The sequence below is a fragment of the Ahaetulla prasina genome, chromosome 11 (genome assembly GCF_028640845.1).
Source record: "Ahaetulla prasina isolate Xishuangbanna chromosome 11, ASM2864084v1, whole genome shotgun sequence".
Lineage (NCBI taxonomy): Eukaryota > Metazoa > Chordata > Lepidosauria > Squamata > Colubridae > Ahaetulla > Ahaetulla prasina.
In genome coordinates, this window is record NC_080549.1 from 23313898 (window position 1) to 23385986 (window position 72089).

A 72089-nucleotide genomic window follows, 5' to 3' on the forward strand; every position below is an offset into this window, starting at 1 on the left:
CAGGAACCTCTCCAGGTCCATCAGGCGCCTGGGATGGAACCAACTTCGTCCAGGCGAAGGAGAGAATGATCTGACCATGACAAAGGCTCAATGACTAGATCTCCCAAATACAGATCATTCAACCACTGTCCCGAGATAAAAATCAGATCCAGTGTGCCTCCCCCGATGTGAGTAGGGCCATTAACTACTTGAGTCAGGTCCAAGGCCATCATGGAGGCCATGAACTCCCGAGCCGTCGTCGATGACACGCTGGTCGATGGCAAGTTGAAAACTCCCATGACCATAAGTCTGGGGGGGTCTCAACCGCCACCCCGGCAAGCATCTCCAACAGCTCGGGCAAGGCTGTTCTCATGCAGCAAGGAGCCAGGTACGTGATCAACAAGCCCACCTGAACCCTATGACCCCACTTCACAAAGAGGGATTCACAACCGGCTATCTGAGGGACAGTGGTCTCCCTCGGTTCTAGACTCTCCTTAATAACGAAGGCCACCCCCCCACCCCTACCTTGGGCCCTCGGCTGATGGAATGCTCGGAAACCCGGTGGGCACATTTCAACGAGGGGAACCCCCCCTTCCGTGCCCAACCAGGTCTCCGTAATGCCCATAAGGTCCACAGACCCCCCCTGTATAAGATCACGAATTAGGGGGGCTTTATTAACCACAGACCGTGCATTACATAACATCAGCCGAAGGCCCAAACTCTGAAGATTCTGGCCACTCGGGGAACGGGAAAAGTCTGAGGGGCCGGGGCGCGCGATCGCTTTCAAGCAGCGAGCACGCACCCCCAAGGATCGATACGGCCCCTCGCTTCCACCATATCTGCCCCTCCCACTTACCGTGCAGATGGAACCACCCTCACAAATAGGAACATAATCCTCCCCAGTTACCTTCAAACCTGTTGGAAAAATGCCGCAAGCACACGCAGGAACTGGCCCCCTCCCCAACGGGTTTCCCCCAATACCCGTCCTTTCCCTCCCCCCCCCTTAAAAATTCCCTATCTAAAAATCCCCAAAGGTTCTTTCTGGACGCATGCCACCTCTGTGGGTCCCAAGACCCGTCATTAAGGCTGGCCCTCGTTAGTGTGGAGGACCACTCCTGCGAGGCGGGGGCACCTTGCAGGCACAAGTGAAGAATAGCGCATAAAAATAAGAATCAGTGAATAAATGGATCCGTCCCAAGTTGGCAAAGATGTTGTTATAAGATGGTTCTCCAGTTAGGATCCGGCATAAGTTGGAAGAGATGGACAGTCAGTCTCCATGGTGCAGTATAAAATATAAGATGTAAGTATAAGATGTAAACAAATCCATGGTACAATCCTGGTAAGATTAATAAACCAAGGTCTTAAATAGTCGTAAGGTCTTAAAAAGTCCAGGGTATAAATACTGTTGATATGTCCATACCCGAGTCCTAAAGTACTGGAATGGGGGGGTGGGGTGCTTCCGTCGCCACCATCGGTGTCCGCCGCTGTCTCCAAACAAGTCTCCCATCAACTCCCAAACAAGTCCCAAAGGGACCAAGGAGGCCATAAGAGTCCCAAAGAGCCAGGGGAGGCCGCAGCTGATAATGCGGCATTAAGGGAAACAAGCCGAAAAACAAGCCAGGACACCTCCGTCGCCTTCCTCACCTCCATCGTCTTCCTCACCTCAGACATCATCCTCCAAGTGCGACCGGACATACTACTCGAGGGGCCACCTCCATCTCCTCCAAACATCGCCCCTCCTGGCAGGTCCAGCCGTGGGTCCAAAAAGGTCCAAAGACCTCTTCCATAGCTGCTGAGAGGATGCTCTAGCAGGCCGGGGGGCGTAGACGGCCAGGCAGGCAACCAAGGTGCCGCCATCAGCTGGGACGCCGCGGAATCGCCGACCTGAATCTTCAACAAAGTGCCATTTTGCGCATGCGCAGAACCAGCTACGAAGAGACACTGCAGTTCTTGCTGCCTTTATATCCTGTGGGGTGTGGCTCCATGACTCAGCACTTCCTAAGTCTGCCTCACCCCTGCTTCTGTTGTTCCCTCCTCTCCAGCCTACGAAACCTAGGGTCCAGCCAGGCCTGATTGCCATCAGCTGGGTCTGAAGGCGTGGCCTGGGGGGAGGAAGAGTCAGGGGACGGAGGCCTCGTTATCTCTTCCACCTGGCCTGCCTCTGGCTCCTGGAGCTGAGCCAGGGAAGCCAGTGCTCCCGAGGTAAGTCCTGACGGCCCTTCCCCCTCACTTTCCAAGTCACTTTCTGGCAGGAGGCCCGGCTCCAAGTCACCTTCTGGCAGGAGGCCCGGCTTGGGGGGCACAGACACAACAGGCCCAAAGGACACAAGTAGCATCATTTGGATGAAAGGATGAAAGCTGTAGACATGACATGAGGGTCATGTATCACATATGTGGGTGGGTTTCGCCAAAGAATTTTTAGAGGTCTGTCTGGTTTTGTTTACTCAAACTATGCCTATTGTTCAGCTTCCATCTTTTTCCTCGTAATAGAATAAATCTGGGCCTTCAAATTTTCAGCAACCTTACCCAGCAACAGACAATCATAACCATATAATCTATTTCCCCAAAGTCCATAGCCTTCAGAAGTGATCAGGCATTTCAGTTGGGTTGCATTAGGTATTTTATTCTCTTCTCTGCTTCAATATCAACAAGTATATTTCCATTTCTAAAGCAATGTTGCAGCTTCTTCCTTGGAATTGTCAAGAGTGATGTCCTAACTTCACTTCATATTTGTTATGGTTTTCAGCACTATAAAAATATATTCAATTTTAAAACTTCTGCAGTTTCTTTGCAAGCACTTGTCCAAATCCCAAAAAGAATCTTACTCAAAAAAAGTTGATATTTATGACATCCCCACAGTAAAAAAAAATATATTTTCTGTTATTTGAAAATATATTATTCAGTTCAATAATCACATACAGCTCTGTTCTCCCTGGGACAATTGGTAATAATTGACTCTGGAATCCAAATTGTCATTATTCCCAATATTGTCACTGCTCAGACTACAGAGATTCTATCTATGGTTGTGTTTATTTGCTCCAATATCCCCACAAGCAAAAGCTATTCTTGCCAACCTTTTATTCAGTTCCTGCCATATATTGCTGGGATTTTTTGAAAGCTTAGGAAGACTTTTATGTATTTCTCCAATGAGTGTGAGAGAATCCTGAAAGAAGAAGAAAATATGGTGAGAGACTTCCAATTCAGACTATTTGCCATTACTACCGTTAACAAATTAGTTTGTTTATTTTATTTTTGTACCACCTTTGTCATCTGTATAAGTAACTTATGGGGAAGAACATACATATACTCCTTACTCCTCCTATTTTCCCCACAAAAACAGTCCTGTGAGGTGGGTTGGCCTGAGAGTGATTGGACCGAGTCATCCAGCTGGCCTAAGGTGGGATGAGAACTTTCAGTCTTCTGATGTTTGACCCAAAATCAACCGATCAGCTTTCCTGGGATTAGAACTCAGTCTCCCAGTGATTGACTGAAAGTCACCTAGCTGGCTTTCATGCCTAAGGCAAGACTAGAAATCACTGTCTCCTGATGCTTCGCCCAAGGTCACCAGCCACTTTTCATGTCTAAGATGGGACTAGAACTCACATTCTCCTGGTTTCTGGGCCAGCACCTTAACCACTACCCCAAACTTGCTAACAACTATTAACTTGTTAACAAATTAGAGGGCAGAAATTTAAAAGTCAGTGATATCACCCTTCTAGTTGCTAGGATATAGAAAAAAAGGGAGGTGGTTTTCATTTACATACCATGTTTCCCCAAAAATAAGACCCTGTCTTATATTTTTTGAACCCCGAAATAAGGGCTTGGCTTTATTATCAGGGGGGTCTTATTATTTTGGGGGTGCAGGAGGTGGCGAGCATGGCCACCTCATGCCTGAGGCTGGGTTGCGCTGCTGTAGCAACACAACACAGCTGTTCAACAGCTGTTTGCTGGGGCAACCAAATATGGGAATCTCCCCGGCGTTCTTGGCACTCGCCTGCCTCCCATCCATCCATCCCCCTCGCCTCCAAACTCCCCCCCAGCTCCCGGATCTCCACTGGGCGACCTCTGGTAGCCCCAGATGCCCAAAGCCTGCGCCCACTCGCTCCTTGTTCCACAGGACCTGGCTCTTTATCAAGCGGGGTGGCATGTGGGGCGGGGTAGAAGGAAGACGCATGGAGTGAGACAGGGCTCGGTCCTCTTGCCATCTCTTCTCCCCCCCTCACCAGGGGCCAGGGAGATGTGCGTCTTACCTGGCTTGCAGCTCTGTCGTGTGTCTCACTGCTGCCTGCAGGGAAACACATTGTAGGGTAAAACCAAACTTCTCGCGAGTTCAAGAAGTTTGGATGAACTCGCGAGGTTTTTTTTACCCTACAACGTGTTTGCCTGCAGATGATGGCAAGACATGCGACGGAGCTACAAGGCAAGTAAAACGGCTTCATGCGCCCCAATGGTACTGTAACAGCAGCCTGGCTACTGCCCTTCCCCGCCATCTCTTTGTTGAGTGGGGTGGCAGGTAGGGCAGGGGAGAAGCAAGAGGTGTGGAGCATGACGAGGCTCCTCTTGCCTTTCTTCTCCCCCTCTCGCCAGGCATGGCAGGGCTTCCTGCCCCTGCCCAAATAGGATGCAATTACCTGCCTTGTAGCTCCGTTGCGTGTCTCGCCATTGTCTGTAGGCAAACACATTGTAGGGTAAAAAAAACCTCGCGAGTTCAATCAAACTTCTGGAACTTTGGTTTTACCCTACAACATGTTTGCCTGCAGGCAATGGCGAGACACGCGACAGAGCTGCAAGGCAGGTAAGACGTGCATCTCGCGTCTCCCTGGCCCCACCCCTCCCCACTTGCCACCCACAAATTGCATCAATTTGGGCAGGGGCAGGAAGCCCTGACATGCCTGACGAGAGGGGGAAAAGAGATGGCAAGAGGAACGAGCCTGTCTCGCTCCATGCATCTCGCTTCTCCCCCACTCCATCTACCACAGCCCTCGATAAAGAGCCGGGTGCTGTGGAAAAGGGAGCGGGGTAGGCGCGAGCTTTGGGCATCTGGGGCTGCCAGGAGTCACCTGGCAGAGAGGTGGGAGCAGGGTGGGAGTTTGCAAGCCATCGTTTCCCCTTTGCCTTCTCTCCCAAAAGTGCTGGCCACGCCCATCCCATCACTAGGGCTTATTTTCAGGGGAGGGCATATATTTACACCCAACCCAAAAATCAGGCTTGGTGTTGTGGTCCACCAGCAACCTGTGGAGCTGGCAACGGAGTCGGACAGCGAAGAGGCTGAGGAAGAACATGGGCCAGTCCTGAAGGCTGGGGAAGGCCCGGATGAGGGCTTTGCGTCAGAGGCAGGGGTGGGGCCAGGGCCATCTGGGAGTGATATGCAGACTCTGAAGCCTCCAGAGGCTGACAGTGGTGAGGCAGATGAACAGGAGGAGCCTGTTCCTAATGCACGCATAAGAAGCGCTGTCAGAAGGCAAGAGCAGCTAAAGCAAAGAGGAAGACTTGGGAGTAGGGCCAAGAGATGATTGGCCCCTCCCATAAGGCTTAAAAGACCAGCAATGGCATTTGGGCTCTTTGGCAGAAAACAACATTGATAGCCTTGCTGCATTTATTTCTTATTGGCATCTTCTGCTTTTGAACTGTTGCCAAGAAAAGCCTTTGGCAGTTTGCCTAATTAGACCAAGGTTGGTGATAATACTGAAGAATTGTGTTATGGAGAATTTGCTTTGATTTTGTTTGGACGACGTTGAGTTAATTCTCAGCTGTTCTAATAAAGCCTGTTTGTTTTTGAACTGATTGCTTTTACTACTACCTACTTGGGCCTGGGTCACAATACTTGGCCTTATTTTCGGGATATGTCCTATTTTCAGGGAAACACAGTAGGTATGAATTAAGACATGTCTGTCTTGTATTCCACCTACATTATAATAAAAAAATGGCTTTGGGGAAGCCATCTGCTCCTAACTTCAACCCTTGACCACAAAAATGAAGTGTGTCTCTACAGCAATTCCCCAAAGCGTTAGATTTCAACTCTGCGCTTTGGGGTGGGGTGGGGTGTTACAAGAACTGAAACTCAACAATCTGGAGGTCTCTAGAAGTTTGGGGTTTCCACAGGGAACTAACAATGTTGAGATATTTTGGATGCTTAAAGACACTACGCAGAACCCAATGCAATTTTAACATGGCTTAGTTTTATATTTATATAAAAACAGAGGTGTCACAGATTAGAAGACATCAGATAGTAGATGAAGGCAACATACAAATGATATTAAATTGTGCTAGAAGTTACGCCTAAATTGGTAAAATCCATTAAACTCTCAGCCATTTATAAATGCATGCGTAAGATTGTTATTAAATGATCATGAACAATGAGATAGAACACAGAAGATGGACATAGAGCCTGGCTGGCCAGGGAATTCTGGAAGCTGAAGTCTACCCATCTAAAGTTGCCAGGGTAGAGAAACACTGGCTTAAGCAACTGGACTCACCCATTACACAAAACTGACTACCAGTCAGAAGGAAAAATGCACTGCAAAATGTCTCTGCATTCATTGCTACAGTGTTAATTTCATTCAAATACAGGTAGTCCCCAACCTACGACCCCAATTGAGCCCAAAATTTATGATGCTGAGTGAGAAATTTATTAAGTGAGTTTTGCCCATTTCACCATAGTTGAAAACATGATTGTTAAGTGAATCAGGCTTCCCTGTTGAATTTGTTTGTCAGAAGATTGCAAAAGGGGATCTCATGACCCCGGGACACTTCAACTGTCATAATTGTGAGTCAGCTATTAAGCATCTGAATGTAAATCACATGACCATGAGGATGCAGCAACAGTCATCAACGTGAAAAACGTCATAAGTCACTTTTTTCAGTACCGTTGTAACTTCAAAGGGTCACTAAATGAACTGTTGTTAGTTGAGGACTACCTGTACTATGGATCTTTGAATTCCAAACTTTAATTCCCAAGGTTAAAAAAACAAATTTCATGAACTCTTTTTTTAAGAAAAACATACACAATCTAATCCAATTCTGAATCCTTCGAAAATGTTAGTAGCAATTTGGAGATATGCAGATAGCAATAGCAGTAGCACTTAGAATTATATACTGCTTCATAGTGCTTTACAGTCCTCTCTAAGGAGTTTACAGAGTCAGCTTATTGCTCCCCAAATCTGGGGCCTCATTTTACCAACCTCAGAAGGATGGAAGGCTGAATCAACCTTGAGCCAGTGAGAATTGAACTGCCGAATTGTTGGTAGCCAGCAGCTGGCAGAATTAGCCTGCAATACTGCATTCTAACCACTGCACCACCATGGCTCATGAAGTATGTACTAAGCATAGGATAGCATAGCACAGCACAGCACAGCGCAACACAACACAATGCAATGCAACACAATACATCTACTTTTGGTATATATATTCTGCTTTTTGCTTACTTTGGTGTACATATAGTCTTCCAGTTTCTCTTGAAGCAAAACATTGTCTAATATAGTTTTCTTTCGACGGAGAAATTCAACTTTTGCAAACCCTTCTCTTTTCTTCATGCAAAAGGGGCATTGTGAAGGTTGGTGCATTTCAGTTTCTGCTATCTTAAAGGCAAGAGGAGACAGAATTGTTTTTAAAAAAAATAGTTAGGCTCCAAAACATGTCAAATTACTTCTGAGTAGTTTCTTTCTTGTTGTTTGCCCTCAGACAGAACCTTGCCAGACTAAAGCAGCAATCTGCAGAACCACAGATAGATTTTGTGTTTGCCCTTTTCCTGCCTACCAGGCATTCCAAGCTCTGCTGCCTCTTTGCCCTCTGAGTGGCAGCCCTCCCTCCTGGCACTCCAGACTACATTCCACTACACTGTCTTCCTTAAAAACAAGAGCATGGCTAACATTTCAGAACAAAAGTGTATAGAAGATGAAGGCAGCCTTTAAAACCAGGTAAGCTTTCTTCCAAAATGAGCTAAATAAAGAAACTAATTATTATTATTTTTCCCAGGAGATAGCCTCTTGCAATAGCTTCTCTAGCAGCAATATCATAAATTTACTTAGCCATATCTTTTGAAATCATTATACTGCAACTTGTTCCTTTTGTCAAAAGGTATTTTAAAACTTAGCTTCTTAAAAAGAGAAAATAATGTAAAGAACTCCTGCAGCAAGCTTTATTAAGGTTGCCATCTTAGATGCACTTATTAGGAGCAAGCTTCATTAAATGTAATAGGGTTCACTTCTGACTAAACATGTATCAGATTACATTGGAAGATCATCACATTACAGCTATAATGCTTAAATTATTTTAGATTGAGAGAAGGGGAGAGATGCATATTGCTCATCTCATTGATTCTATCCTGTCACTATGATCAAGAAGCTACTGTGAAGGAAGATAAACCACCTTCTAAGGACATTCCATCATCACGTAAACATTTCCCCTCGGGGTTAATTAGTTAAAGAGCAGGACTTAGAAAATAATGCTGAGATTATTTTTTTACTTTCTTTTCAAGGCCAATTGCCCTTTCTCAACCTCAGCTTACTCATTAGTAGATGTTTTCCTTCTGCAAGTGAAAATGTACATCAAATCTTCATTATAATAACAATGGTTTCAGCTAAAACTAACAACAGAAACACTTAAGAGATTCTTAACTGCATGTGAGAACCTAACTGTACTATGCAAAATCATGTCACAACTAACAAAAATAACTTGACTGACAGTTTACTTGTTGTATATATACCGTATATACTCGAATATAAGCCGATCCGAGTATAAGCCGAGGTCCCCAATTTTACCCCAAAAAACTGGGGTAAACTGGGGACTCGAGTATAAGCCGAGGGAGGGAAATGAGGCAGCTACCGGTCAGGGAAAGCCTCTCTCCCTCAGCCGAGAAGGCTGGCGGCTCCCCCGCCCCGCCCTCTCACTGCACCGGCAGGGCTTCCCCGCGCTAATGCAAAAGCCCGCCAAGTTTGCACCATCCGGTATAATGTGAAAAAAAGAAGAAAAAACAGCACAAAAGCGTCATAAGTCACTTTTTTCAGTACCGTTGTAACTTCAAAGGGTCACTAAATGAACTGTTGTTAGTTGAGGACTACCTGTACTATGGATCTTTGAATTCCAAACTTTAATTCCCAAGGTTAAAAAAACAAATTTCATGAACTCTTTTTTTAAGAAAAACATACACAATCTAATCCAATTCTGAATCCTTCGAAAATGTTAGTAGCAATTTGGAGATATGCAGATAGCAATAGCAGTAGCACTTAGAATTATATACTGCTTCATAGTGCTTTACAGTCCTCTCTAAGGAGTTTACAGAGTCAGCTTATTGCTCCCCAAATCTGGGGCCTCATTTTACCAACCTCAGAAGGATGGAAGGCTGAATCAACCTTGAGCCAGTGAGAATTGAACTGCCGAATTGTTGGTAGCCAGCAGCTGGCAGAATTAGCCTGCAATACTGCATTCTAACCACTGCACCACCATGGCTCATGAAGTATGTACTAAGCATAGGATAGCATAGCATAGCACAGCACAGCACAGCGCAACACAACACAATGCAATGCAACACAATACATCTACTTTTGGTATATATATTCTGCTTTTTGCTTACTTTGGTGTACATATAGTCTTCCAGTTTCTCTTGAAGCAAAACATTGTCTAATATAGTTTTCTTTCGACGGAGAAATTCAACTTTTGCAAACCCTTCTCTTTTCTTCATGCAAAAGGGGCATTGTGAAGGTTGGTGCATTTCAGTTTCTGCTATCTTAAAGGCAAGAGGAGACAGAATTTTTTTTAAAAAAAATAGTTAGGCTCCAAAACATGTCAAATTACTTCTGAGTAGTTTCTTTCTTGTTGTTTGCCCTCAGACAGAACCTTGCCAGACTAAAACAGCAATCTGCAGAACCACAGATAGATTCTGTGTTTGCCCTTTTCCTGCCTACCAGGCATTCCAAACTCTGCTGCCTCTTTGCCCTCTGAGTGGCAGCCCTCCCTCCTGGCACTCCAGACTACATTCCACTACACTGTCTTCCTTAAAAACAAGAGCATGGCTAACATTTCAGAACAAAAGTGTATAGAAGATGAAGGCAGCCTTTAAAACCAGGTAAGCTTTCTTCCAAAATGAGCTAAATAAAGAAACTAATTATTATTATTTTTCCCAGGAGATAGCCTCTTGCAATAGCTTCTCTAGCAGCAATATCATAAATTTACTTAGCCATATCTTTTGAAATCATTATACTGCAACTTGTTCCTTTTGTCAAAAGGTATTTTAAAACTTAGCTTCTTAAAAAGAGAAAATAATGTAAAGAACTCCGGCAGCAAGCTTTATTAAGGTTGCCATCTTAGATGCACTTATTAGGAGCAAGCTTCATTAAATGTAATAGGGTTCACTTCTGACTAAACATGTATCAGATTACATTGGAAGATCATCACATTACAGCTATAATGCTTAAATTATTTTAGATTGAGAGAAGGGGAGAGATGCATATTGCTCATCTCATTGATTCTATCCTGTCACTATGATCAAGAAGCTACTGTGAAGGAAGATAAACCACCTTCTAAGGACATTCCATCATCACGTAAGCATTTCCCCTCGGGGTTAATTAGTTAAAGAGCAGGACTTAGAAAATAATGGTGAGATTATTTTTTTACTTTCTTTTCAAGGCCAATTGCCCTTTCTCAACCTCAGCTTACTCATTAGTAGATGTTTTCCTTCTGCAAGTGAAAATGTACATCAAATCTTCATTATAATAACAATGGTTTCAGCTAAAACTAACAACAGAAACACTTAAGAGATTCTTAACTGCATGTGAGAACCTAACTGTACTATGCAAAATCATGTCACAACTAACAAAAATAACTTGACTGACAGTTTACTTGTTGTATATATACCGTATATACTCGAATATAAGCCGATCCGAGTATAAGCCGAGGTCCCCAATTTTACCCCAAAAAACTGGGGTAAACTGGGACTCAGTATAAGCCGAGGAGGAAATGAGGCAGCTACCGGTCAGGGAAAGCCTCTCTCCCTCAGCCGAGAAGGCTGGCGGCTCCCCCGCCCCGCCCTCTCACTGCACCGGCAGGGCTTCCCCGCGCTAATGCAAAAGCCCGCCAAGTTTGCACCATCCGGTATAATGTGAAAAAAAGAAGAAAAAACAGCACAAAAGCGTGCTGTGCATGTACAACAAACGTTCGATTTTTGGTTTGATTTTTGCAATTTTGAAAAGTCACCATCTGAAGAAATCTCGTGCCATACTGAGGCTAATCTTCTATTGCAAAAATAGCACAGAATCTTGTAGGGAGAAAACAAAATTTGTTGTTAACCAGGACTGTTGTTAAGTGGGTCTTGCCTCATTTTATGACCATTCTTGCCACAGTTGTTAAAAGAATCACTGCAGTTCAGTGATTCACATTTGTTAAGTGAACCTGACTTCCTTGTTGACTTTGCTTGTCAGAAGGCTACTAAGTCTGTCTGTTATTATCACAGCTGCCTGCAATTACTGCAGGTTCAAGTCCCACCAGGCCCAAGGTTGACTCAGCCTTCCATCCTTTATAAGGTAGGTAAAATGAGGACCCAGATTGTTGTTGGGGGCAATAAAAGTTGACTTTGTATATAATATACAAATGGATGAAGACTATTGCTTAACACAGTATAAGCCGCCCTGAGTCTTCGGAGAACGGCGGAATATAAATGCAAATTAAAAAAAAAAAAAAGGTAATCATGTGACCCGGGGACACTGCAAATACATGCCAGTTGCCAAGATCTGAATTTTGATCGTGTGACCATAGCGATGTTGCAATGATCATACAGTAAGTGTGAAAAAAAGTCATAAGTTACCTTTTTTTGCAGTGCTGTTTTAACTTTGGTCATTAAATGAATGGTTGTAAGTTGAGGACTACCTGTAAGTCTGTAAATAACAAAAAGTAGCACTTGGTTTTTTCCCACCCTCCCAGTCATTTGCAAAAAAGTCATGGTTTCAGGACCTTTTTCATCATCTCCTTGAGACTTTTCAGATGAAGCCTGTTTACTAGCTCAGAAGGGACAGCAGAGTCACAACCTCCCTTCTGCTGCCTCTGTGAAAGCATCCTAGGCCTCTGTTCCTCACGGCTATTTCTTCTTAATGGCTCTGAAATCCTCTGATAATGGAGATGGTTAATTTTGCTGACACAGAAAGACTGCAGGATCCCCAGTTCTTCTTCAGAAATTCCTGGTAATGCTTCAGGGGGTGGGGGGGGGGACACAGAACAAAATATCAGATGCTATCCAGGGATGAAAAATCTTGTAGTCTTATTTCCAGTTACTAGGAATATCATGGTGGTGGCTGTCACTGTACAGGTAATATTTGACTTACGACCACAATTGAGCCCGATATTTATGTTGATAAGCGAGACATTTGTTGTGAGCTTTGCCCCATTTTATGACTTTTTGTGACACAGTTGTTAAATGTATCACTGCAGTAACACAGTTGTTAAGTGAATCTGGTTTCTCCATTGACTTTGCTTGTCAGAAGGTTGCAAAAGGGGATCACTTGACCTTGGGACACTGCCACCGTCATAAATATGAGTCAGTTGCCAAGCATATTAATTTTGATCCCATGACCATGGAAATGCAGCATCATTTGTAAGTGTGAAAAATAGTCATAATTTCCATTTTTCAATGCCGTTGTAATGTTGAACAGCCATTAAATGGCCATTGTAAGTCGAGGATTACCTGTATTGAAACTTACCACTAGCATTACTTATTGAATAGTGTATTTGGAGTCAGCAATGTTTACAACAAGCAAGAACAAAATAAGAAACTCCTTCAACAGCATAAAGCAATAACCTCTTTGCCAAAAATGAAGTTAGACTTTTGGAAGAATAAAGAAGATTTGAATCCAGATAATAAAGAGAAAATAGAAAGACGGTAAACCATGTCACAGAAATTATTCATGATGCAGTTGCTGGAGCAGTTTCAGTCAAAGGCTTCCTTTTCCTTTTTACTCAAATGCTTCTAGCTTAAATAGATTAGAATAGAATAGAATTTTTACTGGCCAAGTGTGATTGGACACACAAGGAATTTGTCTTGGTGCATATGCTCTCAGTGTACATAAAAGAAAAGATACCTTCATCAAGGTACAACATTTACAACACTTAACGATAGTCATAGGGTACAAATTTAACACTTGGTGATACAACACTTAATGATAGTCATCGGGTACAAATAAGCAATCAGGAAACAATCAATATTAATATAAATCATAAAGATACCAGAAACAAAGTTACAGTCATACAATTGTAAGTGGAAGGAGTTGGGTGATGGGAATGATGAGAAGATTAATACTGCAGATTTAGTAAATAGTTTGACAGTGTTGAGGGAATTATTTGTTTAGCAGAGTGATGGCGTTCAGGAAAAAACTGTTCTTGTGTCTAGTTGTTCTGCTGTGCAGTGCTCTATAGTGTCGTTTTGAAGGTAAGAATTGAAACAGTTTATGTCCAGGATGTGAGGGATCTGTCAATATTTTCATGGCCTTCTTCTTGATTCGTGCAGTATACAGGTCCTCAATGGAAGGCAGGTTGGTAGCAATTGTTTTTTCTGCAGTTCTAATTATCCTCTGAAGTCTGTGTCTTTCTTGTTGGGTTGCAGAACCGAACCAGACAGTTATAGAGGTGCAAATGACAGACTCAATAATTCCTCTATAGAACTGGATCAGCAGCTCCTTGGGCAGTTAAACAACACAGATGAAAAAGGTTTAGAAAATCAGCTTTTTAAATCCCAGGTGCTGTGGGCAAGGTAATTCGTTATTAGGAAAGACTCTACCTGGTCCAAAAATTAGTCTGAATAGAACAAGGTGGGACTTATCTCCCTTTGCCCCTTCAGATAGCTTATCATCCTACTTTTGAGGACCAGCAAGACTTCCTTCAAATCTTTTCATCAAACTCCTCGGTGGAAGAAGGCCAGAACATAGAGAAGCAATGTGGTTATGGGACAACATGGAAAATTTGGACTACTTTGGATCATGTCTCCAGACTCTGGACTCCCCAAGCAAGACATTTTAAAATAGTGTTTCTCAATCCATTCTAGCTGGGGAATTCTGGGAGTTGAAGTCTACACATCTTCAAGTGGCTAAGGCTGAGAAGCACTGAGCTGGAGACCAAACAGTATGTGCTAGTGAACCTCTCAGCTTTTCACTTTGAAAGCTCTCAAGACTTTGTTAACAAAATGGTCAAATTAAAATAATTTGAAACTGGATCTATATTTCAGTCAAGTAACGGTAGGAAAGGGGCAGGCTCCAATTAAGACCCCCTGATGTCCTAAGCCCAGCCCAGCAAAGGTGCCTCTCAGCTCTTCCATTGCTTCATTGACCAGGCATTAAATCCAAGTGCTGAAGAGGAAATAAGTGATTAAAAATTCAGTGTTATTCCAGGCCATTGAGCCCCTACAGCTATATTAAATGTAAAGTTTTTAAAAATTTATGTTTTTAACATCAAATCTCAGTAAGCAATTTAAGCAAATTATTTACTTATAACTAGGGCAATAGGGAAAAATGCAAATTTTCATCATTTTTAATGCCTTTTTAAATAAAATCGTTGTAAGGAAAAAATGCAAATGCAAAAAATATTGAAAACTAAAGCTGGGAAGTGGCAGTGGAAGAATTCAGGGCATGCTAGATTGTGGGGGAGAGACTCTGATGTGCCCCCACTTCCTTCAGTGCCCTGAGCATAAGCTTATTTTGCTTACTAGCCACATGGTGTAGTGGTTAACATGCTGGTGTAGAAACTGGGAGACTGGGTTTTAGGCATAAAAGCCAGATAGGGGACTTTGGGCCACTCACCAAGGGGGTAGTGAGTTCTGGTCTTGCCTTAGGCATGAAAATTGCGTAAGTGACTTTGGGCCAATCACTAGGAGATACTGAGTTCTAATCCCACTTTAGCCATGAAAGCCATTTGGTTGACTTTGGGCCAATCACCAGGAGACTGCGAGTTATAGTCCCACCTTAAGCATGAAAGCCAGCTGGGTGACCTTGGGCCAGTAATTCTCTCTCTCTCAGCCCAACCCACCTTGCAGGATTGTTGTCAGGAAGAAGGCATTATTAGATATGTTCACTATCTTGAGTTACTTATAAAGTAATAAGGTCAAGATTTTAAAAACTGAATAAATAAATAAATGCAGGGTTAGGGAGGACTGAATCCATACTAACAGAACACAGCTACTTATTTGAGTGACTTGAATAGTATTATTCTTCGCTTGAAAGTCAGCTGGATGCACAAACTTAACAACACAAAACAATGTTAACTTCTCTCTAAGGACATCAAATTCCCTAACAGAAGAATTGTTTTTAGGCAGCCACTTCTCTCCAGGTATCCATGGCCAGAGAAAACAATTGACAAACCAGTAAATGACAACTGAGTAAAAGGGAAGAAAAATGCAAGAAGTTTAATGGACTTCTTTTTCACTGGCAATAATTTTAATGTAACCTGCAATTTCCCAACTCAACATTTCAGACATCAGATTGTTCAATCCAAGAAAAACAAGCCAAAATCTCACATCATCACATGCACTTGATATCTGAAACACAGTTTCTTTGCTTTTAAATCAGAGCTCTCCTAAATCCAGGATTATCTGTATGTGAGCATTTAAAACTAGTCTGATGGAAGAATGGTTTTATCTAGTCTTTAATGGTTTTGTTTAATATGCAGTGGCTTGAAGTCATCTAGAATCAGAAAAGATAGATAGATAGATAGATAGAAAGATAGAAAGATAGAAAGATAGATAGATAGATAGATAGATAGATAGATAGATAGATAGATAGATAGATAGATAGATAGATAGATTCCCTTTTTCTGGCCCTTTCCCTGGATGCCCTTCCTGACACCTATGCAGAATTTGCAGCAGATATTTTTTTCTTTCCACCCTAAGAGACCTTCCGCTACACCTAGGATTGAACTCTCAACCTTCCAAGTGGGAGGTGAGTGTCTTCACCAGTAGGCCAAAAACTATGATTTGTGAAACAAGCCATAATGATCTAGTTTTACTTAGCATCTTATAACAAGAGTTTTTTAAAATGGGGTCACACAACCTATCAGGATAAAATCTGAATAAGGAAAAAGCTGAGCCAAAAAAATTCCCTTTTATTAATGTAAGTTTGCTATTTAGTTCATTCTTAATAGCATTTACCAGAGGAGAAATACTTCAAAGCAGATAAATTTAGACTTTTTCTTAAACTTACTGAGTAGATAAAATTTACTAAATCTGCACTACTATTAATTTTCTCATCGTTCCCATCACCAATCTCTTTCCACTTATGACTGTATGACTGTAACTTTGTTGCTGGTAATCCTTATGATTTATATTGATATATTGACCATCATTTGTGTTGTAAATGTTGTACCTTGATGAAGGTATCTTTTCTTTTATGTACACTGAGAGCATATGCACCAAGACAAATTCCTTGTGTGTCCAATCACACTTGGGCAATAAAAATTCTATTCTATTCAATAAAAAAATTCTATTCAGAACTCTCCAGCGCTTTGTTGCCATCCATTTCTGGGTGCTTTTTGACGTATGTTTGGGGTCATTGTCCTGCTGGAAGACCCAAGATCTCGGATGCAAACCCAGCTTTCTGACACTGGGCTCTACAGTGCGACCCAAAATCCTTTGGTAATCCTCAGATTTCATGATGCCTTGCACACAGTCAAGGCACCCAGTTCCAGAGGCAGCAAAACAATCCCAAAACATCATAAACCGCCACCATATTTCACTGTAGGTACTGTGTTCTTTTCTTTGTAGGCGTCATTCTGTTTTCGGTAAACAGTAGAATGATGTGCTTTACCAAAAAGCTCTATCTTGGTCTCATCTGTCCACAAGACAGATCTATGTTGTTTAACTGCCCAAGGAGCTGCTGATCCAGTTCTACAGAGGAATTATTGAGTCTGTCATCTGCACCTCTATAACTGTCTGGTTTGGTTCTGCAACCCAACAAGACAGACACAGACTTCAGAGGATAATTAGAACTGCAGAAAAAACAATTGCTACCTACCTGCTTTCCATTGAGGACCTGTATACTGCACGGGTCAGAAAGAGGGCTGTGAAAATATTTACAGACCCCTCACATCCTAGACAGAAACTGTTTCAACTTCTACCCTCAAAACGACTCTATAGAGCACTGCACAGCAGAACAACTAGACACAAGGGCAGTTTTTTCCCCAAATGCCATCACTCTGCTAAACAAATAATTCCCTCAACACTATCGAACTAGTTACTAAGTCTGCATTACTATTAATCTTCTCATCATTTCTATCATCCATCTCCTCCCACTTATAACTGTATGACTGTAACCTTGTTGCTAGTATCCTTAAGATTTATATTGACTGTTTCCCTATGACTATCATTAAGTGTTGTACCTTATGATTCTTGACAAATGTATCTTTTCTTTTATGTACACCAAGAGCGTATACAAATTCCTTGTGTGTCCAATCACACTTGGCCAATAAAGAATTCTAGTCTATTCTTCATTAATTCCTGTCATGTCAGGGCTAAATTAACTTTTAGGGCCAATAAACTTAGTTGCAGGCTTACCTGCATTCTCACAAAATGATTGCCAGGGTGATTATGAACGACTGCAAAATATCCAAACTGAGGAACTGTTTTGTGCCCCCTCTGTAAACTATCAGGTTGCAGATTTCTTAAGCTTATCTTTGAAGGTTGTTCTGGGCAACTGGACCTCTTCCAAATACAGTTAGCAATTTCTATTTTCTAGTAACACCAATGGTGTTAATGCCAAGCCACTGGCATTCTGTTCAAATCTGTGCCTCACTGGGTCATCATTTCAGAGATACTTCCTTATCTAAAAAAGAGAATCAGAATGACCACAGGTAGACAAAAAACAACAACAACAACAAAACCCACCACTCAGAGGGAAGCAACTTCCAGCTTATATAATACTGTAACCAATTTGGTCACCATACTACAAAAAAGATGTTAAGACTTTGGAAAAAGTTCAGAGAAGAGCAACTAAGCCTGGAGACTAAACCATATGAAGAACGGCTGCAGGTTTAGGGTCTGGCTAGTCTAAAGAAAAGAAGAATTAGGGGTCACATAATAGCAGTATTCCAGTATTTGAGGGGCTGCCACAAAGAAAAGGGGGTCAACTTATCCTCCAAAACACCAGAGGGCAGGACAAGAAATAATGGTTGGAAACTAATCAAAGAGAGAAGCAACCTGGAATTGAGGAGAAATAATGAGGACAATTAACCAGTGGAACATATTACCTTCAGAAATCGTGGGTGCTCCATCAGTGGAGGTTTTTAAGAAGAGACTAGACAGTCACTTGTCTGAAATGGTCGAGGGTCTCCTGCTCGATCTGGGGCTGGACAAGAAGACCTCCAATGTTCCTTCCAGCTCTATTCTATTCTAAAGTATTCTAACTGCATTTAGCTTTGATATGCTTACTATATGTTTTAAAAAACCCTGAAAAATGGGAGACTGCCCCAAATTCTCACATTATAGTATCACCACACTGTGTCTAATGGCACTCATAGGTATCACCATTACCATGAGTAAGACTAAGAAGTTTCAGACCTGAAAATTGACTTACCAGTATCTGGTTCTATGGAAGGTTTTGCTCTCTCAGTGATACTTCTTCTGTTGACTTTCAGAAGATTAATCCATTTTCTAGTTAAAGACTCTCCTACAAATGCAGAATCTAACAATTCTAACAGGGAAGGAAGGAGGAAATAACATAGAGATCAACCAAATGACAAATGGGTTCATACATGCAAAACTCATACATGATATATAATCTAAACTCCTCAGACATCCATAAAAGATGAGTGAAGCTGTTTAATTCATAAGCATGGGCTAGCACTGTTAAAAAACATATAGTCCTCCTTATGTTCAGGTGCAATTCGGTAACTTTCAAAGATTTTTTTGCTCTGTTCTCAACATTATGCTAATCCAAAACACAGCTTGTTTAACTGTAGCCTAGCATTCTAGTAGGAATAGTTAGGCTGTACAAGATAAACTAAAGGTAGGAATATGTAGAAACAAAATTGTGTAAAACCTTCCAGTTTTTCTTAATCAAGTAATTATAAGTGCTGTTATGGGAGTCTGCAGTTTAAGGAGAAGAGTGGGAAATGTCAACAGTAGTCCCACAGTCTCCCAGGGAGGAGGCAGCATATTCCAGAATGAGGCACAAGGCAAAAGACAGCATAGTCCTGAACTGGAAGGCGACTGTTGTGTCTTGCCCGCCCTCAGAGCAGCCGGGGCCTTCTTATCTGCTCCCGAACACGGAGGAATGTATGCCTCCCGGCCCCATGCCCAGACAAACTGCAGAAGAAGGAGCACCTCCCGGCCCCAGCCCTGACTCCATGCCCAGGCAAACGGAGCAGCTAGACCCCTCCCCCTCCTCCACAGCATGTGAGCCTGAGGAGGGTTTATTACCAACAGCTGATTGGAGTGACCCTCGCATCAGAAGATTGGATAGGCGGAGGCAACAGAAGGAAGGGAGGGGCAGGCCTTAATGAGTGCTGAGTCATGGAGCCACACCCCATGGCCTATATAAAGGATCTGCTTTCTGGCAGTCTCTGAATCAGGCAAAGTCGAACTTATCTTGCTGAAGTCACTTACTGGTCTCCTGCCTGCTCTGAGGACTTTGCTAGGACTTTGGGCAGAGCTGCAGAGGCAAGCCTGATTCGGATTTCTCTGACCTGGCCGTCAGCGGAGGAGTGGGACACGACATCGACGGAGGAAAAGGTTCAGGATAGTCACACCCAAGAATCTCTCATGGTGTATATGTTACATTACAAGCGTATAGGTTTAGTCTGGCAAGATTCTGTCTAATAGATGTAAGCAAATAAAGAACCAGACTCAAGTGGATCTTGTTTTTGGGGCTCAGGCCTGACAAGTCCTGGTTAAAGGGTGCTCTAAGCACAGAATCTTATAAGAGTGTTAAGGATTGTCATTTTCTCCTGTTATGGTTTCCTACCATCTCGGATTTTCTCCTTGATTAATGTCATCGTTGGCCAAAGCTAGAGTTTCCTTTGTCCATAGCTGTCACTAATTATACAATTAAAACATTTAAAAAAACATAAAACATTAAAAATAATCAGCCCTTATGAATTTTGGGCATCCAGTATCTTGCTGCTCTTACAGTATCTCCCTGATACTCTACAAATTGACTGCCCCCATTGTGATAAATGCTACACACCGGGGTGAAATGCTACTGGCTGGCTCCAGTTTGGCCGAACTGGTAGTGATAAAAACTACCGATCTGGGCAAAATCTAGGGGGAAAAAAGCTATCAGTTCATCCGAACCAGTATTTCTGATGGTCAGCTGTACCATGTGATAGCTTTGCTAGAAAGCAGGAAATCCAAAAGGAAGCTTGGGAAGGTAAGTAGAACAGCGGGGGGGGGGGGGAGATCAGCTGTGCAGTGCCAAAATCCTGCTTTCTGCCAAAGCTAAATTGCGCACCACAACTGATTCCACCCCCCACCCCCCGCTTGTACTTACCTTCCTAAGCCTCCTTTTGGTGTATACTGTGCATGTGTGGCCAGTGAACTGGTAGCAAACCAGTTTGGATTTCACCACTGCTACACACAGACATTTCCTTCTTTTGCCTGGTACATATTTCTTTATTTCTGTAATATTAATTTTTAATTAAATATTTTTATTTTAAATTGTATAATTAATTTAATCTATTTAATAATTCTTAATTATTAAATAAATTCTTAATGGCAAATTTTCTTTTGCCTTTTTCTCCCCTTGTACTTTTCCCTCCCTATTTTTGCTGACCTAAGTCTCCCCCACACCACCACTTCCCACTTGTAAGCCTGCAGAAGGAACTGAACCAAATCCTTGTGGATCCTAACTGACCTTCATCCTTTTGACATGAGGATTGCCAAGCACCCTTGGTCAGGTCAGAGGCCACTGGCTCTTTCAACTCATCCGCTGAGTCATAAGATTCAAATGAGTCGTCCCCGTACTCCCTCTCCTCCTCTTCTTCTTCAGTCATGGAGGTAAATGTATCCTCTGAGTAGTTGGGAAGAGACATGCTGCAGTTTCAGTTTGGCCCCATCTGCTCCACAACAGATGTCCCCGACTCATCTCCCCAGCTGGTCATCATACCCTTTAACTAAAAATAACCAGAGCAAAATTAATTATAAACATAGAAGAATGGGATTAAAATAACAACCAACCTGTCCACTATCCACTCCCAAGATGAGAGTAACTTTGGCACAAGTTATCTAAAAACTAGCAACAGGAATAGCACAATCCCAAAATTTAAAACTAGCATCTTTGCAATCTTTCATTAAGTTACCCTTTGACATGGTCAAATGACTAAATCAACAGTTTCTATTCTATTCGTTAAATTATCCAATTAAATTCCAAATGCCTAGCCATTTCAGTCTGCAGAGCAAAAAAAAAAAAAGGTGGGGGATATTGTGAAAATTTTTGTGACACCTTAAGGACCAAAGCTGCCTTGCTATAATTGACTTGCCTCAGGCATGAAGCCAATGCAGTGACCTTGTGCCCGTCACTTTCTCTCAGCCCCAGAAAGAAGGCAATGGCAAACTATATCTGAAAAATCTTGCCAAGAAAATGGCAGAGACTTGTCCAGGCAGTGTCCAAGTATTAGACATTTGAACAGAAGAATCTCTCTCTCAAACACACACACACACACAGCCAGTCTATTTGATGTAATAGACAAGGCACTGAGCTAGAAACCAAGATAATGCAAGTTGTAGTTCTGCCTTAGGGATGAAGCTGGGTCACCTTGGGCCAGCCATTTCATTTCAGCCCCGATGAAAAGCAGGCAATGGCAAACGGCATGAGAAAAACCTTATCAAGAAAACTGCAGGGATTTTTCTAGGCAGTTTCCAAATATCGGACACAAGTGAACAGAAATCTATTAGTGTTGAACTGTAATCCAAGGCACACATTTAGGGCAGGTGTGGGAAACCATGGCCATTTTATGACTTGTGAATTTTAACTCCCAGAATTTCTGAGCTGGCCAGGCCACGATTTCTGGGAGTTGAAGTCCACAAGTCCTAAACGCCATGGTTCTACTCTTGACTTAGGGGAAGGATGTGCTGGACAACTGGATCACTGGATCATCTCAGGACGTTTTGCAGACTATCAGACAAGCAAACAGTTTTAAATGTTAACAGTGTATGGAGGATGGGACTCATAGTTACCTTTCAGAGAGTATTTAAAATGTAGCTACTGTTAAAAATATATTATGTTTTTGAGAGGGGGCATGGGCAGCGTTGTGGTGACACAACATGTTCTTCAGGGGTTCCTGGAGAACCATTTATATCACCATTGTTTGGGGGTCCCAAGTGACCTAAGTTGTCTTGTAGAGATGACGAACAAGAGAAGCACAGACTGATCAACACAGGGAGATCGCAAACTCCCTGGCTGATCGGAAGAAGCTCCTCAAACCGGATGTCGGGGGTGGGGGGAAGTGGCCATAGAAGCCGCTAAGAAGCTGGGGAGGTCACAACAGAAAGAAGAAAGCGAAGACAGTGTGTGCCATCCGGGTGAGAATCTAGCTTTCTTAATAAAAGTTTCTCTTCATACCCACTTGAAAGGAAAATAAAGTGGAAAAGTGGTTTAAGGCGAGGAGGGAGAGCGGGTCTATATCGGCTCTCCTCTTCCGGTATTTGGGCAGCGAAGAAAGCAAAAAACCAAAGGATTTTTTTTTTCTGAATGAGTTAAAGAAAGTGATTGGGAACCAATTTAAAAGAATGGAGTACTTTTTTTTACAAAAAGATGGAATGCTTATAAATAAATTTGAAGTAAATACTGAATAGCGGCCTTCAGCTCTTCTGCATTGTTCGGTCTCATGTCTCTCATGTCTCTCATCTTTCTTTTGGCAATGCCCCATAGATTCTCTATGGGGTTCAGGTCAGGCGAGTTTGCTGGCCAATCAAGCACAGTAATCCCATGGGTATTGAACCAGGTTTTGGTACTTTTGGCAGTGTGGGCAGGTGCCAAGTCCTGCTGGAAAATGAAGTCAGCATCCCCATAAAGCATGAAGGAAGGAAGGAAGCATGAAGGGCTCCAAAATCTCCTGGTAGATGGCTGCATTGACCCTGGACTTAATGAAGCACAGTGGACCAATACCAGCAGATGACATGGCTCCCCAAATCAACACAGACTGTGGAAACTTCACACTGGACTTCAAGCATCTTGCAGTGTGTGCCTCTCCATTCTTCCTCCAGACTCTGGGTCCCTGGTTTCCAAATGATTTCCAAAAGTTGTTCTCATCAGAAAAGAAGACTTTGGACCACTGAGCAACAGACCAGTTCTTTTTTTCTTTAGCCCAGGTAAGACGCTTCTGACGTTGTTTGCTGTTCACGAGTGGCTTGACAAGAGGAATATGACATTTGAAGCCCATGTCCAGGATCCATCTGTGTGTGGTGGCTCTTGATGCACTGACTCCAGCCTCAGTCCACTCCTTGTGAAAGTCCCCAACACTTTTGAATGGCCTTTTCCTGACAATCCTCTCCAGGCTGCAGTCATCCCTGCTGCTTGTGCACCTTTTTCTTCCACTTTTGTGCACTTTTCCCTTCCGCATGACTTTCTATTAATGTGCTTTGATACAGCCCTTTGGGAACATCCAACTTCTTTTGCAATTACCTTTTGAGGCTTTCCCTCTTTATGGAGGTGTCAATGATGGTTTTATGCACAACTGCCAGGTCAGCAGTCTTTCCCATGATTGTGATTCCTACTGAACCAGACTGGGAGACCATTTAAAGGCTCAGGAACCCTTTGCAGGTGTTATGGCTTAATTAGCTGATTAGAGTGGGACACTTTGAGCCTAGAATATTGAACCTTTTCACAATACTCTAATTTTCTGAGATTGTGAATTTGGGGTTTTCATGAGCTGTCAGCCTAATCATCAAAATTTTGACAAATTAAGACATGAACTATCTCACTTTGCAAGTAATGAGTCTATCTCATATATTAGTTTCACCTTTTAAGCTGCATTACTGAAATAAATGAACTTTTGCACGATATTGTAATTTCTTGAGTTTCACCTGTATAATCAAGAGAAGATACCTGATGAGAAGATAAAACAATATTTAGAAAAAACTGACTTACCTAAAATACCTGAACAATATAAGGAAGCACTAAAAGAAAGAATAATGATGATGGAGCTAACAGAAGTGATTAAAAAACAAAAAAATGGGAAAACACCAGGACTGGATGGACTACCAGCAGAACTATACAAGTCCTTACAAGATGTGTTAAGCAATGTAATGATGGATTTATTTAATGAACTTCTAGTGAAAGCAAAGATTCCAAACTCATGGATGGAGGCGTATGTTATACTTATACCTAAAGAAGATGCAGATTTACAAGTTAATAACTACAGATCGATTTCATTGTTAAATGTAGATTACAAGATCTTTGCTTCAATAATGGCGAATAGATTAAAGGGGTTATTAAATGTCTTTATTCATATGGATCAAAATGGCTTTTTACCTAAAAGAAAAATCAGAGACAATATGAGGATAATTTTGAATACTTTGGAATATTATGAAGAACACTCAGAAAAACAAATGGTGATGGTATTTCTAGATGCACAGAAAGCATTTGATAATGTGAATTAGCAATTTATTATAAAGCAATTACAGGTAATGGACTTTGGGGAGAGATTTATAAACATAATAAAAACAATCTATGATAAACGATCAGCTAAAATACTGATACTAAAATAGAGATGACAGAAAAAGTTAATATAACGAAAGGAACACGACAAGGATGTCCGTTACCACCATTGTTATTTGTGTTGACTTTAGAAATATTAACTAGAAATATAAGATGAAATGAAGAAATAAAACAAATGAAAATTAGAAGGAAGAATATAAGCTACAAGCCTTTGCAGATGATTTGGTGTTTATTTTGGATGAACCGCAAATAATTGGTACCAAACTATTAGAACAAATAGAAGAACATGGAGAGGTGGCAGGTTTAAAAATAAACAAGGAGAAAACAAAAACATTGGTGAAAAATATTACAGAAGAACAGAAAAGATAACTAAAGGAGAAATTAGATATACATATTATGAAGAAAGTAAAATGCTTAGGAATACAATTAACTTCAAGAACTAAAGTAGAAATTAGATATACAAATTATGAAGAAAGTAAAATACTTAGGAATACAATTAACTTCAAGATGTGTAATGATAAAAGAAGATAATTATTATGAATGAAAAACACAAATTGAGAAAGATTTGGAGAAATGGAAAAATTTAGTTATCGTTAATAGGAAAGATTGCAACAATAAAGATGAATATATTATCAAGACTATTGTTTCTATTTCAGACAATACCAATAAAAATTGAAAAGACTTATCTTGAACATCTTAATAAAATAGTAAGGAAATTTATATGGCAAGGGAAGAAGGCGAGAAACAGGAGGCAAGATTACGTGGAGGATTTGGACTGCCGAATTGGAAACTATATTATGAGGCAGCAGCGTTGACTTGAATGAGAGAATGGATTGAACTAAGAAGTACACGACTATTAACTCTGGAAGGACACAATTTACAATTGGGATGGCATGCATTTTTATGGTACGGTAGAAGTAAGATGCATATGTATTTTCAAAGACACTATGTAAGAAATGCATTATTATTGGTGTGGGAGAAAGTTAAGAGATAAATATTATTTGAAAAAACCAATATGGTTATCAACAATGGAAGCGTTAATACACCCAAATATTATTAATTTTAGAAATATTCTTAGATATAAGGATATATTAACAGATAAGGGGGAATTGAAGGGGGAAACAAGAAATAGAAGAACAAGGGATTGAGATGGATTGGTATACACATATGCAAATACAAACAAGATATGAAAAAGATGCAAAATTATATGGTTTTTACTTAGAAATGACAGATCTGGATAGGATACTCACAGGAACCCATGACAAAATAATAATTAAAAAATATAATTACTTACTTAGTATTGAATTAGAAGAAGTACAGATAAAAGAAACAATGATAGCCTGGGTAAAAAAAATTAGATATTCAATTGAGTTAGACAAATGGCAGCAGCTATGGGAAAGGAATTATAAATTAACGATGTCCATACCATATAAGGAGAACCAATATAAAATGTCTTACGGGTGGTATATGCCACTTGAAAAACTGGCAAAAATGTTTACAGATAAATCAGCCAAATGTTGGAAATGTCATCAGACACCAGGATCGTATTATCATATGTGGTGGACATGTTCAGAAGCGAGAAGAAATGCTACAACAACATATAGAGGACTCTCAGGGTGCCGTCGGCGCGACAGTGTCGTCTGGCGACACCCAGGGAAGGGCCTTCTCTGTGGGGCTCCGCCCTCTGGAACGAGCTCCCCAGGACTTCGTCAACTTCCGGACCTCAGACCTTTCCATGAGCTCAAAACTTACTTATTTATCTGCGCTGGACTGGGTTAGTTTTTAAGTTATGGGTTTTAATGGTGATTTTATAGTTTAGGGTTTTATATGGTCGTTTGACCGTTTTAGTTTTAAATTGGCGGTTAAATATTTCATTTTAAATGTATTTTAAATTTATTGTGTACCTATGTGTTTTAATAAGGCTGTACACCGCCCTGAGTCCTTCGGGAGAAGGGCGGTCTAGAAATCTAATTAATAAATAAATAAATAAATAAATAAATAAGAGGAATACGACATTTGAAGCCCATGTCCAGGATCCATCTGTGTGTGGTGGCTCTTGATGCACTGACTCCAGCCTCAGTCCACTCCTTGTGAAAGTCCCCAATACTTTTGAATGGCCTTTTCCTGACGATCCTCTCCAGGATGCGGTCATCCTTGCTTCTTGTGCACCTTTTTCTTCCACACTTTTCCCTTCCACATGACTTTCTATTAATGTGCTTTGATACAGCACTTTGGGAACATCCAACTTCTTTTGCAATTACCTTTTGAGGCTTTCCCTCCTTATGGAGGGTGTCAATGATGGTTTTCTGCACAACTGTCAGGTCAGCAGTCTTTCCCATGATTGTGATTCCTACTGAACCAGACTGGGAGACCATTTAAAGGCTCAGGAACCCTTTGCAGATGTTATGGCTTAATTAGCTAATTAGAGTGGGACACTTTGAGCCTAGAATATTGAACCTTTTCACAATATTCTAATTTTCTGAGATTGTGAATTTGGAGTTTTCATGAGCTGTCAGCCATAATCATCAAAATTATGACAAATCAAGGCGTGAACTATCTCACTTTGCATGTAATGAGTCTATCTCATATATTAGTTTCACCTTTTAAGTTGCATTACTGAAATAAATGAACTTTTGCACGATATTCTAATTTTTTGAGTTTCACCTGTATAATCAAGAGAAGATACCTGATGAGAAGATAAAACAGTATTTAGAAAAATCTGACTTACCTAAAATACCTGAACAATATAAGGAAGCACTAAAAGAAAGAATAATGATGATGGAGCTAACAGAAGTGATTAAAAAACAAAAAAATGGGAAAACACCAGGACTGGATGGACTACCAGCAGAACTATACAAGTCCTTACAAGATGTGTTAAGCAATGTAATGCTGGAATTATTTAATGAACTTCTAGTGAAAGCAAAGATTCCAAACTCATGGATGGAGGCGTATGTTATACTTATACCTAAAGAAGATGCAGATTTACAAGTTAATAACTATTTAGATCGATTTCATTGTTAAATGTAGATTACAAGATCTTTGCTTCAATAATGGCGAATAGATTAAAGGGGTTATTAAATGACTTTATTCATATGGATCAATAATGGCGAATAGATTAAAGGGGTTATTAAATGACTTTATTCATATGGATCAAAATGGCTTTTTACCTAAAAGAAAAATCAGAGACAATATGAGGATAATTTTGAATACTTTGGAATATTATGAAGAACACTCAGAAAAACAAATGGTGATGGTATTTCTAGATGCACAGAAAGCATTTGATAATGTGAATTAGCAATTTATTATAAAGCAATTACAGGTAATGGACTTTGGGGAGAGATTTATAAACATAATAAAAACAATCTATGATAAACGATCAGCTAAAATACTGATACTAAAATAGAGATGACAGAAAAAGTTAATATAACGAAAGGAACACGACAAGGATGTCCTGAACCATTGTTATTTGTGTTGACTTTAGAAATATTAACTAGAAATATAAGATGAAATGAAGAAATAAAACAAATGAAAATTAGAAGGAAGAATATAAGCTACAAGCCTTTGCAGATGATTTGGTGTTTATTTTGGATGAACCGCAAATAATTGGTCCCAAACTATTAGAACAAATAGAAGAACATGGAGAGGTGGCAGGTTTAAAAATAAACAAGGAGAAAACAAAAACATTGGTGAAAAATATTACAGAAGAACAGAAAAGATAACTAAAGGAGAAATTAGATATACATATTATGAAGAAAGTAAAATGCTTAGGAATACAATTAACTTCAAGAACTAAAGTAGAAATTATATATACAAATTATGAAGAAAGTAAAATACTTAGGAATACAATTAACTTCAAGATGTGTAATGATAAAAGAAGATAATTATTATGAATGAAAAACACAAATTGAGAAAGATTTGGAGAAATGGAAAAATTTAGTTATCGTTAATAGGAAAGATTGCAACAATAAAGATGAATATATTATCAAGACTATTGTTTCTATTTCAGACAATACCAATAAAAATTGAAAAGACTTATCTTGAACATCTTAATAAAATAGTAAGGAAATTTATATGGCAAGGGAAGAAGGCGAGAAACAGGAGGCAAGATTACGTGGAGGATTTGGACTGCCGAATTGGAAACTATATTATGAGGCAGCAGCGTTGACTTGAATGAGAGAATGGATTGAACTAAGAAGTACACGACTATTAACTCTGGAAGGACACAATTTACAATTGGGGTGGCATGCATTTTTATGGTACGGTAGAAGTAAGATGCATATGTATTTTCAAAGACACTATGTAAGAAATGCATTATTATTGGTGTGGGAGAAAGTTAAGAGATAAATATTATTTGAAAAAACCAATATGGTTATCAACAATGGAAGCGTTAATACACCCAAATATTATTAATTTTAGAAATATTCTTAGATATAAGGATATATTAACAGATAAGGGGGAATTGAAGGGGGAAACAAGAAATAGAAGAACAAGGGATTGAGATGGATTGGTATACACATATGCAAATACAAACAAGATATGAAAAAGATGCAAAATTATATGGTTTTTACTTAGAAATGACAGATCTGGATAGGATACTCACAGGAACCCATGACAAAATAATAATTAAAAAATATAATTACTTACTTAGTATTGAATTAGAAGAAGTACAGATAAAAGAAACAATGATAGCCTGGGCAAAAAAATTTGAATATTCAATTGAGTTACACAAATGGCAGCAGCTATGGGAAAGGAATTATAAATTAACAATGTCCACAGCATATAAGGAGAACCAATATAAAATGTTTTACAGCTGGCATATGCCACCTGAAAAACTGGCAAAAATGTTTAAAGATAAATCAGCCAAATGTTGCAAATGCCATCAGACACCAGGATCGTATTATCATATGTGGTGGACATGTTCAGAAGTGAGAAGAAATGCTACAACAACATATAGATTTGAAACCTGAGCTGTTCGTATTGGGTATCCTACCTGAGAAAATTAGTAAAGAAAACATATATTTGATTATACATGTAATAACTGAAGCGAGGATAGTATTTGCACAAAGATGGAAAGCAGAGAAAATTCCTTCAGAGGGGGAAGTAATTAAGAAAAAATATTGGATTGTGCAGAAATGAATAAATTGAACTTTGATAATTAAAGAAAGAGACAGCGTACTAAAAAGCAGAGACATCAACCTGCCAACAAAAGTGCGTATAGTCAAAGCTATGGTTTTCCCAGTTGCAATGTATGGCTGTGAAGGCTGGACCATAAGAAAGGCTGAGCGCCAAAGAATTGAGGCCTTTGAACTCTGGTGCTGGAGAAGACTCCTGCGAGTCCCTTGGACTGCAAGGCGAACAAACAAGTCAGTTCTAGAGGAGATCAACCCTGACTGCTCTTTAGAAGGCCAGATCCTGAAGATGAAACTGAAATACTTTGGTCACCTAATGAGAAAGAAGGACTCACTGGAAAAGAGCCTAATGCTGGGAAAGATTGAGGGCAAAAGCAGATCGGGTCCACAGAGGACAACGTAGCTGGATGGTGACAGCGAAGCAGTAGGTATGTGTTTAAATGGACTCAGAGGATGGTACAGGAAGCCCTGGAGGAATGTTGTCCATGGGGTCTGATGGGTGGACACGACTTGTATTCAACAACAACAGTTAGATTGCAATGTTATTATGTTAATGTAAAATAGTTTGTATACTATCCTATTCAGGTTAACAGAAGACGGCTCTTTAAGAGTGTCGTCTGACATAAAGAAGAAGGGAGTGGGGAGCAAAGATTTGAAACCAGCATGAACGCCAGACGCACAGGCTTTCCAACAAACCCTGCATTCCTGAGATGATAAAACTACCGGTGACCTTTGGAAGAAGATTACCACGGGGGGCGAGAAGGAACTGGCATTGGACCAGCCCTGCCTGACCGTTGGTGAGGAGGAGGGACTAATGAGGGGATATGGGATGTTAGCCATATTTTGTCTCAGATTCAACTTTACACGGCTGTAGTCCAGATGTATTTAGTAAAAGTACTTTTCTTTATTTCCAAATGAAGTCAAGGTGTTTCCTTTCCTAAATATAATCAGAGACAGTCTGACATTAAGTTGAATCTCACACCATGTCGACCAACCAGGATTTAAACCTAAATACCGAGGGGGTCGAAAAGAAAACTTCAATGGGAAGCCAGCCAGCTTCTGAACTGGAGGAGCCACCAGGAGGTATTTCTACTGTCAGTTTTAACGTTGAACTGGAGGATTGCAAAGCCCTATGGATGGAACAATTGCAGCTGGAAGAAAAAATGAGGCAGCCAGAACCCGCAGAGCCTCCCTCTGGAGTGACTACAAGGAAAAAGGGGAGGGCCAGGCTTTCAGATTGGAAAAAAGAGCAGGAAATTAGAGACAGGCTCCAGTTGGATGAGGCATTGCGTCTTTACCGTGAGGTGAAAGTAAGGCAAGCAGCTCGCCAAAGGTATGAATCCCCTAATCAGTCCTCCAGGGGGGAGGGAGAAGAGGATGAAGGAACTGCCAGGGGAGCAACTGGGGGAGATTCCCAATACGCAGAAATTTTGGAAGAACCAGAACCAGAAATCCCCTTCCCAGAGGCAGCTGAGTCAGATGGAGGGCGTATGCCACCTGCTGGCGAAGTAAGGCTGCGCAGAGGAAGGAAAAAGCCTAAAATTCCTCCCCATCTGGGAAATTCAATGGAGATGCCAAGGAGCTAGGACTGTTCCTGGCGTTAGTGAATAACCATATGATGGACTGGGGGGAAGAATATTGGTCGCAGGCAGAGCAGGTTAGAGCTGTGACCCAAAACCTAACTGGAAGAGCAGCTGAGTGGTTTGTGTCGTTATACAATGGGCACTCCCCCTTACTGCAAAACTACGAGCATTTCATGACTGCACTGAGGAGGAGGTTTGAGGACTCCCTGGCAGACCAGAAGGCCAAAGGCCGGATGAAAACCATCAGACAAGGGAGGAGACCAGTGGCTGACTACAACCAGTTTAGTGATCTGGTTCCCATGATGAGAGGATGGTCGGAGGTGACCCTTGTGGACATTTACAAAGATGGCCTGAATGGAGATTTGTATGGGCCGTGCCGGGCACGGGCCTCTCCAACCACACTGTATGGCTGGTATACCTTGGCAGCGGAGATGGAAATCGAGCTGGCAAAGGATCGTAGTCAAGCAGAGCGCGTTGGGAGGCAAAACCCCGCCCATTTCCCTAGAGGCCCTTCAAAGGACGCCCTCACTTCGGAGAGTGGGAGGCAACGTTCTACTGCTTGCTACAGATGTGGGAAAGAAGGCCACCGAGCGGCTGACTGCCAGGTGAAGCTGGTGCCCGAGACGACCCCTAGTGGTAGAAAGGAACCGGTGAAACCAACTACAAAGACGCGAGAGCCGGCAAAGGCAAAAGAAGGCATCGCCAAGAAGGCCACTTCCATCGAGAAGGAGCGTGGGACGCCAACCGAGTCCGATGACAGCGAAACCATGTCTGAGTCTGATGAAGACCTTCTGGTGAGTTGGAAAAGGTGTCCTTTGAACATCCCGGTCAAACTGCATGTCCCTTCCTCGGGAAATAAAGGGGAAATGCTAGCGCTCCTAGACTCCGGGTGTACTAGGTGCATCATCAGCCCCGAGGTAGTAGAGAAAATGGAACTAAAATTGAGAACCTTAAGTAGGCCTATAGCCTTTGCCCAGTTGTATGGTTCTGTGGCAGGGGGAGGCCCACCCATTTTGTAATAGAATCCATTGAAATGACGATGGGAGACCATCGAGAGGTCCTAAACTTCATAGTAGCCCCGGGGATGGACCAGCCTCTGCTGCTAGGCCTGTCATGGTTGCGGAAGTGGAACCCCCATATTAACTGAAAGACGGGGGTCATACGCTTTCGCTCTAAGGCGCCAAGAGTGGAGGAAAGAGACACCAGGGAGGAACCTGCTGTGGCCGTGCCCCACGACGTGATGGGGGCAATGATGGATCAGATAGAAGGGGAAGAAAAAATTCCCAAAGAATACTGGGACTTACGAGAAGTCTTTAGTGAGAAAGCATCAGATGCTCTACCCCCCGCCCCATAGGCCTACTGACTGTGCAATAGACATACTTCCAGGGGTAAAGCTTCCAAAACAAAAAGCTTACCCCATGACCCAAAAAGAATTGGGGGAGCTACGTAAATTTATAGGCAAAAATTTAGAGCGGGGGTTTATACAACCGGCTAGGCCTCGAGTGGCTGCACCAGTGATGTTCCAAGAAAAGAAAGATGGCTCCTTTCGTCTCATAGTCGACTATAGAAATTTGAACGCGATATGCGCCGAAAACGTATACCCCATGCCGCTCATGAGAGACATGTTAGCCCATCTAGCGAAAGGGAAGTTTTTTACCAAATTAGACCTATGAGAGACTTGCTACAGAGTTCGTATAAAGAAAGGGGATGAGTGGAAAACAGCTTTCAACTGCCCCCTGGGATGCTTTCAGTTTCCAGTACTTCCGTTTGGACTGCAGGGGGCGCCTGCAGTTTTCATGCAACTAATAAATGAAATACTCCATCAACACTTGTTTAAAGGGGTTCTTGTTTACCTCGATAATATACTTATCTACACAGAAACAATGGACGAGCACATAAAGCTAGTAAGAGCAGTACTCAAAAAATTATTAGCCGCAGAACTTTATTGCAAACTATCCAAATGTGATTTTCATCAAACAAAAATAGACTACTTAGGGTACCACATTTCAGCAGACGGACTGGAAATGGACCCAGAGAAAGTGAAAGCTGTCTCGGAATGGGGGGGCCCCCACGCACACGCAAACAGCTGCAAAGTTTCTTGGGATTTGCAAACTTTTATCGTCAATTCATCCCCTCCTTTGCTCAAATTGCTCTGCCAATCACCAACCTCTTAAAAACTAAAGGAGATACAAAACCCAAACCTTCATTGCCCCTTGAATGGTCAATGGAATGTCAAGCGGCGTTTGAAAAGTTGAAATGGCTGTTTGCTGCTGAACCTATCTTAAAACACCCCGACATGGATGTTCCTTTTGTGGTACAAGCAGACGCTAGCGATGTAGCGGTCGGAACCGTTTTGCTCCAAAACAATGCTAATGGTAAACTACAACCTTGTGCTTTCACTTCCCGAAAATTGACTGAAACAGAAAGAAAGTGGGCTATTTGGGAGAAAGAAGCGTCTGCAGTTCACTGGGCTCTTCGTACTTGGAGACAATTCTTAGAGGGCTCTAACCATCCTTTTGAAGTTTGGACTGATCACAAGAATTTGGAAGCTCTAAAAACTCCTAGAAAACTTTCACCTAAACAAGCCTGCTGGGCTCAATATTTTAACTGTTTTAATTTTACATTACATTACATTCCCGGAGGAAAGAACTTTCTGGCGGATACTCTTTCACGACTGCCACAATACAATAGTACGCGTTCCAAGGTGGTACGCCTGATACTCCCCATTCAGCAATTAGCAGCTCCGGCTATAACCCGAAGCCATACCAAAACCGAGACATCACTACCAGATGAATTAACTAAGTTGTTAAAAGAAGCTTTGAACACAGATGACTGGTTCTTGACTCATTTGCACGAATGCACGCTCCGTGATGGACTAGCTTGGACTGGAGCAAAACTATATGTTCCTGTATCACTCAGAGAAACCATACTACAACGATGCCATGATGCTAAAATGGCAGGACATTTTGTTTTTGTAAAAACCCTGCACCTTCTTTAAAGACAATTTTGGTGGCCAGGACTTAAAAAGGACATTCAATCTTATATAGCAAGTTGCCCGGTTTGCGCATCATTTAAAAGACCACCAGGAAAGCCTCCTTGATTGCTTCAAACAGTAGCCCGGCCAGGAGCTCCATGGAAAGAAATATCCTGGATTTCATAGTGGAGCTACCCGAAAGTGCAGGCAATACAGTAATCTGGGTAGTTACAGATTTGTTCTCCAAACAAGTCCACTTCATCCCATGTTCCAAAATACCTTCTTCAAAAACTTTGGCAAAAATGTTTGTACAACACATTTACAGACTCCACGGAGTTCCCGAATGCATAATCTCGGATCGAGGAGTTCAATTCACTTCTCAGTTTTGGAAAGAGTTTTTGCAGCTGATAGGCTCCACCCAAGGATTAAGCTCCTCCCATCATCCTCAGACTAATGGAAGCTGTGAATGCTCGAACGCGGTACTAGAACAATATCTACGGTGTTACATTAATCATCAACAAGACAATTGGGCGGACTTACTACCTTTTGCGGAAGTAGCTTACAATAACTCAATCCATAGTAGCACAGGATTCACTCCTTTTAAAATAGCCTCTGGTCAAGACTTTGTTCCCATCTCAGAACTTCCAAAGGAAAAAACCATGATTTCATCGTTATCAGAATGGATAGATCAAATACAAAGCACATGGAAGATGACTCGCAAAGCGATAGATGAAGCCCACCGTGCACACAAAAAACAAGTTGATAAAAAAAGGTCTCCAGAGAACAAGTACAAAGTTGGAGATAAGGTTTATCTCTCGACCAAATATTTACAAACCACTCAAAAGTCAAAAAAACTTGGACCTAAATATGTGGGACCTTTCCCGATAGTAAATCATAAACCCAGTAACTGTACAGCTAGAATTGCCGAAAACTGAGAAGAATTCACCCCGTTTTCCACGTTAGCCTACTGAAACCAGAACACACGTCTTCGTTCCGTGCTAACCATACACCCCCTCCTATACCAATTCTCATAGAAGGCGAACAACATTTTGAAGTAAAAGAAATCTTAGATTCCAGAAAACATAGAAATAAGATCCAATATCTTATTGCTTGGAAGCATTTCCCTTTGTCCCAGGCTGAATGGGTGAACAAGGAAGATGTTCGCGCTCCAGACAAGATAGCACAATTCTATAAAAAATATCCTAACTTTTCTTTTTTCTTTTGCAGGACTAACGTCCTTGTTGCAGGAGGGCCGAATGTCAGCCTCCACTCCAACCTTCACTCTATTTGTGTTCTATGTGTGCAATTTGTATTCACTAATTAGATTGCAAAAGTTGGCTTGAAACTCAACATTAAGAAAACTAAAATCATGGCATCCAGCCCTCTCAATTCCTGGCAGATAGATGGTGAAGAAATGGAGGTAGTGACAGATTTCATTTTCCTGGGCTCCAAGATCACCGCAGATGGGGACTGCAGCCAAGAAATTAAAAGATGCTTGCTCCTGGGGAGGAAAGCTATGGAAAATCTAGACAGCGTACTAAAAAGCAGAGACATCACCCTGCCAACAAAAGTGCGTATAGTCAAAGCTATGGTTTTCCCAGTTGCAATGTATGGCTGTGAAGGCTGGACCATAAGAAAGGCTGAGCGCCAAAGAATTGAGGCCTTTGAACTCTGGTGCTGGAGAAGACTCCTGCGAGTCCCTTGGACTGCAAGGCGAACAAACAAGTCAGTTCTAGAGGAGATCAACCCTGACTGCTCTTTAGAAGGCCAGATCCTGAAGATGAAACTGAAATACTTTGGTCACCTAATGAGAAAGAAGGACTCACTGGAAAAGAGCCTAATGCTGGGAAAGATTGAGGGCAAAAGAAGAACGGGACCACAGAGAACAAGGTGGCTGGATGGAGTCACTGAAGCAGTAGGTATGAGTTTAAATGGACTCCAGAGGATGGTACAGGAAGCCCTGGAGGAATGTTGTCCATGGGGTCGCGATGGGTCGGACACGACTTCGTAACTAACAACAACAGTTAGATTGCAATGTTATTATGTTAATGTAAAATAGTTTGTATACTATCCTATTCAGGTTAACAGAAGACGGCTCTTTAAGAGTGTCGTCTGACATAAAGAAGAAGGGAGGGGGGAGCAAAGATTTGAAACTAGCATGAACGCCAGACGCGCAGGCTTTCCAACAAACCCTGCATTCCTGAGATGATAAAACTACCGGTGACCTTCGGAAGATTACCACGGGGGCGAGAAGGAACTGGTATTGGACCAGCCCTGCCTGACCTTTGGTGGGAAGGAGGGACTAATGAGGGGATATGGGATGTTAGCCATATTTTGTCTCAGATTCAACTTTACACGGCTGTAGTCCAGATGTATTTAGTAAAAGTACTTTTCTTTATTTCCAAATGAAGTCAAGGTGTTTCCTTTCCTAAATATAATCAGAGACAGTCTGACAGAAGCAATTGAAGGGGAAATTAACAGAAAATGATCAGCCATTTTCCTGCTTCACCCCAAATGATACAGTAAAAGTAGGGACTCACAAGAGTTCTGAATGTTTGAAAAAGCTATTTCTGCTCCTACACCATGAAGTGTAGGACGAGGGGATAGATGGGGAACTCATCAAATTTGCAGATGACACCAAGCTGGCAGGAATAGCCAACACTCCAGAAGATAGGCTCAAGTTACAGAAAGATCTTGACAGACTTGAACATTGGGCGCTATCTAACAAAATGAAATTCAACAGTGAAAAAAGGTTCTACATTTAGGCCAAAAAAACAAAATGCACCAGTACTGTATATGTGGTACCTTGCTCAATAGTAGTACCTGTGAGAGGGATCTTGGAGTCCTAGTGGATAACCATTTAGATATGAGCCAGCAATGTGCAGCAGCTGTTAAAAAAGCCAACACAGTTCTGGGCTGCATAAACAGAGGGATAGAATCAAGATCACGTGAAGTGTTAGTACCACTTTATAATGCCTTGGTAAGACCACACTTGGAATATTGCATCCAGTTTTGGTGCACGATGTAAAAAGATGTTGAGACTCTAGAAAGAGTGCAGAGAAGAGCAACAAAGATGATTAGGGGACTGGAGGATAAAACATATGAAGAACGGTTGCAGGAACTGGGTATGTCTAGTTTAACAAAAGAAGGACTAGGGAGACATGATAGCTGTGTTCCAATATCTCAGGGGCTGCCACAAAGAAGAGGGAGTCGGGCTGTTCTCCAAAGCACCTGAGGGTAGAACAAGAAGCAATGGGTGGAAACTGATCAAAGAAAGAAGCAACTTAGAACTAAGGAGAAATTTCCTGACAGTTAGAACAATTAATAAGTGGAACGACTTGCCTTCAGAAGTTGTGAATGCTCCAACACTGGAAATTTTTAAGAAAATGTTGGATAACCATCTGACTGAGATGGTGTAGGGTTTCCTGCCTGGGCAGGGGGTTGGACTAGAAGGCCTCCAAGATCCCTTCCAACTCTGATGTTATGTTATGTTATGTTATGTTATGTTATGTTATGTTATGTTATGTTATGTTATGTTATGTTATGTTATGTTATGTTATGTTATGTTATGTTATGTTATGAAGTGGGATAATTATGATAATGAAAATGCAGAGAAGTATACAAATGTCTTCTAGGCAACATGTTGGCAAATTTATCATTTAGTTTCTTCATTAAAAGACAATAAATAAAGACAGTTGACCACAGTTGAGGTTCTACCAACTTTAAATATGAAGCAGAAAAAGAAAAAATATAGGAAGAAAAACTTTGCGCAACTGCATATTAATATAGTCATATTAAGGTATGGATATACTTCTATGCAATCTGACCCTCTGTCATATTAAGGTATGGATATACTTTAATATGACAGAGGGCCAGATTGCATTGTATAGAGTTTATGACTCCAATGGTTAATTATTCTCCTCCCAAAATAATTGCCAGGATTTCAAGATTTTTTTTAAAAAAAAACAAAGCTTGCATAGGAAGGAGTCGGAGAAAGTCAAATAAATACAAGTTGTTAAAGGGGAAAGAGGAATAACAAAATACAGATAGTCCTTGATTTAAAACAGTTCATTTAGTGACTGTGCATTTTAGCAACAAAAGGAGGAATATTGTGGATTTTATTAACTTTTCGCTTACTGGCTCTAAGCAACTTACAAATTATTCTCATATAGTCAAAATTAATAGAGCATAACTTTAAGCTTTAAAAGGCTTATTTAGGAAAACACATATTAAGCTTCCCCAAACTATAGCCAGCCTCAAAACCAACAGTAAATATACTTTGGACATGCCACATTTTCCCCTGGAATCAAATGAGAGATCACACTCCCAGAAACATATAAATCTGGTTTAAAGAATAGCTAAGAACTCCAACACAAATACTTCTAAATGTTCTTTCCCCTTAGAATCCAAAGTAGATCACTGATTTTGTGTATTTCTCAAACTTGGCAACTTTCCGATGGGTGGATTTCAATTCCCAGAATTCCCCTGGCAGCAAGGAGTTTCAGGAATATAAATTTCAGGTAGTCTTCAATTTACAACCATTTGTTTAGTGACCATTTAAAGCTACAGCACCAAAAAAGTGAATTAGGACTGTTTTTTACATAACTGTTGCAGCATCCCCATGATCACATAATCAAAATTATGGTATAAAGTTATATTGGTTTTTTTCTTTAAAAAAGGTACCTAAAACTCAAGTCCTGCTTAACTCTTCTTCCACTGAGTTTTTTTTTCAGTTTTCATCCTATTTGACCTGAAAAAAAATTAGATGATCATTAGAGGGCAGCAGAGACATTTTTCCTCCATCATTTTGCTGCCCTCTGGTGGCTGTTTGGAGGCTTACCGTATATACTCGAGTATAAGCCGATCCGAATATAAGCCGAGGCACCTAATTTTACCACAAAAACTGGGAAAAACTATTGACTCGAGTATAAGCCGAGGGTGGGAAATGAGGCAGCTACTGGTCAATGTAAAAAATAAAGATAGAGCCAAGTAAAATAACATGAATATTTATTTGAACGAAAAACAATAAAAGTGCAAAAGGTGGAAGGAGGATTCCCAGCTTTAGAAAATTTAGAACTCTGCCTTTGGTATGACCTGAGCATAGCTCATAAAATTATCTGCTACAATGTACTTCCTATCAATGACTACTTCAGCTTCAACCACAACAATACACGAGAACACAATAGATTCAAACTTAAAGTGAACCTCTCAATCTAGATTGCAGAAAATGTGACTTCAGTAACAGAGTTGTTAATGCCTGGAATGTGCTACCTGACTCTGGTCTCTTCCCAAAATCCCCAAAGCCTTAACCAAAGACTATCTAGTATTGACCTCACCCCATTCCTAAGAGGTCTGTAAGGCGTGCATAAGAGCACCAGCGTGCCTACCGTCCCTGTCCTAATGTTCCCTTTAGTTGTATTCCTTTTATGTATTCAATTCATGCTTATATTTATATAATTATTTAATATGTATTTGACAAAATAAAATGAATGAATGAATGAATAGAATAGAATAGAATAGAATTTTATTGGCTAAGTGTGATTGGACACACAAGGAATGAATGAATGAATGAATGAGTGAGTGAGTTACTTCAACAACATTGTCTCTGAAATTGACAATACAACTGCAAGCATGAAAATGAGTCCTCCTTTAGCTTCCAAGGGACCAGGGTGCCTCTGAAGGTCAGTGCTCTAAGCACTAAGAACCCAGCACAAATCTAAGCCTGTATGCACACCAATAGTGAAAATACCCTGCACAGTGTCTCTTGGCAGAGAAGGTTAATTTTCATAGACGTTGGGGTGGCTCTTTTTTTTTTTTTTTTGGCAGGGCAATAAGGATCTCTAATATCATTAAACCCAAGTGTGAGGAAAAAGACAGCAGCTAAAATGTTAAGGCCAGTTGTGTGACCTTCTCCAATACAGTTGGCCTGGCTGTTTGCCAAAACTTAAAACACCCTCCCATCCCCCCTCCTGCTAAAGCTTCTTTCTTAAAACAATTGTGGTCTTTGCCTTTCATGTCGCTCAACCTTTCACCTGCCAGGTTCCTAGCCCTTCACCCTTGACCCACTGCTGTGTTTGCTTAGCATTGTGCCAATCGACTTTAGAAGTCTGTGTGTGTGTGTGTGTGTGTGTGTGTGTGTGAGAGAGAGAGAGAGAGAGAGAGAGGGAGGAGTGCAAAGGGGAAGGAGGATTCCCAGCTCTAAACAAAGGAAATCCCGGAATGCCAGCGAAGGCGGTGCTCGCGTTCCTCCTCCCTTGCTCAAAAGCCCCAATAACCTTCACCAGCAAGGCAGACCCCCACGGGAAGGAAGGGGACGGGCTGACTCACCGAGCATCTGGCTGAAGAGCAGCTGCTCCAGGTCGCCCAGCACGGTGAAGCACGGAGGGAGAAGAAAGAATGAAAGAAGGGGCGGCCCTCCTTTCTCTCTCTCTCTCTTCCAGCGCCGCCCGAACAGAAGGGGACTAGGGCGCACACACGCCCAGCTTCTGAAACGGAGGAGAAGAAAGAATGAAAGAAGGAGGAGGCTCCTTTCTCTCTCTCTCTCTCTCTTCCAGCGGAAAACGCTCTTTCGCTTGGGGAGAGGAGGAGGAGGAGGAGGTTGGCTTGCTTATTCAACCCTTCGGCTAGCCATCCAGCCCTTCCCAGGAGAAGGCGAGGAGTTTTGGGCGGCGACCTTTTTGCTAAGCGGAGCGCTGCCCCAACACCACCAGTTGGGGCGGAGCCGGGTGAGCTGCAGTAACTCCCGCCAGGCTATGCATTGGCGGGAAGCCCTGGCGGTGCAGTCCTTCTCGGCTGAGGGAGGAGGTTTCCCCGACCATGTGAACTTCGCCGCGAGCCACCCAAAGGCCAGAAGAAAGGTCATTCCATCGAGTAATGGGCGAAGGCTCCTTCCTCCCCTTACCCATGCTGTGCGAGCCCGGCTGGGCTGCAACCCTGCCGCCGCTCCTTCCTCAGCCTCCCGGGGCTCGCGCTCTAGCAGCCGCCAAGCTCAGGCGGACTCGGCAGCTCCCCATCAGCACTTTCGCGCAGCGCGATTCGGGCAGGAGGTCGGTCTCGCTCCGTGGCGTGGCGGCGGCGGCGGCGGCGGCGGAGGCGGCGGGCGCCACCGCCACAGGCGAGCCGACTCCTCCTGCCCGAATCGCGCGTGCGATGGGGAGCTGCGAGTCCGCCTGAGCTTGGCGGCTGCTAGCGCAAGCCCCGGGAGGCTGAGGAAGCGAGCGGCGGCGGGTTGCAGCCCAGCCGGGCGCAGCATGGGTAAGCGAGGAGAGAAGGAGCCTCCATTACTCCGATGGAATGACCTTTCTTCTGGCCTTTGGGTGGCTCTCGCGGTGGCGAGCTCGCGCGGTCGGGAAACCTCCTCCCTCAGCCGAGAAGGCGGCTCCCCTGCCCAGCCTCTCACTGCACCACCAGGGCTTCCCGCCGCCAATGCACAGTCCGCCAAGTTTGCGCCGTCCGCCCACCAGACACGGGAATGGGGCCGGCCTGGGGCGACAAATCCCGAGACCTCGGGCGGGCCTGCTCCCGTCCCTCCATGGAGTCCGTTCGGTACCCCTCCTGTGCGGGGTTCCCGAGGCGTGAACTCGGTATAAGCGAGACGTTTTCAGCACAAAAAACGTGCTGAAAAACTCGGCTTATACTCGAGTATATACGGTATTTTGTTCCAAAACCTCTGTTGGCGATGGATAAATTAACTTCTTTAAGTAACTTCTTTATTAGAGATAATAGATTTTACAGAATTTTGCATACAAAGGGGGAAAAAATCACTTATGATTTGTGGATTGATGATTAGAAAAAACTTTGGATAATAGAAAAGAGTGAACTTTCTTTTGTAATCATAGAACTTCTATGGTTGTTCTACTTTCCTGTCCAATCAGCTGCAGAAATTGAAAAGATAAATGCTTTGGATCGTGGATGGAATATCAAATGAAGAATAGTGGGATGAGGAACTTGCTTGCTTGCTAATGTAGCACAACCAATATGGGTTCCTTTTTTTCTTTTTGTGAATGAAGCCTCTTTGCTGGCACAAAAGTTCAAGATGGGGGGAGGGTCAAGAATCACTCTTTCAAGAAAAGTGCTTAGCAACTGGTTCATATTTGTGACAACTGCAGTATCCCAGGGTCATTGTGATTACTTTTTGTGACTTTCTGAAAAGCAAAGTCAATGGGGGAAGCCAGATTCCCTTAACAACCATATTACTAAATATGATAAAACGTGGCAAGAATTAATAGAGCTAGTTAAAACCATACGTTTATCATTTAATGTGGATAGAAAAAAAATCAAAAATTGCGCCGGAGCATATTCAACAGGATGAACAAATGACCAATGAGAAGCAAGAAAACGACATTGAAGATAAAGATAATAATAATAACAACAGAGTTGGAAGGGATCTTGGAGGCCTTCTAGTCCAACCCCCTGCCCAGGCAGGAGACCCTACACCATTTTAGACAAATGGTTATCCAACATTTTCTTAAAAACTTCCAGTGTTGGAGCATTTACAACTTCTGCAGGCAAGTTGTCCCACTTATTACGTAATTGTTCTAACTGTCAGGAAATTCCTCCTTAGTTCTAAGTTGCATCTCTCCTTGATTAGTTTCCACCCATTGCTTCTTGTTCTACCCTCAGGTGCTTTGGAGAATAGTTTGACTCCCTCTTCTTTGTGGCAACCCCTGAGATATTGGAACACTGCTATCAAGTCTCCCCTAGTCCTACTTTGGATTCAACTTCACATATCCAGCTCCCGCAACGGTTCTTCGTTTGTTAAAGGCTCCAGGCCCTAATTCATCTTTTTTGCTGTTTTCTGCACTCTTTCTAGACTCTTAACATCTTTTTACATTGTGGCGACCAAACTGAATGCAGTATTCCAAGTGTGGCCTTACCAGGGCATTATAAAGTGATATTAACACTTCACGTGATCTTGATTCTATCCCTCTGTTTATGCAGCCCAGAACTGAGTTGGCTTTTTGCTGCTGCACTGCTGCTGGCTCAGATACTGATGAAAACTAAAAGATTACATTGGGAATAGTAATAAAAATAAGTGAATAATACCCTTAAAGGATTAATAGTGTAAAAATAGAGTGGTTAGAAAGAAGCAAAGAAGCAAAAGAGACAGATTACTAATTGGAAAATGAGTAAGAGGAATGATCACATTGGGTTGATAATAGCCTTAAAGATTTCACTGGAGTTAACAGTGCAAAAAATAGAGTGGTTAGAAAGAAGGAAAAGAGACAGATTACTAATGGGAAAATGAGTAAGAGGAATGATTACATTGGGGTTAAAAACGGTAAAAACAGAAAACTTAGAGGAAAAAAGATGAATGATTACATTGGGATTAACAATGGAGAAATAAGGAAGGTAAGAGGAGAAAAGGGGAATAGATTAAAACAGAATAACAGAGAGAACTATAAAAAGAAGAAAAAGAAAAGAAAGGGGGTGAAATGTTAGTTGGAACAGGAGAAAGTGGTTAAAAGGGGTAATTAATGGATAGGAGGAAGGGTAATATGATATAAAGGCAAAGTTATAACTGTATTAACAATAATATTAGGATTAACATTGGTGATTATATTAATTGACTTAATAAATGATTTATTTAGACATGGGAGTCCGTTCGGTACCCCTCCTGTGCGGGGTTCCCGAGGCGTGGGCTCAGTATAAGCCGACGTTTTCAGCACAAAAAGCGTGCTGAAAACTCGCTTATCTCAGTATATCTGTATTTTGTTCCAAAACCTCTGTTGGCGATGGATAAATTAACTTCTTTAAGTAACTTCTTTATTAGAGATAATAGATTTTACAGAATTTTGCATACAAAGGGGGAAAAAATCACTTATGATTTGTGGATTGATGATTAGAAAAAACTTTGGATAATAGAAAAGAGTGAACTTTCTTTTGTAATCATAGAACTTCTATGGTTGTTCTACTTTCCTGTCCAATCAGCTGCAGAAATTGAAAAGATAAATGCTTTGGATCGTGGATGGAATATCAAATGAAGAATAGTGGGATGAGGAACTTGCTTGCTTGCTAATGTAGCACAACCAATATGGGTTCCTTTTTTTCTTTTTGTGAATGAAGCCTCTTTGCTGGCACAAAAGTTCAAGATGGGGGGAGGGTCAAGAATCACTCTTTCAAGAAAAGTGCTTAGCAACTGGTTCATATTTGTGACAACTGCAGTATCCCAGGGTCATTGTGATTACTTTTTGTGACTTTCTGAAAAGCAAAGTCAATGGGGGAAGCCAGATTCCCTTAACAACCATATTACTAAATATGATAAAACGTGGCAAGAATTAATAGAGCTAGTTAAAACCATACGTTTATCATTTAATGTGGATAGAAAAAAAATCAAAAATTGCGCCGGAGCATATTCAACAGGATGAACAAATGACCAATGAGAAGCAAGAAAACGACATTGAAGATAAAGATAATAATAATAACAACAGAGTTGGAAGGGACCTTGGAGGCCTTCTAGTCCAACCCCTGCCCAGGCAGGAGACCCTACACCATTTTAGACAAATGGTTATCCAACATTTTCTTAAAAACTTCCAGTGTTGGAGCATTTACAACTTCTGCAGGCAAGTTGTCCCACTTATTAATTGTTCTAACTGTCAGGAAATTCCTCCTTAGTTCTAAGTTGCATCTCTCCTTGATTAGTTTCCACCCATTGCTTCTTGTTCTACCCTCAGGTGCTTTGGAGAATAGTTTGACTCCCTCTTCTTTGTGGCAACCCCTGAGATATTGGAACACTGCTATCATGTCTCCCCTAGTCCTTCTTTTTATTAAACTAGACATACCCAGTTCCTGCAACCGTTCTTCATATGTTTTAGCCTCCAGGCCCTTAATCATCTTTGTTGCTCTTCTCTGCACTCTTTCTAGACTCTTAACATCTTTTTTACATTGTGGCGACCAAAACTGAATGCAGTATTCCAAGTGTGGCCTTACCAAGGCATTATAAAGTGATATTAACACTTCACGTGATCTTGATTCTATCCCTCTGTTTATGCAGCCCAGAACTGAGTTGGCTTTTTTAGCAGCTGCTGCACACTGCTGGCTCAGATACTGATGAAAAACTAAAAGATTACATTGGGAATAGTAATAAAAATAAGAGAGTGAATAATACCCTTAAAGGATTAATAGTGTAAAAAATAGAGTGGTTAGAAAGAAGCAAAAGAAGCAAAAGAGACAGATTACTAATTGGAAAATGAGTAAGAGGAATGATCACATTGGGTTGATAATAGCCTTAAAGATTTCACTGGAGTTAACAGTGCAAAAAATAGAGTGGTTAGAAAGAAGGAAAAGAGACAGATTACTAATGGGAAAATGAGTAAGAGGAATGATTACATTGGGGTTAAAAACGGTAAAAACAGAAAACTTAGAGGAAAAAAGATGAATGATTACATTGGGATTAACAATGGAGAAATAAGGAAGGTAAGAGGAGAAAAGGGGAATAGATTAAAACAGAATAAAAGAGAGAACTATAAAAAGAAGAAAAAGAAAAGAAAAGGGGTGAAATATTAGTTGGAACAGGAGAAAATGGTTAAAAGGAGTAATTAATGGATAGGAGGAAGGGTAATATGATATAAAGGCAAAGTTATAACTGTATTAACAATAATATTAGGATTAACATTGGTGATTATATTAATTGACTTAATAAATGATTTACTTAGAAGATGTAATAATGATAATATAATAGTGGGTTTTTTAGAATTGAAGTTAAATGATAATATAATTGTATTGATCAAAACTGAATTTTAATTTTAGCAAGTTTAATATATGAGATTGTAGTATTTTGAATGTTTTTAAGGTAATAACTGAATTTAACTAAAACATCTGAAATCATAGAATATTTTTAATGGTAATTATGGAATTCATCTAAAGCGTTTGAAATTATATTACACTATGAAAATTAAATTAGTTCTTGACTATGGCTTATTACAAAGAAATATAGACAAATATATGCATATTTGAAAAGCAACCGAAAATCGGGTTTATTTAAATAATAATAATAATGGGAAATGAGAAATGGAAGTAAATGACTTTAATCTTATATGTTAAATTGTATAGAATAGTAGTAAATAAATAATAAGAGATTGTAATATTTGAAATGTTTCTAATTGTTGGAATTTATTTAAAGCATTTGAATTTTTTTTTACTTAAAAAAATGAATATAATTGTTTGTGATTGGAATAAAACTATATGATGTTTAAAAGGAAGTAATGGGAAAATATTTGAAGAGGATGATTTAGAGTTAGGATTAAATATTAGAAAATGACTGATTTGAAATTAAAGGGTTTTAACTTGGAGGAAACAATGGGGGGGGGAGAGACAAAAACTGATTAATGATTAGAGATTAGGGCGAATGGTAAGATTAGTTATATAATAGAAATAAGGAAAAGAAAAGAAAAAGTAGAGAGAAAGAATATTATGGCAAAAAGTGAAATATAAAAATTGTGATGGGCGATAAGTGACAGTTGTACAAATTTGTGACTCGGCCAATACTCTGTTCAAAAAAAATTCATTTTTTGTTTATTTGTGTGTGTTTGTTAAAAAATAAAACACTTTTTTTTAAAAAAACAAATCCACTTTCAGCCATGGAACCTCATAGGGAGATAATTCTCCATAATTTTGGAGAATTATCACTTACCCTGGCCTACCTTGCAGGGCTATTGTGTAGAGAAAAACCCACTCGGGTCCCTGGGGAAATGGTGACCTGCAAATGCAGAGCAAATAATTTTCCAGAGACATTCTACTGCTGACCTCTCTTACAATGGCAGAAAGCAAGCCCAGCAGCCTACCTTGCAGGGCTGTTGTGTTGTTAAGCAACAGGGGAACCTGTGGGCACCTCCCTTGTTCAAACTCTAACGAGTTTTACTGCCAGCTATTCTGCGCAAGCTCGCAGAGCAGCAATGGTTCCTATTTCTATAACAACTCGGCCAGGTGAGTCAAGAAGACCGAAAGGAACCGGCGTGCATAAGCGCACCAACGTCCCCTTTTATTCGTATCCATTTCATGTATTCATAATCATGTTTTTACTTATATCTGTTATCTTAATACTTGCTTGACGAAATAAATAAAATAAAAAATAAAACGAGATCCCACCAACCTTCAACTGGGTCCAAACTAATATTTTTTCCAAAGTGAGGAAAATGAAGAGGTCGTGCGTCGTCCATTCACAGAGACCGCCTATGTCAATTTTTCCCCCTCCAGGAGCATTTCACTCTTTTTAAAAAAAACCGTTTCGATTCAATCCCAACTCGAGCGCGGGTTTACCAGCGCCGCGCAGGCCATTCGCGTTGCCGTAGCTACCGCCAAACGCTGACCCGGGTGTGTGTGTGTGTGTGTCAGCTTTTCCGTCCCTCCCGCTCTCGTTCCTGACGCATTTGAGTTCCGCTGAAATCCCAATCGGGCCCGTCCAAAGCAGGGCTCTCCAACCTTGGTCCCTTTGAAGACTTGTGGACTTCAACTCCCAGAGTCCTGTGCTGGCTGAGGGACTCTGGGAGTTGAAGTCCACAAGTCTTAAAGGGACACCAAAGTTGGAGAGCCCTGGTTCAAAGAACGTTATAGCATTTCAATTCCCACAATTCCCTCGGCTAACCATTACGGGACTGGAAGCTATCACATCTGGTTTGCGGGGAGGGGGAGTGGTGGAGACACTGAATTACATTCCTTACAAAAAAGTAGTGAGTGAGGAGATGGAAGTTTTGGGGTGGGGGGGTGGGGGGTCAGAAGGGAAATGTATAGCTTGTGCTCCTGAAAGGACTTCTGCGAATTCCAAGAAGCACTTTTATCCACCTTTGAGAGTTTTCTCCTGCATTCCTGCTGAGCTAAGAACGCAGCCCTTCATTTTCCTGCAGCTGAGAAAGGAATCAGCACATGCTGGTTTTGGTTTAGTTTTTTCTTTTCTTTTGTAAGATTTATTGCATTGTCTTGTAGGCAGCACTTTAGAGATAGGCAGTAGGTAGCCAAAGTTGTACAGTTGCTCACAGGATGAAGGTTCAAATCTGTCCTCGGCTATGAAAATTCACTAGGCGACTTTGAGCGAGTCAGCCCAGTCTACTTCACACGACTGTTGTGAGAATATTTTTTTGTTTGTTTTTTTTTGTTTTTACATTTATATCCCACCCTTCTCCGAAGACTCAGGGCGGCTTACAGTGTATAAGGCAATAGTCTCATTCTATTTGTATATTTTTACAAAGTCAACTTATTGCCCCCCCAACAATCTGGGTCCTCATTTTACCTACCTTATTGCTTCATTCAAAGAATGAAGAAGGAATGGAGGCTTGACGGTTAGCAAAATCCTTTATTAACAACAAACAGCGAGTAAAAATAGGGCAATATTCCCGAACAAACCAACTTCACACACAGCTGCTACTTATATAGCAGCTATCACCTGTTGGCCAATGATGGCCACTCATTTATAAGCCAATAGGCAACGATTCTCTAGCCTCATACGCTGCACTTATAAAGGATGGAAGGCTGAGTCAACCTTGGGCCGGGCTTGAACCTGCTGTAATTGCAGGCTTTGTGTTCTTAATAACAGGCTTTTACCAGCCTGCGCTATTCACCGGCCCTATATAACAGAGATGCAAGCTATTTTGGACTCCTAAAGTGCAAATCTGACAAATACTTCCCTAAAACTCATTTATTTATATGCCACCCACCTTCCTGCTAAGGCGACTTGCTAGTTTTTTAAATGTATTGCTGCCTATCTAGCTGTGGAACTACTCTTGGTAGCTTATAATAAAAAGGAAGAAAATGAAAGGAATGTAACCAGAAGCAATAGAATAAAATAACCCAATGAGAATACATCAATATAACCAAAAAAGATAGAATATATAAACATTATACAAATAAAAAAACATATTATAGGACTTTGAAGGGCAAAGATTTTGTTTTAAGTGACTTGGTTCATGTCATAAGTACTTTTTGGAGGATCTGTTATAACTTCAAACAGTCATTAAGCAACCATTGTCAGTTGAGTACCTAGACTTACAAACTAGCAGGAACTATTTCCAACACAGAAGTTTGAATTCCTGAATGTGACTGTGGCAAGGAGTGCCACAGGAACAACGAAGTCCACATCCTGAAAGGGCAACATTTAGGAAAAAAAGCACACCTGGCCAGCCACATTATGAACTAGAAACTTTTATCTGTTGTTGCTTACTTCATCCTGAATCCTTTGATGCTTTTAGAAGAATTCACGGCAGGACCTAAAAACACCAACTAATGCGTGGAGGAGCCTTTTCAGCTATTCAAGAATGCATCAGAAAGCAGGATTAAAACATCACACAACCACAGATTCTTTATTGATGATTGTTACATTCAGAGAGACGGTACAATTGTACAATAATTATTGAACAATTTTTTACAGTACAATAAGTTTGCAGTTGACAGTTGCATTATAAAAGCATTTCATATCCCTTCGTCTATTCCTCTTTTGCTAAAACAGCAAAAGTCACACCACCTTTCCTGTTTAAAAAGGTACGCTCTTTGTCTTATCAATAGTGGCTAAATCAAATGAGAAAAGTGAAACAAAAGACATTTGTGTTTTCTAAAATGCATACCCCTCACCAAATGTAAAAATAAAGCAAAATCACCCACCTAGTGTTTTAAATGGCCACTTACTCTGGCTTTGTTGTGTCTCCACTTGCATTTGAACTCTCTCAAGCCATCAAAATGTATGTTTGTGGTGGGTAGAAGAGAGATTGGGAGTTTCTCTACCTGATCCCTAAGCTAGAAGTATCTCATCCAACCTGCTGCTCTGAGTATGCATGGGGACTGCAGTTTCCAATAGTCTAAGCCAACAAAACTTGGAATTCTGGGACTAAGGGTTTCAATATACGTTGGATATAGTTTCTGCAAAGATATTTTTTCCTCTCCTCCACTTGCATGCAAACCACTGTTTAAGAAAGAAATTCCCTGCCAAGTGGAAAAGTACCCTTACCTATCAGCCGTTCTTTTTACAGAGCATTTAAAATAATGTTGGGTAAAACAAGGTCTCAGGACCCCTTTGAAGAATCATGACTAGGAGAACTCCATAACTTCTAACCCCAATCTCCAATGGAAAGACTGAAGAGAGCAAATCAAATATCTCAATTAAGGGTTCAGTGGTGTGAAGGGAGAGGAAAAAGCAAGATACTCCGTGTAAACCAAAGGCTATGTGGGGCAGGGAATGGGTAGCACACAAGTGAAAGACATTTCTAGGCTACAGAGCAGCACCTGCTAAAAAGGAGATATTAAAAAAGAATAGAATAGTTCAGTTCCTAATGCTAAAAGAGCTAATGATGCCAATGCTCAGGGCTGAGCTTGGGGCTTGCTTAATTTCTCCTCCCTCTGATTAAAAAACTGTCTCCTTCTCCTCCTCCTCCCTTTTTTCTTCTTCAGGTACAACCCCCAGTGGCCCTCCTAGGATAAATACTGGTAGTTTCATCACTTCACGTATGGGATTTCCAGAGCCCCAAAGCGCATTGGCCACAGCTGTGGGCAGCTCAGAGGAACTCTGGGATTCTTCAGGCACAGAGGATGGAGGATCAGGAACTGCGGAGGAAGCCCGTTCAGGCTGAGGGCTGTCAACAACAGATGTGGCAGGAACGTCACGGACCAAGTCCAGCTGGGCATTGGCCACTCTTTGCGCCACCCGGTCCTCCATGCATTCTATCCAATAGTGCAGTGCGCAGAAGAACACAATGAAAGTCGTGCTGAGTGCAGATGCTAGAAAGATGAACTCAAGACTGTTGATGACATCTGAAAAATAAGGGGCCGGTTGTTACAAGTAATCCTTGACTTACAACAGTTCATTTAGTGACCATTCAAAGTTACAATGGCATTGGAAAAAGTGTGTTTCAAGCTACCACCATGCTGCAGCATCCCCATTGCCACGTGATCAAAATTCATATTTGTGATGGTTACAGTGTCCTGAGGTTATGTGATCCCCATTTGTGACCTTCTGATAAGCAAAGTCAATGGGGAAGCCAGATTCACTTAACCGTTACTAGTTTAACTGCAGTGATTCGCTTAACGACTGTGTCAAGAAAGGTTGTCAAATGGAGCAAAATCACTTAACAAAGGTCTCACTTAACAAAAAGTTTGGGCTCAATTGTGGTTGTCAGTTGAATACTACCTGTACTTGTTCTCCTAAAGATTTGGGTGCTATGCTCTCTCGCGAGTCCCTTTCCTCTTTGATTCTTCCAGCAGACCCCCAAATGCCTCCCCTTTCTAGAGAATTGTTCTGCATTAGTAACAGACTTTGGCCTCTTTGTCTCCCCAGTAACCTGCACCACTGTGAATGAATTTGCCTGTTAGGTTTGCAGAGTTTTGCACCTAGTCATTGTGGCTTGCTGAATTCACAACAGGATAACATGCTAAGCCATGATTTACAGGCTGCAGAAAGCTGGGTTCCTGGATTGCCAACCATGATCATTTAATATGATACTGTATATGATCCTGGGCACTAAAAGTTATTTACCAGCCAAAATCAACATCTGCAGAACAGAGTCTTAGCAGTCATGGATTTAGTTACAACAAAAAAGGTCTGGCTGGATTTGGAATGGTACTAAGCAATAAAAGTGTTAAGTTTTAAAACAACTCCTATTCAACTTGTCTGTGTTTGCCACAGTCATGCTTTGTTGATTAGAAGTTTAAGCACCCACCCCCTTATTTTGTTGAATTTGTTGTTTACCAAATTATTTCAGCCTTGGCTGCCTGCTTTATATTTTTAACTGTTTGCATGCTTTTTTTTCTAGTTTTATATGCCATCCAAAGTTGGGCAGCCAATAAATGTAAAATTAATAAAATAATTTCCTGGGTCTGCAATAACAAGAGCCTAAACTATGCAGGTTGGGTGTATACCAAAGACTCCAATGTTGGCTTGAGAGTCAGCAGCTACACTTCTACAACGTACTTAATTTGGTTAATCCATATTGTGACTAAAGATAAAAATCAACCATCATCTCTGGACTTGGACAGCAGAATTAGCTACCAAAATACCTAATTAAGCTGCTCACCGCTGCACAAATGAGACTTAGTATTTAACTACAGTAAGGTGAGCACAACCATGATGTGCTTTGCAAACAGGACTGATATTCAGTAAAGATGGCTTTGCCAGCCAACTGCTAGAGGTACAGGTAGTCCTCAACTTACAACATTCAAAGTTACAATGGCACTGAAAAAAGTGACTTATGACCATTTTTCAGATTTATGACTATTGTTGCATCCCCATGATCAACATTCGGATGCTTGACAATCATTGCAGTGTCCCGGAGTCATGTGGTCCCCTTTTGTGAACTTCTGACAAGCAAAGTCAATGAAGAAGCCAGATTCACTTAACCGTGTTACTAATTTGAAGAACCGCAATGATTCACTTAACAAATGTGGTGAGAAAAGTCATAAAATGGGGCAAAATTCACTTAAATTTTTTACTTAACAAGTTTTTAACTCAATTGTGATTGTAACTTGAGGACTAACTATATTTTGCATATTAAAATATTAGGCAGAGTTAATGTTTGATTGATTCATGTACCTGTGTACCTATGAACACAACTTTATGGTTTTTCTTGGGAATGGTATGGAAGTTGAGTTTCACTGCTTTCATTTTTCTTCACAATTTGTTATTCTCACAATTCCTAGCCATCTCTCATCCAAGTATTAACCTGGTCCAGCGCTGCTTAGCTTTAGGCAATTATATCTAGGTAGACTCTTGCTATGCATTTTTTATTTAATCCAATATCTCTCAAAACCTTGCAATTTTGGGATATGTTGACTCCAAGAACTCTCCAACTAGCATGGCAGACTGAGGAATTTTAGGAGCCGAAGTCAAAGGTGCCAAGTTCGAGAATATTAAATTACACCACTCAATGACCACCATTGAGGCTGGACCACAAACATTCTTCACCCAAATCTAGCATATTGTGTGAACCTAAAAGTGTCCTAGTATAGTCTAGGCCTCTTATGAAGAATTGAGAACTATTCCACTTTTAGCCAGGCTAAAACTGTGCCCAACTCAAAACTCCAAATGTTGACATTTTAGCCAAAGGTATCACCAAAAACATTATTGACTTTAGTCTTCAAAACCAACAGGAATCAAGAATGCTAACTGAGCCAATTTTCTAGCTCCAAGTACCAGGCTCATTTTGGAGTAAGCCAAAACCCACATTCATGCCTGGGATAAACTCTCTATGTTGAAGACACCCCCTTTTACAGTTAATATACAAATCCCCTCCAAAAAATGAGAGATGGATGTCATCTTACTGAGCTTACCTGTGGATCCAGCAGGTTCTTCAGGCTCTTGGTCCTCTGTCCTAACAACCTTGGGACAGCTTGTCTGGTCCAGGCGCTCCTTTGTGGAGGAACAGCAGTAGGAGGCCATGCAGGTGCCACAGCAAAACATCTCCCATTGATTATCTTGGGTGGGGCAGTGGAAGGTCTCAACAGGACTTGCCTTTCCATGTACCCATTTGTTGCATTGTTCACCTTCCATAAGAAGAATCCCAGCTTCTAATTTAGAAAAAAAAGAACATGGGAATAAGTCCTGCTGCACTCATATATTTGCAGAGCCAATTCCTGTTAGGAATAATGGCCCAGTTGCAGGGACAAGGAAAACATTAGCTACCTTACAACTTGTATTTAAGTACTTAAGTTTTTAGTTTGTAATGCCATCTAACGAATTTTTTTAAATGAGGGGTTTTATAAACGGTGTAGCTGATGGTATACAGAGGATCATCCACCACTATTCTTAGCTCAGCGGAGCAATGGAAGAGAGAGACGATTGACTGGGAAGGCCGCCCTTAAGAGAATAGTTATTTGTGCCAGGCCAGTTCCGAAAACTTTCTTCCTCGAGGTTTATCCCCAAATTTCCATTCTCTTCTCCCCTCACCTAGCAATGGAGAATGCGGACCCCCGCGACCCCCAGCAGCGGCAAACACTTCAAACAGCTTTGCACAATATTGCTCTTTTAACTTTGCGCAGCCGAAAGACGGCGCAGCGAATGGAAGCAAGGAGGCCGGTTGTAGCTACCCCGTTACTCGCTGCCCCTTCCCCAACCGTCTTTGATCACACTCCTCCTTACCTGGTAGGTCGGTGGGAGAACGACTAACCTCTTGCGCCGAGGCGCCGAGGCGAATCCAGGGCCGGCTGCTCTCTTTCGCCGGCGGATCTGCAGCGCGTGTCTTTCCTGGGCACGTGGGGGACCTTGGGGCTCGGCGTAAGGAAGACTTATCCGAGGCGTCCAGCTGCGGCACCCCGTAGAGCCCAAGGCGGCACGTGTCGCTCCGGCCCGCCCCAGCGGTGCATCCTAGGAAGAAGAGCAAGAGAGCGCTGGGCAGAAGCTTCTCCATGGTGCAGATGCTCCCTCAACTGTGACCTACGCCGCCTTTCCAACCCTCCCGGTCTGAAATACCGCTTTATTAAGGCTAGGGAAAGCAATTGACTTCAGCTGTCAGGGTGAATAGGAACCTACTCCACCCATTCACACCTGACCTGGTGCAGGAGCCTGCAATATAGACACTAATCCTTTGGGTGGGTGTGGGCTTTGGCTTACTTCAAAGTAGGACTGGTGTTTGGAGCTAGAAAACTGGCTTAAAATTCCTAATTCCTGATGGTTTTGAAGATTAATCAAAGTCAAGACTGCTTTTGGGCATATCTTTGGCTAAAATGTCAACATTTGGGGTTTGTTGTTGGACAAAGTTTTAGCCTGGCTAAAAGTAACATGGTTCTCTATTCTTCATAAGAGTCCTAGACTATACTAACTGTTAGGTTCACACAACATACTAGATTTGGGTGAAGAATGTTATTGTGGTCCAGCCTTAATGGTTGTTGTAGCAGGTTTTGTGAATCAGACTTCCACATTAAGCCATAATATGAGAGGTCCTTGGTGCTCTCTGAGTTTGGTTGTCTTGCCGATGTTTCATTACCCAGACTAGGTAACATCATCAGGGTCAGCCCTGATAATGATTAACACTGATGTTGGGTAATGAAACATGTGCAAAAAAACCACCAAGCTGAGAGATCACCAAAAAACCCTCATTTCAACCCTGAATTACAAATATTCTCCTTTAATGGTAAACCTTAATACTGTAGTTTGTTTGTGCTGGGTGTGTTGTAGAAAGCTGCAGCTGAGCTTTGTTAGCTCAAGTTGAAGATATTGTGGGAATATGACTTATATTTCATGGCATTGACAAATGCGCTTAATGGATTTTAATCTTTTAACATTTTTTAGAAAAGTGTCAGTTCAGCCAGTGGAACCTAATTTATTTATTATTTATTTATTTTATTATTCAAATTTTTATACCGCTCTATCTCCCGAAGGACTCAGGGCGGTTCACAGCCTTGTAAAAACATAAGAATAAATACAAGTTAAAACAACATTTAAAAAACTTATTACATTAGGCCGAATTTAAAACTATTGTTAATATAATACAAAAACCCCATTTAAAACTAACTTTAAAACTAAACTCTAGGCCAGCCCCACACAAATAAATAGATGTGTCTTAAGCTCGTGGCGGAAGGTTTGAAGGTCAGAAAGTTGGCGAAGTCCTGGGGGAAGCTCTTTCCAGAGGGTGGGAGCCCCCACAGAGAAAGCCCTTCCTCTGGGTGCCGCCAGTCGGCACTGCCTGGCGGACAGCACCCTAAGGAGTCCCCCTCTGTGAGAGCGTACGGGTTGGTGGGAGGCAGTCGGTGGCAGTAGGCGGTCCCGTAAATAACCCGGCCCTATGCCATGGAGCGCTTTAAAGATGGTAACCAAAACCTTGAAGCGCACCCGGAAGACCACAGGTAGCCAGTGCAGTCTGCGCAGAAGTGGTGTTACATGGGAGCCACAAGGGGCTTCCTCTATCACCCGCACAGCTGCATTCTGAACCAACTGAAGCCTCCGGATGCTCTTCAAGGGGAGCCCCATGTAGAGAGCATTGCAGTAATCCAAGCGAGATGTGACGAGCGCATGAGTGACCGTGCATAGGGCACTCCGGTCTAGGAAGGGGCGCAACTGGCGAACCAGGCGGACCTGGTAAAAAGCCCTCCTGGAGACAGCCGTCAAATGATCTTCAAAGGACAGCCGTCCATCCAGGAGAACACCCAAGTTGCGCACCCTTTCCATCGGGGCCAGTAACTCGCCCCCAACAGTCAGCCGCAGCTTAACTGACTATATCGGGGTGCCGGCATCCACAGCCACTCCGTCTTGGAGGGATTGAGTTTGAGCCTGTTTCTCCCCATCCAGACCCGTACAGCTTCCAGACACCCGGACAGCATTTTGATAGCTTCGTTGGGGTGGCCCGGGGTGGAAAAGTACAGCTGAGTATCATCAGCGTACAGATGGTACCTCACCCCAAAGCCACTGATGATCTCACCCAGCAGCTTCATATAGATGTTGAACAGGAGGGGCAAGAGAATCGACCCCTGTGGCACCCCACAAGTGAGGTGCCTCGGGGATGACCTCTGCCCCCCCCCCCAACACCGTCTGCGACCGATCAGAGAGATAGGAGGAGAACCACCGATAAACGGTGCCTCCCACTCCCAATCCCTCCAATCGGTGCAGCAGGATACCATGGTCGATGGTATCAAAAGCCGCTGAGAGGTCTAATAGGACCAGGGCAGAGGAATAACCCCTATCCCTGGCCCTCCAGAGATCATCAACCAACGTGACCAAAGCCGTCTCCGTGCTATAACCGGGTCGAAAGCCAGACTGGAACGGGTCTAGATAGACAGTTTCATCCAGGTACCGGGGTAATTGACATGCCACCACACTCTCCTGGTCAATCGGTTTTGTACCATGAATGTGAGCCAAAATAACATGGGGATTAGTTTGGAATGGAAATGGAAATGGAATGGAATTTTTTTATTGGCCAAGTGTGATTGGACACACAAAGAATTTGTCATGGTGCATATGCTCTCAGTATACATAAAAGAAAAGATCATCAAGAATTCTAAGGTACAACACTTAATGATTGGGTACAAATCAGGAAACAATATCAATATAAATCATAAGGATACAAGCAACAAAGTTAGTCATACAGTCATAAGTGGAAGGAGAAGGGTGATGAGAAGATTAATAGCGGTGGAGATTTAGTAAATAGTTTGACAGTGTTGAGGGAATATTTGCGTAGCAGAGTGATGGTGTTCAGGAAAAAACTGTTCCTGTGTCTAGTTGTTCTGGTGTGCAGAGCTCTATAGCAGGGGTCTCCAACCTTGGCAACTTCAAGCCTGGTGGACTTCAACTCCCAGAATTCCCTAGCCAGCAAAGCTGGCTGGGGAATTCTGGGAGTTGAAGTCCATCAGGCTTGAAGTTGCCAAGGTTGGAGACCCCTGTTCTGTAGCATCATTTTGAGGGTAGGAGTTGAAACAGAGTATCTCCATGATGCGAGGGGTCTATAAATATTTTCACAGCCCTCTTTTTGACTCATGCAGTATACAGGTCCTCAATGGAAGGCAGGTTGGTAGCAACTGTTTTTTTCTGCAGTTCTAATTATCCTCTGAAGTCTGTGTCTTTCTTGTTAGGTTGCAGAACCAAACCAGACTGTTATAGAGGTGCATATGACAGACTCAATAATTCCTCTGTAGAACTGGATCAGCAGCTCCTTGGGCAGTTTGAGCTTACTGAGTTGGCACAGAAAGAACATTCTTTGTTGTGCTTTTATGGTGATATTTTTGATGTTAGTTGTCCATTTTAGATCTTCGATATGGTAGAACCTAGAAATTTGAAGGTTTCTACTGTTGATACTGTGTTGTCTAGTATTGTGAGAGGTGGAAGTATGGAAGGGTTTCTCCTAAAGTCTACCACCATTTCTATGGTTTTGAATGTGTTCAGTTCCAGATTGTTCCGGTCACACCACGAGGCTAATTGTTCAACCTCCCATCTGTATGCAGATTCATCATTGTCTTGAATGAGACCAATCACTGTTGTGTCATCTGTGAACTTCAGTAGTTTAACAGATGGATCATTAGAGATGCAGACATTGGTATACAGAGAGAAGTGGGGAGAGCACAAAGCAGGGGGGGGCATGCTGTATTAATTGTACAAGTATCTGATGTGATTCTGCTTAGCTTCACTTGCTGCTTCCTGTTTGTTAGGAATCCAGCCACTGTGGTTTATTCAATGACCTATGGTTAAATCAAATCATGCCCTGCCTAAGCTACGTATTTGAATCCAGCCACAGACTAAATTTATGAGATTGGCTTAAATGTTACATTTGTGGCACCAAAAGACAGCATTCATAATAATCCACACCAGACCAGCTGAAGGGTGAGCAGCTGCACTGGCACAACAGGTTAAACTTGGTTTGTTTTACATACCTACAATAAACCAGTTTCGGTTGAGTTGGAGAAGCTGCCATGAATACGATGGCTAAGGTTGCATATTGCTAAAAACCAGATAGATCATATGGTGACCATCCTCTCTGAAAGAGCACATCTGCCTGCCATGGAATGAACCAGAAACTTACATTTGTTGCTTACTGCACCCTGCATCCTTTGATACTCTCAGAATTCATGACAGGATCCCAAAACCCCATGAAGAGCCTTCTTCAGAAAGGCAAGAATCCAGCAGAAACCAGGATTAAAACATCACACAAACACATTCTTTATTTATGATTGTTACATTCAGAAAGATACAATAAAAACAGTGTGGACAGTTGCATTTTAAACCCCTTGCCTGCCTATTCCTCTTTAGGGCTACCAGAGCAGCAATCATACAACCGTCCTCTTTGGTTTGGTTTGAGGTTTGGTTTTAAAGTATGGTTCTTGCCTTGTGAAATTGTGAAAGCAATTTGTGAAAGCAAACATGAGGAGTTTTTTTAAAGGTATATTTTTAAACAGCACATCCATATATTAAATATGAAAATGAAGACCAAATCACCCCACCCAACATTTAAATGGACACTTACTCTGACTTTGGTTTGTCTCCAATAACATTTGAACTCTCTCAAGGGGTGGATGCAGATGGTTCTCTACATCAGCAATATGCAGAAGCGTCTTGTCCAACCTGTTACTCTGAATTTGCTCTAGGACTGCAACTCCCACAATTCTAAGCCAATAAGACTAGAAATTCTGAGACATGCAGTTTTAGCTAGGGTGAAGAAGGTAATTTCAATACATTGGATCAATGTTTCTCAAGTCTGCAATTTTCAGACACTAGGATTTCAAGAATTCCCAGCCACCATGGCTTGTTCAGGAATTCCGGGAGCTGAAGTTCACTTATGTTAACATTGTCTAGGTTAAGAAACACTGCATTGGATAATGTTCCTGCAAAGAGTTTCTCCCTGTCAGGCTACCCCCGACGGCAAATAGGAAAGAAATCACCTTGACTCCATTTGGATTGGAAACAAGTACTTTTACTTTTACAGTCTGGTTAGCAGCCAAGCAAAGCTGGAACTGAGACAAAATATGGCAAACATATCATATCCCCCCAATTGTCCCTCCTCCTCCAGGAGGTCAGGCTGGTCTGGTCCAATGCCAACTCCTTCACGGCCCCTCGTGGTAATCTTCTTCCACAAGTCTCTGGATGTCAGTCAACTCAGGAATGCAGTGTCGGTTAGAAAGCGCTGATAACACTCAATCATTAATCACCCCTCCTCCCAGTTATGTCAGCCGACACTAATAATAAGCTCCTTTCCCTTACCCCGGACGGTGGTATGATTCACCTCATGATCCTAAAAGTTTATAATACAGAAATAAACATTTTACATTCTATCTACTGATATAATCATTTAAAAGTAAATGAAGAGTGGAGTGGAGGCTGACATTCGCCCTCCTGCAACAAGGACGTCAGTCCTAGAAAGAAAAAAGAGAAGTTAGGGTTTGTCAGGATATTTTTTATAGAATTGTGCTATTTTTTCCGAGGCATGAACATCTTCTTTATTCACCCATTCAGCTTGGGATAATGGGAAGTGTTTCCAAGAAATAAGATATTGAATTTTATTTCTATGTTTTCTTGAATCCAAAATTTCTTTTATTTCAAAGTGTTGTTCTCCTTCTATGAGAATTGGTATAGGAGGGGGTGTATGGTCAGGACGGAAAGTAGATGTGTGTTCAGGTTTCAGCAAGCTGACATGGAAAACGGGGTGGATTCTCCTAAGTGTTTTTGGTAACTCTAGTTGTACCGTCACGGGGTTGATGATTTTTACTATTGGGAAAGGTCCCACATATTTGGGTCCAAGTTTCTTAGATTTCTGAGTGGTTTGAAGATATTTGGTGGAAAGATAAACTTTATCGCCCACTTGATATTGTTCTCAGGGACCTTTTTATCTGCTTGTTTTTTATGCGCACGGTGAGCGTCGTCGATCGCCTTGCGAGTCATTTTCCATGTGCTTTGTATTTGATCTATCCATTCTGATAAAGAGGAAACAGTAGTTTCTTCCTGTGGGAGTTCCGAGATAGGAACAAAATCTTGGCCTGAAGCTATTTTAAAGGGAGTAAATCCCGTGCTACTATGAATTGAGTTGTTGTAGGCAACTTCAGCAAAAGGTAAGAGATCAGCCCAATTATCTTGCTGGTAGTTAACATAACATCGGAGATATTGTTCTAGTACAGAGTTCGAACGTTCACAGCTTCCATTAGTTTGAGGATGATGGGAGGAGCTTAATCCTTGGGCGGAACCAATGAGTCGTAAAAATTCTTTCCAAAATTTAGAAGTGAATTGAACTCCTCGATCTGAAATGATGCGATCAGGCACTCCGTGAAGTCTATAGATGTGTTGTACAAACAACTTTGCCAGTCTTTGAGGAGGGTATTTTTGAACATGGAATAAAATGGACTTGTTTGGAGAAAAGGTCAGTCACAACCCATATAACAGTATTGCCGGAACTTTCAGGTAATTCCACTATGAAATCCATGGATATTTCTTTCCATGGGGTTCCTGGTCTGGCTACCGTTTGTAGTAGTCCAGGAGGTTTTCCCGGAGGTCTTTTGGATGATGCACAGACCGGGCAACTTGCTACATATGCTTGAATGTCTTTTTTAAGACTTGGCCACCAAAATTGTCTTTTAAGAAGATGCAAAGTTTTCACAAATCCAAAATGCCCTGCCATCTTGGCATCATGGCATCGTTGTAGGATGGTTTCTCTGAGTGATAGAGGAACATATAGTTTTGTTCCAATCCAAGCTAGTCCATCACGGAGTGTGCATTCATGGGAATGCGTTAAGTACCAGTCATCGGTGTTTAAAGCTTCTTTAAACGATTTGGTTAGTTCATCTGGGAGTGAGGGGTCAGCTTTGGAGTGGCTTCTAGTTATTGCTGGGGCCGCCAACTGTTGCACGGGAAGTATTGGTTGAACCACCTCGGAGCGAGTGCAATTGTATTGGGGTAAACGTGAAAGAGCATCTGCTAAGAAGTTTTTCCCTCCAGGAATATACTGTAAAGTAAAATTAAAGCGGTTAAAATATTGAGTCCAACGGGCTTGTTTAGGTGAAGAAGGTAATTTCAATACATTGGATCAATGTTTCAAGTCTGCAATTTTCAGACACTAGGATTTCAAGAATTCCCAGCCACCATGGCTTGTTCAGGAATTCCGTGAAGTCTATAAATGTGTTGTACAAACAACTTTGCTAGAGTCTTTGAGGAGGGTATTTTGAACATGGAATAAAATGGACTTGTTTGGAGAAAAGGTCAGTCACAACCCATATAACAGTATTGCCTGAACTTTCAGGTAATTCCACTATGAAATCCATGGATATTTCTTTCCATGGGGTTCCTGGTCTGGCTACCGTTTGTAGTAGTCCAGGAGGTCTTCCCGGAGGTCTTTTGGATGATGCACAGACCGGGCAACTTGCTACATATGCTTGAATGTCTTTTAAGACTTGGCCACCAAAATTGTCTTTTAAGAAGATGCAAAGTTTTCACAAATCCAAAATGCCCTGCCATCTTGGCATCATGGCATCGTTGTAGGATGGTTTCTCTGAGTGATAGAGGAACATATAGTTTTGTTCCAATCCAAGCTAGTCCATCACGGAGTGTGCATTCATGGAATGCGTTAAGTACCAGTCATCGGTGTTTAAAGCTTCTTTAAACGATTTGGTTAGTTCATCTGGGAGTGAGGGGTCAGCTTTCGAGTGGCTTCTAGTTATTGCTGGGGCCGCCAACTGTTGCACGGGAAGTATTGGTTGAACCACCTCGGAGCGAGTGCAATTGTATTGGGGTAAACGTGAAAGAGCATCTGCTAAGAAGTTTTTCCCTCCAGGAATATACTGTAAAGTAAAATTAAAGCGGTTAAAATATTGAGTCCAACGGGCTTGTTTAGGCGAAAGTTTTCTAGGAGTCTTTAGCGCTTCCAGATTTTTGTGATCAGTCCAAACTTCAAAAGGATGATTTGAACCTTCTAAGAATTGTCTCCATGTCCGTAGAGCCCAATGAACTGCAAACGCTTCTTTTCCCAAATAGCCCATCGCCTTTCAGTTTCAGCCAATTTTCGAGAAGTGAAAGCACAGGGTTGTAAATTACCATCAGCATTGTTTTGGAGCAAGACGGCTCCGACTGCTACATCACTTGCATCAGCTTGTATTACAAAAGGAACATCCATGTCAGGGTGCTTTAAAATAGGTTCGGCGGCAAAGAGTCGTTTCAATTTTTCAAATGCTGCTTGACATTCCATTGTCCATTCTAGGGTGAAACATGGTTTGGGTTTCGTGTCTCCTTTAGTTTTTAAGAGGTTAGTGATTGGTAAAGCAATTTGAGCAAAGGAGGGGATGAATTGACGATAGAAATTTGCAAATCCCAAAAAACTTTGGAGCTGTTTGCGTGTGCGTGGGGGGGCCCATTCCAAAACAGCTTTCACTTTTCCTGGATCCATTTCTAACCCATCAGCCGAGATGCGATATCCTAGGTAGTCTATTTTGGTTTGATGGAAATCACATTTGGATAGCTTGCAATACAGTTCAGCAGATAATAACTTTTGAGAACTGCTCTTACTAGTTTAATGTGTTCTTCCATAGTTTCTGTATAGATGAGTATGTCGTCAAGGTAGACAAGAACTCCTTTGAACAAATGCTGATGGAGTATTTCATTTATCAGTTGCATAAAAACTGCAGGCGCCCCCTGCAGACCAAAAGGCAGTACTCAAACTGGAAACACCCTAGTGGACAGTTGAAAGCGGTTTTCCATTCATCCCCTCCTTTATACGGACTCTGTAGTAAGCTTCTCGCAGGTCCAATTTGGTGAAGAACTTCCTTCGCTAAGTGTGCTAACATATCTTTCATGAGCGGCATGGGGTATATGTTTTCAAGACACAGCGCTCAAATTTCTATAGTCAACTATAAGACGAAATGAGCCATCTTTCTTTTCGCGGAACATCACAGGTGCGGCCACGCGAGGCCTAGCTGGTTGGATAAAGCCCCGCTCTAGGTTTTTGTCTATGAACTTTCGCAGTCCTCCCAATTCTTTTTGGGTCATGGGGTAAGCTTTTGGTTTTGGAAGTTTTACCCCGGAAGGATGTCTATGGCACAGTCAATAGGCCTATGGGGAGGTAGAACGCCTGATGCTTTCTCACTAAAGACTTCCCGCAGGTCCCAGTACTCCTTAGGTATCCTTTCCTCCCCATCTATCCGTTCAACCATTGCCCCCCATTTATCTTGGAGCATGGCCATAGTCTGACTCTTCTTGGAACCCCCTTTTCCTCCTTTTAACGCTTTTGAGCGGAACCGCAAGACTCCCGTTCTCCAGTTAATATGGGGGTTCCATTTCCGCAACCACGACAGTCCTAGTACCAAAGGTTGGTCCATTCCAGGGGCTACTATGAAGTTTAAAATCTCGCGATGGTCTCCAATTTCCATTTCTATGGGTTCTGTTACGAAATGGGCGGGTCCTCCCCCTGCCACACTGCCATCCAACTGGGCAAATGCTATGGGCCTGCTTAGGGTTCTCAACCTTAGTTCCATTTTTTCTACTAGTTCGGGACTGATCATGCACCTAGTACATCCAGAATCTAATAATGCTAACATTTCCACCTTGTTGCCCGAGGAGGGAACACGCAGGTTGACTGGAATGTCCAAGGGGCCCCGTGCCCAACTCACCAGAAAGTCTTCGTCGGACTCCGATGTGGTTTTGCTGTCATCAGTGTCGGTCGACGCTTCATCCTCTTGGATGGGCGTGCCCTTCTTGGCAATGCCGTCCTCCACTTTTGCCGGTTTTCGCGCCTTAGCAGTTGGTTTCACTGCTTCCTTCCCACCACCAGGGGTCGTGCTTGGAACCAACTTCACTCGACAGTCGGCTGCCCGATGGCCCTCCTTTCCGCATCTGTAGCACGCAGTCGATCGTTGTCTCCCTCCCTCTGGTCTAGGCGTGTCCCTTGAGGGCCACCCAGGAGAATGGGCCGGGTAAGGTCTTCCAGTGCGCTGCCTTCTGCTACGGTCCTTCGCTAGTTCAATTTCCATCTCTGCTGCCAGGGTATACCAGCCATACAATGTGGTTGGAGACGCCGTGCCGGCACAGTTCATAGAGATCTCCATTCAGGCCCTCTTTGTAAAAGTCGACCAGGATCACCTCCGACCACCCTCTCATCAAGGGACTAGATCACTGAATTCCTGGTTATAATCAGCCACCGGTCTCCTCCCTTGCCTGATGGTTTTCATTCGACCTTTGGCTTTCTGCTCTGCCAGGGGTCCTCAAACCTCCTCCTTAGTGCCGTAATAAAATGCTCGTAATTTTGCAGTAAGGGGGAGTGGTTTTTATACAGCGACACAAACCATGCAGCTGCTCTTCCGGTCAAATTGTGGGTCACAGCTCTAACTTGTGCTGCCTGTGACCAATAATCTCCCCCCCAGTCTAACATGTGGTCATTCACTATCGCCAGGAACAATTCCAGCTCCTTCGCATCTCCATCAAATGTTTCTAATATGGGGGATTTTTTGGCTTTTCCCTTCCCCTGCGCGGCCTTGCATGGTCAGCAGGTGGCGCCCGGCCCCCATCCAATTCAGCTTCCTCTGGGGAGAGAGTTTCCGTCTCTTCAGGAATCTCACCACCCTGGAAATCACCTCTAACGGGCCTCTTTGTAATTTCTTCTTCCTCTTCCCCTCCCCCCTTGGAGGACTGAACAGGGGATTCATACCTTTGGCGAGCAGCTTGCCTTACTTTCACTTCACGAAATAGGCGTAGTGCTTCTTCCAATTGGAGGCTGTCTCTGACTTTCTGCTCCTCAGCCCACTCGGAAAAAGTCGCAGTTTCTCCTTTCTCCTTGTAGTTACTCCAGAGGAGGTTCCTTGAAATCGGGTTGCCTCCTCTCTTCTTCCAACTGCATTATCTCCAGCTCAGGGTTAAAAGTGTCAGAAGAAATTCCTCCGGACGCCTCCCCAGTTCAGCCGGCGGCCGCCCTTCCATCACATTTGGGTTTTCTTCCCCCCCGGTATTGCGATTGCAATCCTGGTTGGTAGACATGGGTGTGAGTCCCAGCTTAATGTCAGGCTACCCCCGACGGCAAATAGGAAAGAATTCACCTTGACTCCATTTGGAATGAAACAAGTACTTTTACTTTTACAGTCTGGTTAGCAGCCAAGCAAAGCTGGAACTGAGACAAAATATGGCAAACATATCATATCCCCCCAATTGTCCCTCCTCCTCCAGGAGGTCAGGCTGGTCTGGTCCAATGCCAACTCCTTCACGGCCCCTCGTGGTAATCTTCTTCCACAAGTCTCTGGATGTCAGTCAACTCAGGAATGCAGTGTCGGTTAGGAAAGCGCGCGCTGATAACACTCAATCATTAATCACCCCTCCTCCCAGTTATGTCAGCCGACACTAATAATAAGCTCCTTTCCCTTACCCCGGGCGGTGGTATGATTCACCTCATGATCCTAAAAGTTTATAATACAGAAATAAACATTTTACATTCTATCTACTGATATAATCATTTAAAAGTAAATGAAGAGTGGAGTGGAGGCTGACACTCCCTCTCTTCCAATTGCTTACAAGCCAGGTATCTTAGCTTACAAGCTCAGGTATCAAGACCCCTTTGAAAGTCATGGCTAGGAGACATTTGAGCCCAGCCACCAATGGAGAGATTGAAGAGGGCTACTCAAATGTATTGACCAGGGGTTCCAGGTGTGTGAGGGGAGGGGAAAAACCCACATAAACAATCCATGTAAGTCAAAGCATCCAGGGAGCAGGGAGGCACAAGTAAAAGGCAATCTGGGCAAACAGAGCAGTACCTTCTAATGATGATTTAGAATCTTAGATAGTAAAAAAGAGAATAGTTCTGTTTTTAATGCTAAAAAAGATAATGACACCAATGCTGAGGACTGAGCCTTGGGGCTTGCTTAATCCCAACCCCCAAAGGGATCATCCACTAAATCTGTAGCTAAATGGCCTTATTCCAGAGCAACCAGATGAAATGGTCACAGCCATGGGTGACTCAGAGGATCTTTGGGACTCTTCAGCCAGTAGGATGATGAATTGGGATCTTCAAAGGCAGCTTGTCTGGATGCAGGATGCTCATATTCCACATCTAACTGCTCATTGCCTGGTCTTTGCTGATTGTGGGTGATCATCTGATCTTAGAAATAGGAAACCACTATTGCTATCCAAACGCAAATGCACGAGACACCAATTACTGCAAGGATTAACCGAATGTTGTTGACTGAAAAATAAGAAGCTATATGTTACTATTCTCCTAAATATCTAGGTGTCATGCCCTGCCTCCCATGAACCCCTTCCTCTTTGGTTCCAGCAGACCCCAAATGCCTCTGCTTTCAATAGAACTGTTCCCCTGCTTTGATTAAAGTTGAAAGCTCCCGTTTTTTGTTGATTCTGTTACTTATCAGGTGGTTTTAGTCTGGCCTGCCCAATTTTGTTTTTAGTCACTTAAGGGTGTCCGTCCCTAATTTTGCATACCAGTCAGGATCTACTAGAGTTGAAATAAAACAATTGTTTGATTCTGCAATAATATGAAGCATAAACTAACTGTCCTGGCTGAGTGCACACCAAAGACTCAACTGTGGTTTGAGAATTAGCAGCTGCATTCATCCACCATGCTTAATCTGGTTAGTGTTTAAGATAAAACTCATCTATGACCATCACTGGCTGTGTGCAACAAAATAATATACAAAAATAAGCTAACCAAGTTTTGCATTCCTGTATAAAGAATATTGCTTAATATTTAACCCACAACCAATGGGCACTCTGCAAATGGGACTGACAGGCAATAAAGATTTTGCAGCCAACTGCTAGACAAGGATTTGCATATTAATACATCTTTTTAGGATGAGGAAAAAATAAGTCTGAAAAATTCTGAATTTATTCTGAAAAATAGGTTCCTGTGCTCCTATGAACATGCCTTTATGGTTTTTTGACTGTTTTCTTCATTTCTCTTCCCAGTTTCTTATATTCAAAATTCCTAGCTGTGTCTCATCCTCATTAACTTGATCCTCATTAACTTGGTTAATGAGGATTTGGTAGAATTGCCTAATACTGTCTCCTATGGATTTCTTTATTTAACATGGTGTTTCTCAACCTTGGCAAATTTTAAGAAGGGTGGGCTTCAACTTCTAGCTGCCTCAGGCAGTGGTGGGTTTCGAAAATTTTTACTACCGGTTCTATGGGTGTGGCTTGGTGGGTGTGGCATTGCTTGGTGGGCATGGCTTGGTGGGCGTGGCAGGGGAAGGATACTGTAAAATCTCCATTTCCTCCTTATCAGCTGGGACTTCAGAGGCAGAGAATAGATGGGGGTGGGGCCAGTCAAAATTTTTACTACTGGTTCTCTGAACTACTTAAAATTTCTGCTACCTGTTCTCTAGAATTGGTCAGAACCTGCTGAAACCCACCTCTGCAGTGGGGGCTGGCTCAGGAATTCTAAGAGCTGGTCCACAAATGTCAAAGTTACCAACTTTGAGACACACTGGTTTACCCTCCACAATTCCAAAGTCAAAACCCAAATACCTCTCAACTAAGGTGCGGACCTCATCCTCTGACTTGACTTCTCAGGTGGGGTCACAGGAAACAGCACTGCCCTGTGGTCTTCTCTCTTCTTAATAATCTTCTAACAGCTGCCTGGTCCAAGCGTTCCTTTGTGGATGAACAGCAGTAGGAAGCTGTGCAGATGCCACAGCAAAACATCTCCCATTGGTTATGTTGGGTAGGACATTGGAAGATCTCATTGGGACTTGCCTTTCCAGGCACCCATTTGTGGCATTGCTCACCTTCCATAAGAAGAACCCCAGCATCTAAGATTAAAAAAAAACAAAAAACATACAAATAACTCCTGCTGCACACATTCATTTGCAAAGCTGGTTCTATCCCTAGGGGCAGTTAGATCAGGGGGGATCAACCTTGGCAACTTCAAGACTTGTGGACTTCAACTCCCAGAATTCCCCTGCCAGCCATTCCTCAGTCCCATTCCCCAGAGGACGACTGGGGAATTCTGGGAGTCCACAAGTCATGAAGTTGCCAAGGTTGGTCACCCCTGAGTTAACAATGGCCAAATTCCAGGAGTAGATAACCATCTTATAATTTAGGTTAGAGAGTGGGAGAAACACGGTAAAGTCCATTCCTCACTCGTGAACCACATTTTTTGGAAAAAATGGGCAAACCTGAGCATGGTACTTTAAGAAAGTGGTTCATAAGAATTTTAAAAAATAGTTATGGCTATAACACCACTTCACAAAGGAATTTTTCAGAGCAAAAGAAATAACACAGTTAAAGACATCTTTCTGAGCCCTTAAGTTTAGAGAAGGAAAGTAACCATTTGTGCCATGGCAACTCCGAAGACTTACTTCCACCAGCTGTACCTCAAAATCTTCTCGTCCCACTTTACCCGGCGGTGTTCAGCGCTGCCCCCTCACTTGCGCTTTTCACTTAGCAGAGTGTCGCGCAATAAGGAAATAAAGGGATTGGAGCAACTCCATTACCCACCCATCCCCAACCCTCGAATCGCTTATCTGTCGATTCTTTCGCGGAGAATCGCCTAATCTCGCCCGCTGAGACTCCGCTAAGCAGAGTCCAGGGGTAGCTGGTCTCTTCCGCCGGCGAGTCGCCAGAGCCTGCCTTCCCCCGACCAATAGGGGAGGTTTGGACCTGGTGTAAGGAAGACCCCTGGAGACGTTCAAGTGCGCGGGACATTGCATGTGGTCATCCAACAACGGTACTCCGTAAGGGTCGAGACTAGTCGTGTCCCTCCTACCCTCGCTAACCGTGCAACCTAGGAGGAAGAGCAAGAGAAGGACGCGGGGGCGGGGGGAAGTCTCTCCATGTTGCGCCCTTAACCAGGATCCCCGTTCCTACCTCCTGTTTCCAACCCGCCAGGCTGAAGAACCGCTTGATCGCGCTCCAAGGCGCAGGAAAAGCAACTAGCATCAGCTGGCCAGGTTAATAGAAACCTGCTCCACCCATTCACACCTGCCCTGGTGCGAAGGAGCCTGGAACTGAGCCCTTGGAAATGGGTGTGGGATTCGGCTAACTCCCAAGGAGGACTGGTGCTTGGACTTAGATGACTTGGTTAGTTAAGATTCCTGATTTGGGTCTGAAAATTGAAGAGTGCATTTGTGGGATATCCTTGGCTAGAATGGAGTTCAGAGTTCGGCAAAGTTTTAGCGTGAATAAAAGTGGGACGGCTATCATTTCTTCATAAGATGCCCAGGCTGTCCCAGAACAGTGTGCCCATCATTAGGTTCCCATAACAGGTTAGCCTCTGGTAAGGTCAAAGAAGGTTGTTTCTCATGGAAGATCAATTGTTATCTTAGTAGTTTTTGTGAATCGGACTTTCGTATTGTTATAATAGAGGTTGTTTCGGACTTCATGTGTAATAAAAACACTGCAGGTGTGTTTGGTTGGAGATATTGTGCAAATAGGATTGTTGCATTTAATGCCATGGACAAAAGTGTTTAATGAATTTTAACTTTTTAACATGTATAAATCCAGCCCCTGTGGTTTATTCAAGAAATCACGGCTAAATCAAATCATGCCCTTACCAAGCTAGATGTGTGAATCCAACCACAGATTTGTATTATTAAATCAACTTAAATACGACAAATATGAGCCAACAAGACAATTGATAAAAATGCCACACCAGGTCAGCTGAAGGCAAACCAGCTGCACTGGCACAATAGTTTAAACCTGGTTTGCTATACATGCCTACACTAAACCGCTTTGGGCTGAGTTGGAGAAGCTGCTAAGCTATGAAGCCCAGAACCTCCTAGAAATACCACAATGGCAGAGCTCACATATTGCCAAAACCGAATACATCACATGGGTGACCATCCGCTCTGAAAGAGCAACATCTTTTTTAAAGAAAAGAGCACCTCTGCCAGCCACGGAATAGAATAGAATTATTTTATTGACCAAGTGTGATTGGACACACAAGGAATTTGTCTTGGTGCAGAAGGTCTCAGTGTACATAAAGAAAAAATAAAATATATTCGTCAAGAATCATAAGATACAACACTTAGCCATAGTCATAGGATACTAAATAAGCAATCACATCATACCAGGAAACAAAAACAATATAAGTTGTAAAGATACAAGCAACATGGATGTAGCTATAAGTGGAAAGAGATAGGTACTAGTAAGGATGAGAAGAAGAATAGTAATACTGTCTTAGTAAATAGTTTGACAGCGTTTGTGGGAATTAGTTGTTTAGCAGAGTGGTGGCATTGGGGGAAAAACTGTCCTTGTGTCTTCTTGTTCTGGTGTGCAGAACCTATAGCATCACTTTGAGGGTAGATGTTGAAACAATTTATGTCCAGAATGTGAGGGGTCTGTAGATATTTTCACAGTCCTCTTTTTGACTCGTGCAGTATACAGGTCCTCAATGGAAGGCAGGTTGGTAGCCATTGTGTTTTCTGCAATTCTAATTATCCTCTGAAGTCTGTGTCTGTCTTGTTTGGTTGCAGGGCCAAACCAGACAGTTATGGAGGTGCAGATGACAGACTCAGTAATTCCTCTATAGAACGGAATCAGCAGCTCTTTGGGCAGTTTGAGCTTTCTGAGTTGGCGCAGAAAGAACATTATTGTGTTTTTTTGATGATCTTTTTGATGTTAGATGTTCATTTTAAGTCTTGAGATATGATAGAATCTAGAAACTTGAAGGACTCTGCTGCTGATACTGTGCTGTCTAGTATTGTTAGAGGTGGTAGTATGGGAAGGTTTCTCCTAAAGTCTACCACCATTTCTACAGTTTTGAGTGAGTTCAGTTCAAGATTGTTCTGGTTGCACCACAAGGATAGTTGTTCAACCTCCTGTCTGTATGCAGATTAATAGTCTTGAATGAGACCAATCATTGTTGTGTCATCTGCAAACTTCAGTACCTTAACAGAGGGATCTTTTGAGATGCAGTCATTGGTATATAGAGAGAAGAAAAGTGGAGAGAGCACACAGCCTTGGGGGGCTCCTGTGCTAATTATACAGGTATCTGATGTAATTCTGCTTAGCTTCACCAGCTGCTTCCTATCTGTTAGGAAGCTTATGTTCCATTTGCAAGTGTGGTCAGGTACAGCTAGCTGATTTAGTTTAGTTAGAAGAATATCTGGAATGATGGTGTTGAATGCTGAGCTGAAGTCTACAAAGAGGATTCTTGCATAGATCTTTGGAGATTCAGAATGTTGTAGGATGTAGTGCAGAGTCATATTAACAGCATCATCTGTCGATCTATTTGCTTGGTATGCATATTGCAAGGGCTCTAACAGTGGATCGTGATGGTTTTCAGGTGGGCCAGCACAGCCTTTCAAAGGTCTTTTTAACAACAGATGTCAGAGCAACTGGTCTGTAGTTGTTCAGTTCCTTGATGGTGAGCTTCTTCGGCACTGGGATGATAGAGTGTTTGGAAGCAAGAAGAGCATAGCACATCTCTAGAGATTTATTAAAGAATCTCTAGAGATTTATTAGAAATTCGAGTGAAGGTGGAGGCCAGTCGGTCAGCCCAAG

The 72089-nt window shown here is 42.1% G+C and overlaps 1 protein-coding gene across 4 annotated transcripts; it reads right to left on the reverse strand.

Moving 5' to 3' along the window:
* Window positions 1–9070: 9070 nt before the first annotated feature.
* C11H8orf48 (chromosome 11 C8orf48 homolog) lies at window positions 9071–47648 on the reverse strand. Of its 4 annotated transcripts, none has more exons than XR_009156721.1 (6): window positions 47373–47647; window positions 20793–21051; window positions 18516–18632; window positions 17498–17765; window positions 11777–12155; window positions 9071–9703 (listed from the first exon to the last, which is right to left on the reverse strand). XR_009156721.1 is itself a non-coding variant. In XM_058197039.1 (6 exons), exons 3-6 carry the CDS (start codon window positions 20968–20970, stop codon window positions 9290–9292), a joined length of 942 nt encoding a protein of 313 aa, XP_058053022.1. In that variant the 5' UTR covers window positions 20971–21051; window positions 38966–39032; window positions 47373–47648; the 3' UTR covers window positions 9071–9289. The 4 variants fall into 4 exon arrangements, 2 of the variants coding, with proteins under 2 accessions (XP_058053022.1, XP_058053021.1); XM_058197039.1 differs by lacking the exon at window positions 17498–17765 and adding an exon at window positions 38966–39032 and having other exon boundaries at window positions 11923–12155; window positions 47373–47648; XM_058197038.1 differs by lacking the exon at window positions 17498–17765 and having other exon boundaries at window positions 11923–12155.
* Window positions 47649–72089: the final 24441 nt, after the last annotated feature.

Bases quoted from the DNA above. Each gene is read 5' to 3' on its own strand.
- C11H8orf48 (XM_058197039.1), bottom strand. From the start codon at position 20,970: ATGTCTCTTCCCAACTACTCAGAGGATACATTTACCTCCATGACTGAA. The intron at 18,633-20,792 runs GTCAGTTAGGAT...CTTCCCTGTTAG, and splicing joins CTCATGTCAAAAGGATGAAG to AATTGTTAGATTCTGCATTT. The intron at 9,704-11,922 runs GTCCTGAAACCA...CTTGCCTTTAAG, and splicing joins TCAAGGAGATGATGAAAAAG to ATAGCAGAAACTGAAATGCA.